The sequence below is a fragment of the Panthera leo genome, chromosome B1 (assembly GCF_018350215.1).
Source record: "Panthera leo isolate Ple1 chromosome B1, P.leo_Ple1_pat1.1, whole genome shotgun sequence".
Classification (NCBI taxonomy): Eukaryota; Metazoa; Chordata; class Mammalia; order Carnivora; family Felidae; genus Panthera; species Panthera leo.
Genome location: NC_056682.1, coordinates 136,786,251 through 136,858,339, shown reverse-complemented (window position 1 = coordinate 136,858,339; position 72,089 = coordinate 136,786,251). Strand labels below are relative to the sequence as shown.

General features: G+C 40.3%; 2 protein-coding genes across 5 annotated transcripts in view; both read right to left on the bottom strand.

Moving 5' to 3' along the window:
- The window catches only part of COQ2 (coenzyme Q2, polyprenyltransferase), a 25,428-nt gene extending 5,344 nt beyond the window's left edge, over positions 1-20,084 (bottom strand). Inside the window, exons 1-6 of one of the 2 annotated variants that reach the window (XM_042936029.1) lie at positions 19,804-20,084; positions 14,876-15,042; positions 5,874-5,995; positions 4,516-4,601; positions 2,727-2,860; positions 578-766 (exon numbers count right to left, since the gene is read on the bottom strand). In XM_042936029.1, coding sequence (XP_042791963.1) covers positions 578-766; positions 2,727-2,860; positions 4,516-4,601; positions 5,874-5,995; positions 14,876-15,042; positions 19,804-20,050 — 945 coding nt within the window. In that variant the 5' untranslated portion in view covers positions 20,051-20,084. The remainder of the gene's footprint in view (positions 1-577; positions 767-2,726; positions 2,861-4,515; positions 4,602-5,873; positions 5,996-14,875; positions 15,043-19,803) is intronic. The other variant, XM_042936030.1, reaches the window with a different exon arrangement.
- Positions 20,085-33,153: 13,069 nt separating this feature from the next.
- Positions 33,154-71,886, bottom strand: HPSE (heparanase). Of its 3 annotated transcripts, XM_042936025.1 has the most exons (12): positions 71,557-71,886; positions 58,317-58,462; positions 56,226-56,351; positions 50,735-50,908; positions 48,576-48,744; positions 48,201-48,248; positions 47,555-47,648; positions 46,584-46,690; positions 44,771-44,885; positions 40,905-41,023; positions 39,898-40,044; positions 33,154-34,081 (listed from the first exon to the last, which is right to left on the bottom strand). In XM_042936025.1, the coding sequence occupies exons 1-12, from the start codon at positions 71,781-71,783 to the stop codon at positions 33,922-33,924; spliced, it is 1,632 nt and encodes a 543-aa protein (XP_042791959.1). In that variant the 5' UTR covers positions 71,784-71,886; the 3' UTR covers positions 33,154-33,921. The 3 variants fall into 3 exon arrangements, with proteins under 3 accessions (XP_042791959.1, XP_042791961.1, XP_042791962.1); XM_042936027.1 differs by lacking the exon at positions 39,898-40,044; XM_042936028.1 differs by lacking the exons at positions 46,584-46,690; positions 47,555-47,648.
- Between the last annotated feature and the right edge of the window lie 203 nt (positions 71,887-72,089).

Sequence of the window (72,089 nt, the reverse complement as noted above, 5' to 3'; positions counted from 1 at the left end):
AATTAGATTTGGTTCATTCATTTTACAAAAGTAAATAATGTAGATCCCAATATAAGCTTGTGGGTGGTGGCTGAACACACTGAAATGACAGTTTCCCACTATGTAGGCAGAATTCTGTCTGACATGTGAGCACTTCGTGTCCTATCTGGCCTTGACTGCTAATGCCAGTGGAACCCATCCCTATGAATGATTAGTTTGCTAACCATCACAGCAGCCCACATATTGAAAGTACAGTTATGTTGATCAGTTTGGTTTCAGAGCAATTCAGCTCAACCCACAACCTTCAGACATAGCTGAAATTTTCCCAGACATCAATCAGAAGTAATTCCAGAAAAATCAGAGGGGAAAAAAAAATCTAGGTTTAGTTTTAGATTATTTCTCTAAACTAATACAGTGAGCTTTTTTAGATGATATGTTGAGGCAGGGGAAGGGGTGGTTCAAGATAGTATAAGCCAAGTAGTTGTTTGTTTTAAAGAAGTACGTTGCTTGGTAAACAAAGAGGTTGTTTCTGTTTAAATAGTTTTTACAATTTATAATCCAAGGAAAAATGAGGGAAAGTGTAAGAAAACGGTCAAACCTGGTGTGCCAGATGGGCTCCTACAGCAGCCAGAGCAGTGTAGTAGGGCACGGTCTGAGCACTGTTCACTCCCACCAGGCTCAGCGCCCCCAGCATCGCCACACCGAAGCCACTAAGCCACCGCTTGGTGTTTTCACGGAACCGCAGCGCCGTGGACTTAAGACCAATCAGAGCATCATCTCTTTTGTCCTAACATCAGAAAGTAATAATAAACTCTGTGGTTTTTATTGACATACCACAAAATTCACCATTCTGGTTGTATAACTATCACCATTATCTAATTCCAGAAGAAAGGGTCTTTATCTTCCTCCCCCTATCCCCCCAGAAGAAACGGTCTTTCAAAGGACATACGCTGTGAAAGCTGACAGTAACTTAGAAACACAGGCTGATCAGTAATGAATGTGCAGGCCAAATCCAGGTTAAATGTCACTGCTAAAACTATCTTCCAGCTCTATACATTGCTACATGTCACTGTATTGCTTACCACCCTATGAATGACTTTTAACTCTACACGGACCACATTAGAGTAAAACTCAAGTCTAACTGTTCACACAGCTCCTTCTTCCCTCTGAGTTCTCAAGTCTCAACAACTTCTTGTACATTTTAGTTTCAATCTTGAAGCCGCAGATGCAGAAAAACGCTTCACTGGTACCTGACCACATCTATTCACATTTCACTACTAGTGTGGTTTATTCCTCACCTCTCCCATCAAATCCTCTAAGTAAAGGTCAATTCTGGTGATACACTCCCATCTACCTGCCCGATCTCTTCCAGCAATTTTATTTCTAAGAACTTTCACATACTGTTGTGATTACAGCCACATGATGTCAGAGGCTGTAATGCCCAACTCTGCACCCAGATAGCTATCTGACAGGCTATCTTTTGGGCTTCCAAATCCAAGTAACAACAAATGCAGGATTAATGTATGTTTTTCCCTTCATACTGTAAGCACCTTCAGGTGCAAACTGTCTTTCATTACACGCAGTACCAAAGTGTGAATGAGTATGTGGTGTTTTACTGAAGAAGTGAATCTAATTGGAGTACAGATATCCTCATCATTGGTTCCAGACATTACTGTGAAAAGTATAGGCATCTCTTCTGAACTGTCAGTCAAGTTTCACTTCAGAAAATCAGGCTGATTAGAGACCTAGCAATCTTCTTCATGACAATACAAACTCAGTGGGGGAGAGGGGTAAATGAAAGAAAGCAGGATGAATTCCAGACTGGAATATCAGAAAACATTCCATCGAACCAACACATATTCTTCAAGTAAATAATTGAGAAGACAGTTACATTTCAGAAAAATACTGAGAAGAAACTGTTTCAAAGTTCGTAATGTAAAAGGAAAATTAAGAACATAAATCAAGAAAAGCAAAAGTGGGGTTTTTTTATTAGCCGTATGAAAAAGGCAGTATCAAAAGCTATAAAAATGTTTATATTCCTTAACTAAGTAATACACTCCTAAAAATTTATCCCCAAACACATAAAGATATTAGTGATTAGAACAACATTATTTATAATTGCAAAAACTCTCAGAACTTAAATGGCTCAAATGGACAAATTATTAAAAAGATTTATGGCAAAAAAAAAAAAAAAGATTTGTGGCATATTAAATCAATGGATTATTATTCTGCAGTCTTAGAGTGGTAATGACAAAAAATATGGGAAAGTGCTTACTACCCACACGACTAGGAAAAAGATCTGCCTGGTAGAGGCCTCCACAGAAGGGAGGAGAACGTGGCAGTTAAAAGTGCAGACTGTAGAGACTGTCTGGGTCTGAATCTCAGCTCTGCCATCCACTAACTGTGTGACACAGATATGGTTCTTCTCCACATGTTTCCTCATCTATAAAATGAGGATAATAAAAGCACCTTCCCTCCTAGGTTGTTATGAGGATTAAATTAGTATTTGTAAGGTTTTTTTAAAACTGTGCCTGGCAATACAGTATATACAATTTAAATGCTTGTAAATTAAAGAGTTGATCTCTTTGGTAAACATACATATACAGGAAACAAAAATATCTTGTTGGTGCCAAAGAAGTGTGAATGATTTTCTTTTCAGAAAACATACTTTCCCTTTAATGTGGTTCATAAAGTTCCTAAATGGTGATAATAACTAAACCAGAGTTAAGAAAAAAGGTATTTTTTACCTGGTGAGCGTAGATAGTATCATAAATTAGCGTCCACATAATTCCAGAAAAATAAAGAGGCAGACAAACAGATGGGTCGCAGGAGCCCTTGATAGCAGACCATCCAAGTAATGCTCCCCAATTAAAAGTCAACCCTACAATTGGTGAGACAGAGGGAGAGGGCAAAGACACTTTAGACTCCCAAAGAGGGGAGGGGGCATTGGCATGTACCAAGTGCTTCTACGCATCAGGCTCTGTGCACTGTTTGCTACTAGGTCGATTCCTGAAATTCTCTCAGCTCTCTGTGGTGGTGACAAGCTACTCTGCACAAAAAAGGAAACGGGTTCAGAGAGGTTAATTGACAATTCAAATAACACGGGTAATAGAAAAAATACTATCACCCTAATAGGAGGTTTCACGAGAACATTCCCCCTACCTAGCACGGTGCCTGGCAGTCAACGAATGGTAGAAGCTGGGGTTTCAACTTAGACCTAGCTGAGCCAAAACCTTGTGGTCTGTCCTTTAATCACTCTCCTTCCCCCATAAGTGACAGAAACAAGAGTACAGACGGGAACACTTATTCGTTCTGTAAGCCCATCCTCTCTGAGGACTGTAAACGAACATCGACATGCGGACAACTCCCAAATCTCTATGTGCACTCTGATCGACTCTACACTTCAGACTGGACCTGGAACTGTCTGCTCGACATCTCTACCTGCAAGTCCCTCAGGTACCTCATACTCAGTGGGTCCCACAGGTCTTTTCTCAGAAAACCCCCTTTCTTCTTTTATTCACTGAAAAAAATGGTTCAAGCATCTAGAATACCTTTAGGAATATTCTAGCTTATTCTAGTAGAAGGTATTTTTGCAATAGATTTTGATTTACCTACCCGTCTTTTGTTTGCTCTACCAACAAATATTTATTGAATACCTGTGACGTCCCAGGTGCTATGGTAGGTGGTGGGCCATCCACATGCAAAGAAAGCTTTATCTGTTAGGCATTTATTATTTATAACTGGGGAGACAGAGGAAGCCCCCAGCATCTTCTTGTTTAGTTACTGCTGGTGAAATGAGGAAGTGCCACTCCGGAGTGTTGTGGGAACCAGAGGCGAGACTGGCTAACTTTCTCTGGGAGGGCTAAGGAAGACTTCACAGACAGGGGCTGTCTAAGCTGTCACATACTAACCCTTCCTGCCTGAGTGTGCTTTTCACCCCAACCCTCCAAGTGCTCAGGGCATCCAGGTCAGTCACCTAAAGAGAAGGGTATGGTCAAATCTGTTAATTTTCTTCTTCATGACATACCAGATTTTAAAAAAAGCATTTCAGGAAATAATAATGATGATAATCTTTATTATTATTATTATTATTATTATTTTTTAACGTTTATTTATTTTTGAGACAGAGAGAGACAGAGCATGAACGGGGGAGGGTCAGAGAGAGAGGGAGACACAGAATCTGAAACAGGCTCCAGGCTCTGAGCAGTCAGCACGGAGCCCGACGCGGGGCTCCAACTCACATACCGCGAGATCGTGACCTGAGCAGAAGTTGGACGCTTAACCGACTGAGCCACCCAGGCACCCCTGGATAATGATGATAATCTTAATAAATATATAAGGTTTCTTAGCCAATAAAAATGGCTAATTACCCTCCCTTAAAATATCAAATTCTATTCTTGGTTTAGAAAACTTTATGACTGACTGGACATTTTATCACTGCCACATTACACACACACACACACACACACACACACACACACACACACAGAAGTTTGAGGGTATCCAAGGAAATACTTGTAGTTATTTCAGGCTCACCCAAGGCTAATTGAGGCCAGTATGTAATTCTTTTCATTAGCGGGTAGATGATGACAAGAAGTAGGGATGCTGCTCCCAGAGCTATACTGAAATCAAGAAAAAACATTAAAGATTAATGTCACCATCTCTTAGAAATTGCTAAATAAGACAACAGTAATAATACTAATTGGAAAATGATTGATCTTAAATTATATATTTTGTTACGTAAAATTATTTTCCTGGACCTTGATTAGGATAAAAGATGATTAGAAGGTATTTTAAGTATTATAAAACAACCAAACAAAACAATAATGCATATAGTGCTTTCATACATTAGATGCTGTTCTAACTGCTTTGCATATGCTAACTCATTATAATCTTCACGACAAACCTAAGAGGCAGACAGTTTTACTCTACTTGCTTTTGCAGATGAGGAAACTAAAGCACAAAGAGATTAAGGACTTTCTCGACTGTCACAGAGCCAGTCAGTAGCAGGGCCAGGATTCAAACCTAAGGCAGGATGGCTCCAAAGTCCAACTTAACACCCACTCTATGCTAGTGCCTCTCTAAATGTTGTTTTAGATTACTGGAGATGTCCAAACAGAATCAGAGTCAACACACTCCTCCCTATGTGCACGATGGGTGCTACTCCTCAGAAGAGGACAAGGTCACAAAGCACCTATAAAAGGATGACAGCATAAGATGTTCTTAGGCACCAGCTCATCTAACACCGCCCTCCCAGGACAGACCTTCCAAAAGCATTTTCATGTGATGCTATCAGGGCAAAGTATGCAGTTAAGTCTAGTTTCTATAAAGTGACACTTATTTTTTGTCCTTTTTTTTTTTTCTCATGTAAGTACTTTCTAAGCAGCCATCTGACGCACAAAAGTTTAATTCTGTCTCTATTTAAGAGACATAGGAATGAATTCTTCCATTTTTTTTCCTTTGTCATTGATAATGAACATGACTCTCGGAAAGACCCAGTTAATCTTTTTGCAAAATGAGTATAATTACTTCTATCTACTTTAGAGATACTGTCAGGATAAAAAAAATTTCACATAAGGGTATATACGCACATCCATGTACGTATCCAGAAAAGCTATGAAGGTGCCGTGTGTTCCCCAGGGAACATGCGATGAAAGTATAATGGTGGCTCAGGATAAATTAAATGCTGGTCTTCCAATTCCTTTGGCTGAAAACATTCCTGATTTTACAACATGTGGCGACTTATTTATACTTGCTTGCTAACTTACAGATGCTCAATAGGTAACCAATAAACAATTCTGTGACAAAGATATTTCTATTTTATTTATTTCTACTTTCTCCACTTCCAAAAGAGAGATTTTTATACACGATTCTGAAAGAGACATTCACTATACCTGTAGTCATTCAGACACAGAAGAACACCCAGTGCCAAGGTCAGCTGTCCCCCGAGGAAAACAAAGGATTGAAAAATTGAGATGTCTCCAGCAGCTATTGGACGATTTGCTGTTCTTACAACCTTAATACATAAAACCAGATACCTTAGCCTCATGTAATGGTTCCATCATGGATTTAAACATGCAATCAAGAGAATGGCCATGGCAAGCACTAAAGCAAAAATATGAATAAAAAGTGAAATCAACATTGGAAACACTGCCAAAAATGAAAACTTCATATTTAAAACAGCTTTGAAAAGTACCAAAAATTCCCACCACTCATTCCACTTCCTTTCCTTCTCCCATCTCCATCTCCAAACAGACAAAACAAAGCAACTTCCTTATCTGGCTATTTAGCTACCCAGCTTATTAGCAAGTATATGCCTAATTTTCAGAGAGCAAGGAGAGACAATAATAATGATAATTCTCAGGAAAAAGGAAATTGCAATGAATGTTTTGATTACAGGAAGCACTGCAATTAGAAATCAAATGTAAATACAGAAAGAAGACAGATTATCTGGGTTTGAAACTGGGAGTGCTTTTGCCAGGCTATTTAAGAATGCGCCTATAATCTAATATTAATTGTACCCAAATGTAAAGAGCAGACTCAATGTAAGAATATGAACAGACAGAGCTATTATTTGGACAAATAATATACATTATTTTTTTCCTGCGTAGAGATCATGAAATGTGATTATTATACACTGAACCATTAAAAAAAAGAAAAAGAACATAACCAAAATTGTCATCATTGTTAGAAGAACTCAGGATCTGGGATCCAAGAGCCCAGTGTTCCATCACCTACTGGCTGTATGAATTTTGGCAAATTACTTAACCTCTCTTGGGCTTAGGTTACTTTCCTGCTAAAAGAAAAACAGAAAGAGAGGAGAAGAGGAGAAAGGGGTACTAAGAACGCCTACCTCATACAGTAAATGCAGTGTCTAAAGCATGTAAGTATGTAATAAATGTTACCTACTATTAATATAACATATTTTTGTTTTGATTCTGATTTATATCAAGGGTTAGCAAACTATGGCCTGTGGGCCAAATCCAGCCTACTGCCTATTTTTGTTTGGCTCATGAGTAAAAAGAATGGATTTTACTTTTTTAGACAGTTGAAAGTAAGTTAAAAAAAAAAAAAGAGTAATGTATTATGATATGTGAAAATAATACGAAATTCAAATTTCAGCATCCATAAATAAAATTCTATTGAAACGAACATATTGTTATATGGCTGCTTTTGTGCTCCAACAGAATCAAGCAGTTGCAACAAAGAAGGTATGGCCCACAAAGCCTAAAATATTTACTATCTGGTCTTTCACAGAAAAAATTTGCTGACCCAATTTATAAGCATGCCTCACTGTGCAGTACAACAGTTTGTCAAAAGCTACAATGACTCACCTTGGTTTGAGTGCCAGAATCGGATCTTTTATCTCTGATTTTGTCCCTAGAGTCTTAGTTGGAAATATATCTATGTCTTATATTTGTTGTAGGATGTTACAATTATTCCGGCTAGTACATGAGTGCTCACAATGTGACACTATTCTGACAACTATGTATTCATCACACCACTGGATCCTTACAACAACCCTGACTTCTAGCCACTCACAAGTTCCTGCCATTTGTTTTAGAAAACTGAGGCAGAAGAAGCTCGGTAACATTCCAAGGTCACAGATGGTTAGTAGAACAGTCTGTCTAGTCCCACTGACCACACTACTAACCACAGATTATACTGTTGCTTCAGTGGTGATAATTAATTAACCTAGCTAAATTCGAAATAATTAACCTAGCTAAATTTGAAAGCTGAAAATAAACAAGCACTCCATCAAAAGACTAAAAATGATGTAATATGATGATCAAAACATATTCCATGTGGTTTTTATGAAACCAGATTGCTCACAGCTTATAAAATTAAATCATTAATACCTGTGCCTTGAGATTATTTTAATGTTTATGGACCTAACGTTCATTGCATGGTTGGCAGATTATATATGTCAAAAAAACACATTAACCCATATATCCGAATAGTAATTCAACTTATCATTTAATATATGAGCAATTTACTTATTATCTAATGTACTAAACAAAACCCAAGCCACAAACATATCTTTATTGATATAGAGTTTTTAAGAAACTATGAGATAAGCATGACAACATGGCCAAGCTTTTTAACTCATCCTTTAACATGCAAAAATCTGTGGGAATGCAAGCTGGTGCAGCCACTCTGATAAACAGTATGGAGGTTCCTCAAAAAGTAAAAATAGAACTACCCTATGACCCAGCAATTGCACTACTAGGTATTTACCCAAGGGATACAGGTGTTCTGTTTCGAAGGGACACATGTATCTCAATGTTTATAGCAGCACTATCAACAACAGCCTAAGTATGGAAAGAGCCCAAATGGCCATCGATGGATGAATGGATAAAGAAGATGTGGTATATATACAGTGGAGTATTACTCGGCAATCAAAAAGAATGAAATCTTGTCACTTGCAACTACGTGGATGGAACTGGAGGGAAATTAGTCAGAGAAAAACAAATATCATATGACTTGACTCATATGAGGACTTTAAGAGACAAAACGGATGAACTAAGGGAAGGGAAACAAAAATAATATAAAAACAGGGAGGGGGACAAAGCATAAGAGACTCCTAAATATGGAGAACAAACAGAAGGTTACGGGAGGGGTTGGGGGAGGAGGGATGGGCTAAATGGGTAAGGGGCATTAAGGAATCTACTCCTGAAATCATTGTTGCACTGTATGCTAACTAATTTGGATGTAAATTAAAAAAAAAAAATGCAAAAATCTGTTGTGTTCCTTTAGGCTAATAATGAACTATCTGAAAGAGAAATTAAGAAAACAATCTCATTTACAATTGCAGTGAAGAATAAAATACCTAGAGACAGATTTAACCAAGGGGGTGCAAGACCTGTATATTGAAAACTACTAAACATTAATGAGAAAAATTAAAGAAAACACAAATAAATGGAAAGATGTCCCATTCTCATGCACTGGAGGAATTCATATTGTTAAAATGTCCATACTACCCAAAACAATCTACAGATTCAATGCAATCCCTATCAAAATTCTAATGGCATTTTCCACAGAAATAGAACAATTCTAAAATTTGTAAGGAACCATGAAAGACCCCAAATAGCCAAAGAGAAAGAAGAACAAAAGAAAGAAGAACAAAAGAAAGAAGAACAAAGCTGGAGGCATCACACTTTCTGATTTCAAACTAGACTACAAAGCTACAATAATTAAAACAGTATGATTTTGGCATAAAAACAGATCAATGAAATACAACAGAGAGCCCAGAAATAAATCCACACATATATGGTCAATTGATTTATGATAAAGTAGCCAAGACTGTATTATATTCCCTATACAATGGGGGAAGAACAGTCTCTTCAATAACTGGTGCTGGGGAAACTGGACAGCTACATGCAAAAAGAATAAATCTGGACTCCTATCCTATAGCATACACAAAATTAACTCAAAATGGTTTAAAGACTTGCACGTAAGACCTGAAACCATAAAACTCCTAGAAGAAAACACAGCAATAAGCCCCCTGACATAGGTCTTGGCAATGATTTTGTGGATCTGAGACCAAAAGCAAAAGCGACAAAAGCAAAAATAAACAAGTGGGACTACATCAAATGAAAAAGCTTCTTCACAGCAAAGGAAACCACAACAAAATGAAAATCAACCTACTGAATGGGGGAAAATGTTCGCAAATCAAGTACCTGATAAGGGGTTAATATCAAAATATATAGAGAACTCATATATAACTCAATAGTAAAAAAAAAAAAACCTAAAAAAATCCAAATAAAAAATGGGCAGAAGATCTGAATAGACATTTTTCCAAAGAAGACATATAGATGGCCAACAGGCACATGAAAAGATGCTGAACATCATTAATCATCAGAGAAATGCAAATAAAACCACAATGAGCTATCACCTCACACCTGTTAGAGTGGCTAAGAGACAAAAAGACAAGAAATAACAGAAATAACACCTATCGACGAGGATGTGGAGAAAAAAGAACTCCTGTGCACTGTTGGCAGGAGTGTCAATTGACACACCCCCTGTGGAAAACAATATGGAGGCTCCTCAAAAGATTAAAAATAGAACTACCCTCTAATCCAGGAATCCACCTCTGGGTATTTATCTAGGGAAAACAAATACATTAATTCAAAAAGATATATACACTCCCATGTTCACTGAAGCATTATTTACAATGGTCAAAATAGGGAAACAACCTAAGTGTCTGTTAATGGATGAATGGATAAAAAGAAATGTGGTACACACACACATATACACAAAATGGAATACAATTCAGCCATTAAAAAAATCTTGCCATTTTGCATCTCAAGGTCTTTATGCTCAGTGAAATAAGTCCTACAGAAAGACAAATACCGTATGATCTCCCTTACATGTGGAATCTAAAACAAACAAAACAAAAACTCAAGCTCATAGAAAAAGAGAACAGGTTGGTGGTTGCCAGAGGCTGAAGGGCTAGTGGAATGGGAGAAATGGGTGAACTGATTTTTTTTCCTCCAGTTTAAATAAATTGAACAACAATTGTTTAGAAAAGAATTTCGATTACAAAAGAGAGATGCAGATAGTATTTTAATGTCTTTTTTTTAAATTTATTTTTGAAGGAGAGAGAGAGAGCATGAGCGGGGGAGGAGCAGAGAGAGAGGGAGACACAGAATCCGAAGCAGGCTCCAGGCTCTAAGCTGTCGGCACACAGCCCGATACGGGGCTCGAACCCACAAACTCTGAGATCATGACCTGAGCCAACTGAGCCACCCAGGCACCCCCCAATAACATTTTAAGTCATGTTAGCAAAATCTCTTTAATAGTTATAAAATACTCATTTAAGAGCTTTGTTATATGTCTATATAGAATCTGGACTCAGGGCGCCTAGGTGGCTCAGTTGGTTAATATCCAATTTCGGTTCAGGTCCTGATGTCACGGTTCCTGAGTTCAAGCCCCGGGCCAGGCTCTGTGCCGACAGCAGGGAGCCTGGAGCCTGTTTCGGATTCTATGTCTCCCTCTCTCTCTGCCTCTCCCCTGCTCACACTCTGTCTCTGTCTCTCTCTCTCAAAAATAAACATTAAAATTTTTTTTAAATTAAATAGAAACTGGAATCTTCTAATCAGAGAAAAATGTCATGGGGGAGATATACCTAATCAATAACCTTTTACCTAAGGAGAAAAAAAATCACTTAAAGGGAAACTAAAATCGTTCTATTTTGTTAATTAAAAGCTGGTTGGTTTGAATATTTTTTTAATTAACCTTTTTTGAGATAACTGTAGATTTATATTCAGTTTTTAAAAACATCTCTGCATTTTGGGGTGCCTAGGTGACTCAGTTGGTTAAGCATCTGACTCGATTTCGGGTCAGGTCAGGATCTCGTGGTCATGAGATCCAGCCCCACATCGGGCTCTGCACTGGGCATGGAGCCTGCTTGAGAGTCTCTCTCTCCCTCTCTTTCTATCCCTCCCCTGCTCTTTCTCTCTATCTAAAAAACAAACAAAAGAACCCCCCCCCCCCCGCCAAATCTCTAGTTTTTAAAAATATAGAGATTGCATATGCCCTTTATCCAGTTTCCCCCAAGAGTAACTCACATTTGCAAAACTCTACGTTACAGTAAAATACTACAGCCAGGACTTTGACATCAGCTGCTCTAAACACGTTCAAGAACTATTTTGAAGCGATACATCCCAGAAGCTGCAATCCTATGGTCATGCAGAAGGAAAAACTAACCAGGTGTAGGAACCCCAAATCAACCAAGCATGCTTCTCCTGGCATGGACTAACCTATCCCAATGGGGCCAGCGGGACAGAAATGTGTTTATCAGGCAGTTCCTGCCACTAGCCACTATCCTATCTTCCAGCCACACACCAACCACAATGCTCCAGTTGTTAAGCTTTACACTTCATCTCACAGCCATGCCTCCGTATCTACTGTTCCTTCTGCACAGAGTGACCTTCGCCCTACAGCCCACCCTTTTTTGCCATCTTGTTCTGACACAGTTCAAAGTTCACGCCCCTGGAAAGAAGTTCTCTCTGCTTCTTAGGCTGAGGTAGGTGGTCTTCCGTAAGTTGCCTTGTGGACGCCACTCTCACGATAGTGCTGCTGTAGTGTAACCATGAAATTGTGAGGTCAGAAATACTGTCTCTCATCCATGCAATCCTAAAACCTGTCACTGCGTCTCACGCACAGCAAGTATTCAATAAACATTTTTTTGAATTAAAAAATACATTATGATACCGTTCTTATGAACTAAAAATCATTACAGGTGTGCCCTGCTGAAGCAAAATTCTGACCAGTATGAAAGGCAAACTAGGGACGATTATTCACTTTATATAAATGTATAGAAGAGTATTCACTTTATATAATTCACCATGGCTTTATTATTTTTTTTTAATGTTTATTTATTCAAGAGAGTATACGCACGTGCATGGAAAGGGCAGAGAGAGAGAGAGGGAGAGAGAATCGCAAGCAGGCTCTGTGTTGTCAGCGCAGAGCCGGAGGCAGGGCTTGATCTCATGAATTGAGAGATCATGACCTGAGCTGAAATCAAGACTGGGATGCTTAACTGATTGAATGACCCAGGGGCCCCCACCATGGCTTTCTTCTAAATCGAAAGTTTACTGAGGAGGGCACCTTTTGGGATGAGCACTGGGTGTTGTATGGAAACCAATTTGACAATAAATTTCAAAAATAAATAAATAAATAAATAAAGTGCTAAAAAAATAAATAAATAAATCAAAAGTTTACTTGATTATTTATTCAAAGATTTAATGAATGATCTTGTACTTGTTATGCACAATTGCTAAGGTAAAAGGCAAACAAGATGGATGCTTCCCTTGAGAAAGTAACAGTCTGTTGAGGAAGAAAGAAATAATTATACACATTAGAGTATGCATAGAAAATAATCGAGAGAAATACAGTGCATCAAATGGTTACATGAAGTTTCTCTGGGCATTTGGGAGAGGAAATAAGGAACACTTGTACTTTCTATACTTTCTATTTTGGTACTGACTGAATTTTTCAGATTAAACAAACAAGTACTATTTTTCTAAGGAGAAAAAATAATAACAAAATTGTGCATTTTTTAAAAGAAATAATCACAGCAAATGCTAACAGGGGCTTCCTTGGCTTGTTTAAATTAAGATTTGATCCTGCCACTTGCAGCGACATGGATAGAACTGGAGGGTATTATGCTAAGTGAAATACGTCAGTCAGAGAAAGACAAAAATCACATGACTTCACTCATATGTGGAACTTGAGAAATTTAACAGAAGACCACGGGGGAAGGGAAGGGGAAAACATAGTTTCAAACAGAGAGGGAGGCAAACCATAAGGGCTCTTAAATACAGAGAACAAACTGAGAGTTGATGGGGTGGGGGTGAAGAAGAGGAGAAAATGGGTGATGGGCATTGAGGAGGGCACTCGTTGGGATGAGCACTGGGTGTTGTAGGTAAGCAATAAATCACAGGAATCTATTCACAAAACCAAGAGCACACTGTACACACTGTATGTTAGCTAACTTGACAATAAATTATATTAAAATTTTTTTAAGTAAATAAATATTTGATTTATAGAAGAATAGTTACAACTCTAATATATATCCTAAAAAATATTTTTAAATGTTTATTTATTTTTGAGAGAGAGACAGAGAGAGAAAGCGTGAGCAGGGGAAGGGGCAGAGAGAGGGAGACACAGACTCTGAAGCAGGCTCCAGGCTCGGAGCTGTCAGCACAGAGCCAAATATGAGGCTCAAACTCAGGTGGTAAGATCATGACCTGAGCCGAAGTCGGTGGCTTAACCAACGGAGTGACTCAGGCACCTGTGTAGTTGATTACCACTGCCTCTTGTATCCCACATATTTCTTCTGTGGTTTACTTTTAATTTTGCCATTCTTGAATAATAATTTTTTTTAAGTTTATTTATTTTGAGTGAGAGAGAGAGAAAATGCAGGGGAGGGGCAGAGAGAGAGGGAGAGAGAAAATCCCAAGCAGGCTCCACGCTGTCAGTACACAGCCTAAGTGGGGCTTGATCTCACTATCGTGAGATCATGACCTGAGCCGAAATCAAAGAGTCCAACACTTAACCGACTGAGCCACCCAGGTGCCCTGAGTAACTTTGTTTTTTAATGTTTATTTATTTTTAGAGAGAGAGAGAGAGAGAGAGAATGAGTGAAGGAGGGGCAGAGAGAGAGAGGGAGAGAGAGAATCACAAGCAGGCTCCAGGCTCTGAGCTGTCAGTGCAGAGCCCGAAGTGGGGCTCGAACTCACGAACTGTGAGCTCACGACCTGAGCTGAAGTTGGAAGCTTAACCTACTGAGCTACCCAAGTGCCCATGACTCTAATATATTATCTTACAGGAAAGAATGATGGTTGTTTTGGATCCCTGAAGGTTCAGGATGAACTTTTCCTTCACTCCTCACATCCATACCTTGGCCCTCTAAATTCTAACTCATTTTGTAAAAATGAAGTACACACCCTGCCTGCATGGCTGCTCCTGTCGAGAAAGGAAGTACATTGCACTTTGCGACACCCGCCATTCAACTGAAAAATGGCACTTATTATGCTGGTACACTAAAGTACACTAAAAAAACCTTTGCTTTTTGTGGAAAGTGATGCCACCATGTTACTCTGCAGAATTGAGAGGAGCCTCCCTATTCCTTTCCAGGAAGAAACTACCCTTTTTTTTTTTTTAATTTTTTTTTTTTTTAACGTTTATTTATTTTTGAGACAGAGAGAGACAGAGCATGAACGGGGGAGGGTCAGAGAGAGGGAGACACAGAATCTGAAACAGGCTCCAGGCTCTGAGCTGTCAGCACAGAGCCCCACGCGGGGCTCGAACTCACGGACCGCGAGATCATGACCTGAGCCAAAGTCGGCTGCTCAACCAACTGAGCCGCCCAGGAGCCCCAAGAAACTACCTTTTTATCATAGTCCCGGTCCCACATGTCATTAATAGTACAGCCTGCTCCACGCATCAGAACAGCTCCAGTGCCAAAGAGGGACAACATGTACCAATCTGGAAAACAACCTGGTTCAGCTGCTAAACCAATGCTCCAAGTACATGGCAGGTACAACAGCCAGGTTCCTAAGCAAAGATAAAAGACAAAAAAGATGCATATTCAAGTTAGTTATCTGTCTTTAGTTTAAACACTACATCCCAGAGAAGTAAAGAACACAAAGTCAAAAACACATGACAAAACCGTGAAAATAAATTTACAACTCATATCACAAAGGAATCTTCGGCCCAAGATGTAGGGTTCCTAGAAACTGGAAGGAGATCACTAGTCCAATGGAAAAACAGACAAAAAAGATAAAGTTCACAGACAAAGAACTACAAATGATTCTTCTTTATATGAAAGATCACCTTTGAGAAATACACATCAAAATTACATTGAGATAACATTTTTCACGTGTCAGATGGGCAAAACCCAAAGTCTGACCACACACCCCTAAGTGTCTGATACGCATTTCTCATGAGGTCACCAAGTGGTCCAACCCATCTGGAGGACAACCAAAAAATTTTTACCCTGTGTGCGCTCACCCCCACTCACCAAATACATGTATTTGAATGTCAGTATGTTCATAGACCGTGTCAGGGAGGATACATTAGAAACTGATAATAATATTGGTCTCTGGGGAGGGGAACTGGGTGGCTGGGAAACAGGGGAGGAAGACTTAGTTTTCATTCTACGTCTTTGCACTCTCTGAATTTTGTGTCATATGTATGCATTACCTCTAAAAAAAGTTAGTAAAACTTTCTTTACTGTTGTTAGCACAATAAAATAAAATAGGCTTGAGGGAGGGAGATCATTAGCCTACTGTTTTTTAAATATTTTGCAGCTACATGCACAAATGGGATTCGTTCTTGGCACACAGCCCAAAAGCTAGACGAAATTAAGCTAAAACCAAATAGACCCTACAGATGGGAGACTTCACATGTGAACTCTGATATTCTACTTTCAAAAGAAAATATTTCAACAAATGTTTGGCTATGGTGCCTATTAAGATAAATTCTGAGCTTTCCTTCCCAATTCAGCCACGTAAGAGAAAAAGGGATGTGGCTAAATAAAGGTGAGATCCTATACAAAAATGGCCGAATGACAAAGTGCCTATAATCATATTTATGCTTCATAAGTTTAACCTTTATTCATTTACAGGAATTTATAAAGCACATATGGGAACTAAGAATACAACAGTGACTAAAAGAGAGAGCCTTTCTGCCTTCACACAGCTTATAAATGAAAAGGAAGAAATACAACTAAACAAATAACAACAACAAAATAGATCAATTCAAAAACAGGACAAATACAGGGTCCTATAAAGGCATAAAACAGTGCCACCCAAGTCACTGGGGGAGGGATCAGGGAGGACACAGAAGAAAAGATAAGGAGAGGCTGAAAACAAGATATTTGAGTCCAGACTCAAATTCGGGTTCAGGGTGTCTGGGACTGACTCGTATTGGGTGTGTCCCTTATAAAACAACAGCAACAACCGCTCACATTTACTGCAGGTTCAGGAAATGTTAGCCACTGTTTTAAATGCTTTATTCATGCAAACTCATTTAATCCTCAACCACACCCTTACAGAGTAAACTCTATTACTGTTTCTATTTTACAGATGAGGAAACAAATGCACAGAGAGGTTACGTGAAACAAGTGAAACAACGGGTTTAACTACTTCCTTTTTCCTGGACCTACCAGGACAGCTCAGAGGGGCAGGGTTACTCTGAAACAAAAGAATACCACTTGAAAGGCATTATTTTCCTGGTGCAATTAGAATGAGTCTATTTAAAAAAGAATTCTGGAGAGAAAAGATGTGTAATCACCTATAGCATTTTGTGTCAGGAACAAGACTTCCTTTGCCATCAGTCTATATTATAGGTACTATAGGCATTTACCTATAGGAACCGGTAGGGCATCCCTATGGATGAGGGGGGTTTCTATAATCAAAGGGAAGGTCAGACATTCGGTTTGATGTCTGCCACTAATAAGTGGAGTGATGCTGGACACTAAAGTATACTAAACTTTAAGGTTCAGTCTTCCTTGAGTACAAATGAGGGGAAAGAATATCTACCTCTCAGAGTTCTTAGGAGAAAACAATACTAGTGATGATGAATATAAAAATAGTAATAGCAAATATACAGCTGTTACTATGTGCTGTCATGGAACACTTGATTCTCACGACAAACCTATGAGATAGGCACTATTTTCAATATACCCACTTAACAAATACAAAAGCTGAAGCACAGAAAAAGTAATTTGCCCGAGGTCACAAGGGCAAAAAGTGGCAGAGTTGACATGTAAAGTTAGGTTTGTAGACTTTGGTCTGGTTCTAGTCTATCCAAGGTCAATGCTGAGTGATAACTCAGTATACCTAAATCTCTACAAACACTTAAGTTCCTATTGCTCCTTTGTGCTCCTGATTCTCAGCAACAGCTCTTTCCTTTCTTCCCTATTACACTGTCCTTATTCTCTCTTCCATGAAGAAGGATGCAGAGGTGACGAGGACGCAAACAGAAAGAAAGGCCTATTGTAGGAAAAGGAAAAATTCTCTGGGAGATGAAACAAAATGAGCAAGTTCTGAGAGGTGTGGGCAGAATGGGCAGACCAAAAAGCCTGTGTAAACTGACTCCAAGAACTTTACTAAATTACATATTATCTTCAAGACAACGTAATTACCCATAAAGGCAGTGAAACAAAAATTACACCATCAATTTAGTGTAAAGAGTGCCACCTGCTGAAACTTTCTGGAATACTATAGTTTGTGACACATCTGAAAGAAGCTGCAATCCATTCTGAAAAACAATGAAACCCACTTTGGTTTATAAAAACAAATCAACTATAGCAAAGTAAAACAATGAACATAAAACTTACCCCACAAAAGAAAAATTTAAATAAAGAAATACCAAACTTATAAACTCTGTCAATTTATTGTTCCTGGCATACAGTAGGGCTCAAAAAGTGTTTGTTGAATGAATTGCAACACAGTACTATTAGTAAATAGTCTTAAAAAACCCTACAATTATCACTTTATTTAGAACTAGAGCGTGCAAGCTGGTATCTTCTTAACATACATAACTATTACCCCAGTCTTCTCCAATTCCCTCTTCTCAAGTATTAATGCAAACATTTTCTTGAGCACTTAGTATGCCAGTCATTGTTCTAAGGACTCAACACACATTTATATAAAATAATTTTCATGACAACCTTATAAAGTCCATATTATCAGTATCTTCATTTTATAGATGAGAAAAGAAGAGGTCTGATTCCAGAGCTTTACTTGGAACAACTATGTAGCTAGCCTCTTATGTGGTGGGATGGTCAGCCACTAATGCAAAAAGCCAGAGGTTTATGGATATGGGAATAATGGCAGCTGTTGATCTGTCCTGGATGTCTGTAAGCCTACACTGCAGCTCCGTCAGACACCAAAACAGAATTATAGTTATGCTTTAGATTAGACCTAGGCTTGGAAATTTATGCCTATCAACTTGTATCTGGACCCAAAATGCAAGGGGTCATGATGGCAGGACTGTCCCTATTATTTAATTTGCTTTTATACTTTAATAGCTAATCGTTGTAACTCTTAGTGCTCTGATCCCAAATAAGTAGTGCATAAACCTAGAATACCACAAGCAAGACCTACATTTGGGTCTTGGCTAGGCCAAGGTGGAGTGAATGCATCCAGGCATCTGAATGTATTTCCCTGCATTGCAATGGCAAATGCTATCATCTTAGATGACCTGGAGTTTAAGCTCTGCCCCTCCCTCACCACTGTCCATCCTTCTTTGGTTCAGCTCTTATCCAGCCTCGCCTCCCAGTATTTTCTACACCCACCTGCCATTCTAGATCAACTCATACTCTTGATGTTCCAACTCTCCACCCTTGAGTCTTTGCAAAAACATTTCCCCCAACCACGAAGATATCTCCTCTGCAAAATCTACCTGTCTCTGAGACACAATTTGCTCTTGACACTTTCTAACAATGGAGATCCACACTAATTACTCCTTTTCCTACAGCACTTGGCCATCTGTACCACTAACGTTTGATCTCCTTCTTTCCCAGCTCACCCAATAATTTGTCTTTTTCCACCAAGACTAGGAGTTCCTTGAAAGCGGTGTGTATAGCTCTTTCCGTCCCTGAGGCTAGGTGATATGGTCAGAATTGGTTTGATACTATTGCCAAGCTATGTAGGAGGCACTAGACAGAAATGTCCCATTTTCGTGGCGCTTAGACTGTATTGGAGACTCGATCAACCAATAAATGCATCAGGTTAGTGAGTGGTGAGTATTGTGAAGGGAAATGGAGGGTACAGGTGTAAAGAATGAGGTGGCAGATGTTATTTTAGATAGGAAGGTCACGGAAATCTTCGGAGGCGATAGTTAGCTGATAGGCGGTCCATAAGTGCTGTACCTGCTGCGTTCACCTGAATTAAATCTTTTGTGTTACGGGTGGTGGAGGGCAAAGCTAGAACTCAGCATCAAAACTAGGTTCACCTGGTCTGGCTCTGCTTCCCTCAGTTGTAATGACAGTTCCAGGTTTTTGCCTTGGGAGCCTTAAAGAATTACAGGAAGGATCAAACATAATGAATGTGGACGTGTTTCGATATTGTAAATCTGTGCACAAAAAGGGACACAAGAACGGAACTTCCGCTCGATTCACTGTTTACACAAGGGCCAACTTTTTGCCCGTCCCGAGCACTCAGGATTCAGAGGGATGTGAAGGCCCGCGAGCCACTTCAGGGACCTCCCCTCCCGGCGTTCCGAGACTATCGGCCGCCTGGCAGCTTCTCCGCTACTCCCGCTTCTCCGCTACTCCCGCATCCCCGCGGTGCGTCCGCTAGCACTCACCAATAGGCTTGTCCAAACGCATGAGGCGCAAGTAGGGCTGCAGGGGGCGGGGCGCCGAGTTCACTACCGCGGCGGCCGACAGGCTGAGCCGACGTCTGCGCGGTCCCTGCCCGGCAGAAGGCTGCCAGTGCCTGGCGCGGGGCGTGCCGGCCGCGCGCGCGAGGGCCAGCGCGCCGGAATCCCGCAGCCACGCCTGCGTCATTACCCGCAGGCTCCGCGCGAGCCCCGCGCCGCGAACACCCAGCATGGCGATCGGCAGGGCGTGGCTCCATACAGGCCTGAGGTCGTTCTCTGGCGTCAGGTCGCGGCAGGCTTGCGCAGTGACGTCAGTGGATGACGGTCCACGCCTGCCGGACTGGGTGGGGTTGCGGTCTGAGCCTTTCTAGTTATGGTGAGGTAGGGATTGTCGTGGTCGCTTTAACCCGGGGCGGTTTCTTAGTTAAGGGGAATTCCCATTATCCGCTTTCTCAATAAATGAACAAGGATGGTGTTCATTTATTGGGAACAGTTATACCAGGAAAAAAAGAAAGCCTCGGAAAACCTACCAAAACATTGATTGCGGGCAGGTGTTTTCTTTTTAAAGCTAAAAGGGCGCCAAACGCCAAATGTAAGAATGTAAATTAAAACCGCACTCAGAGTTAAGGGACATTCATTACACAAGTGAAAATCCTAACTGTGACAGTCAATTCAGAGGACTTTTCTGTAATCAAGAGGCAGTGAGCCTTGTGGGATGGTAAGAGGCTGCAGCTAGAACATCTGGTGGTGCTCTTAATTACAGCCAATTCGTGGATAGCGCTGTCTGCCAGGCACTGTTACGGGCACTATGCACGTATTATCCCATTTAACCACTTAGTGACCATGGGTAAGTCACTCATCTGCATTGTAGTATTGTAGAGAATTGCGTTAGCCTTTTTTTTTTTTTTTTAATGTTTATTTGTTTTTGAGAGAGAGAGAGAGCACAACCAGGGGAGGGGCAGAGAGAGGGAGACACAGAATCCGAAGCAGGCTCCAGGCTCAGCTGTCAGTACGGAGCCCGATCCCGAGCTCTAACTCACAGACCGTGAAATCATGACCAGAGCTGAAGTCGGAGGCTCAACCGACTGAGCCACCCAGGCACCCTCAATTGCTTTAGTCTTTAAACCCCTTTCCTTAAAACCAGAACAGTGATTCTGTGATATCGTGAGGATCCAGTGGTGGTGGGGAGGGGACAGTCCTTGATAATTCTACAAAACTAGCTCACAACTTGTTCACTGATTGCCGCCAGAGGGATCAAGGCATCAGGAAGTTTTACTATATAATTGTAAAGGAAAAAACACACTTCCTCCTGTATGTGTTACCTCTACTCTCAGTACTCCGCTACAACACTACATCACTTCTGAAACCAGATGTGTGGGCTTTCCACATATCAAGTACTTCCGTGACAAAATGTGGAATCCTATCATTTAACTCAATTCTGGCACCTGCTATCTAAAGATACCATCAGATCCCCCAGGTTAAGGGCTTGGCCCCACAGGACAGTTCCTTGCCCCACTTCAGATGCTAAATGCAAGTCCAGGTTATGACCTGTGCTTCTGACCTATTGGCTGTAGATTGGAGGTTCTGAAGATCCCTTCTTCTCTTTGATTAATTTGCTAGAATGGTTGACAGAACATAGGAAAATATATTACTTACTGTATTACTGGTTTATTATAAAAGTGTGTAACTCAGGAACAACCAGATAGAAGAGATGCTTAGGGCAACATATGTGGGAAAGGGCCCAGAGCTTCCATTTCCTACTCTCCCTAAACTCTCTTCATGTGTTTGCCAACCCTAAAGCTCTCTGAACCTTGTGGTTTTGGGTTTTACTGTGGACACTTCATTACATAGACATGATTGATGAAATCCTTGGCCATTGATGACTGAACTCAATCTCTAGTCCCTTTTCCTTCCCTGGATGTTGGATGTTGGGCTAAAAGTCCCAATCCTTTAATAACATGCGGGTTGGTTCCTCTGGCAACCAGCTCCCAGCCTTCAGGACTTTCCAAAAGTCCCCTTGTTAACAAAACCTCAGGTGTGCTCAAAAAGGGCTCCTTATGAATGACAAAAGACACTCCTATCACTGAGGAAGTTCTAAGAGTTTAGGAACTTCGTGCCAGGAACTAAAGAGAAAGACCAAGTATATTTATTATACCATAGTTATATATATATATATATATATATATATATATATATATATATATATAATATTATATATATAATATTCAATATAATCTATAAATATTTATTTAGAGAGAGCACAGTGGCATTTTGAAGCCTAACTTGTACCTGCTCACTTTGCAGCTTGCTCTCAGAAGTTAGAAACAGATAAGCTCACTTTTAAGAACAGGTAACTGGAGCATATTGATGCACAGTAACCCAGAGACTGCCAGTCTTTTGAAGCCAAAATAAATACATTAAGCACTTCAATTAGGTAAAACAGATAAAGCACTTCAATTAATAACTTGTAAACCTGCCTCTGGGGATGAGGAAAGCTCTAAAGTGACAGCCCTTGCTGATCCAGCCATGTGGCATCGACTTTTCCTACCTATTCTCACCCAGTTATAAAAGTTACAATATTTTGCTGGATCAGATTTGTGACAGAAGGACAGAAGGTCTTGGAGGTTATTGGAGAACAGTGAAAAACGTCTGAGGCTGCATTAGTCCTGGGATAAGGGTGCTTTTGGGGGATCTGCATCTTTGTGGGATGTCTTGGGTAGTTGGAAGACAGGGCCAGCATTACTGGAGGGGAACTCCTGGCCATTCAGCCATTCTTATACATGTCTTGCTAAATTAATTAAGCAAGGAAGCCATTAAATGGATGTAGCTCCAATGCTGTGACAGCCAAAATGTAAGCCTATAAAATGCCATAGGATTATGAAATCAAAATACTAAGAACAACCAATCACAGATAGCCAATTAGGCTTTAAGCTATAGCCAATCAAATAATTTCTTTGCTTCTACACTTTTCCCATGTAAGACTTTGCCCTGGCTCCTGTCCAGGGAGCTTTCCTAACCACTTGCATTTGGAGCTGCCCGATTCAAACCAGTAAAGGCTCAAATAAACTCTTAAATATTTTAATGTGTCTCAGTTTCTCCTTTAATAGTTTCAGTGCATTTTACATCTGAATTCTTAAACTCAAGCCCAACAAAGACATTGTTTTGGCCTTTGGAAAGATGGGTTTCTGTAGGCATATCGAGGACTTAGATTGTCCCTGAAGCGGAATATACCAATATAATGTGATCCTTAGTTATACGTCTTAGAAGCCTCTCAGTATATATTTAGATTTGGGGGAGAAAATCCCACCTTTTCCTTTCCTTTTCATCATTTTTAGGAGATTTAAATTTGGAGTGAAAATGATACACATTATCCTGTCTTTGATGAAAAGAACCCAGGGGAGATACAAAGAAAACTGAAGCCTCCAGACAGTCTTTTTCTTGCAGCTCAATGCAAAAAAGTGCTCACTGCAGATGTGGTCCCACAATCGTCATCATCAGTGAGTGCCCTCATCTGGAGCTAGGCTTCCAGCTTGCTTGGTGGGCTCATTGCTCTAGAGCAATCATTAGACTTGTGAGCAGAGCAGGTTTTATGTTTGTTGGAGAAACAGCCCTAGAACTGGATTGGGGTCCGGGGGAAGAGATGAAGGGGAAAGTTGAGTTTCTGAGTTTTCTATTTTGTTTGACCACACTCTCTACCACTGAAACTCATGTGAGAGAGCAGTGACTTTCCATTACTATCACTCTGGCTTTCAGAGTTATAGACCTAGTCCTTCAGTTATATGCAATTGTTCCCTCCTTAAACACCGGGAGAACTTTGCTTATTCTGTTTTACAGAATTTAAGTAATTTTCCTTTGTATTATACTAATTTTATGTTCTCATTTTGATTGTAAACCCCTTAAAGTTAGGTATTTAACAAAATTTAACAAGGTGTTTATTGAATTCTTTTTTTATGAAAGCACTGTGCGTAGCACAGGGTATGTCAAGGGGGAAAGCGCTATTGTCAAGGAGAACAGACTAGAGGGGACAACAGACAGCATTTGATACTAGGTGGCAGTGCTGTGTTATATAGGCCCAGGGCACTGTAGGCACGCTCGGGAGGAATATCCTGTTGAGCTTGGAGTGGTGAGGTCAAGAAAGTCTTCCAGAAGTGATGTGTGGTCTGAGATCTGAGGTTCAGGTCCAAATTAACTAAGCCAAGATGGATAGGAGGAGGAGAGGAGATGGAGGCGGGACGTGCTAGTCTAAGAGCACATACAGGGGCGCCTGGGGGGCTCCGTCGGTTAAGTGTCCAACTTCGGCTCAGGTCGTGATCTCACAGTTCATGGGTTCGAGCCCCACATTGGGCTCTGTGCTGACAGCTCAGAGCCTGGAGCCTGCGTCAGATTCTGTCTCCCTCTCTTTCTTCCCCTCCCTCGCTTGCACTCTGTCTCTGTCTCTCTCTCTCTCTTGAAAATAAATAAACAATTTTTAAAAATAAATAAAATAAGAACACATACAAAGTTCTGAGAAGTAGGGAAATAGATCCTCCTGAATTTCTCAGGGCTCCTATGAAAAGAACTGGCCTTCTGGGCTACAGAGATGTGTATAGTATAATGATAGAGAATGTTCACCTTCATCCCTCCTAGAAATATTTTACTTTTTATGTACCATGAAGATCCAATCTATAACCCTTTGTCTAGTGAATTGCTCTGATCCAGAAAGATAATAAAATTTCTTATCTCCCTGAAATGGACACATGGTTAAGCCCAAACTAGGCTCCTAGGTTAAGCTCTGTGTTGTTTCCCCAGTAATTCCCAATTCTATTCTCTGAAACCAACTGTGTGTCCTAAATTCAACTCATTTCTGTAATTCACTAGACAGAGTTAGTGCAGACCCCATTATTTAAGTCAGTCCCCCAAGACTACCCCTACTTCAGATGCCAGCAACAAAGGTCTTCAGGATAACTCTGCTTCTGCCTTATGGATTACATATTTAGGCATTCCTGTGATCCTCCCTCAGGTTTGAAATCCAGAACTCAAGGAAGCATCACATTTATGATTATATTTTATTGTAAAAGATATAAATGAACAGCCAGATAAAGAGGCCTACATAGGGCAAAGTTCATAAGGGTTCAAAACACAGAAATGTCCCTATGGAGTCAGATTGAACCACTCCCCCACCATATCAACATGTCCAACAACCAGGAAGCACTCTGAATCTTGCTGTTCCAGAGTTTTTTAAATCAATTCTTCACTATAAAGGCACTATTGATTAAATCATTGATCATCAGTGATTGGTCTTAGTCTCCAGCCTCCCCCCTCTCTCCTGTCTCCTGGGGCTCTTTCCTGGGTCTCTAGCTTGCTGCCCTACTCTGCAAATGTGGGACTTGCCAGCCTCCATACTCATGTGAGCCAATTTCTTAAAATAAACCCTATATATATGTATATCATGTATATCCACATATATAATCTGGTTTTATTTTTCTAGATACTTAAAACAGGAGCATAATACCTAGTAGATAGCGAATAATTCATTCACTCCACAAATATTTGTTTAAATGATGAGTTAACCAGAACACTTCATTTTATGGTAATCTGCTCCCCCTCCAACCCCTCTGTTCTCCATGCTTTCACTTTCCAGTGGTTTCACTTACCTGAGGTCAAATGTCATCCAGAAGCAGATGATTTTCCTCCTGACAAATCATCAGAAGGTCAGCCTCTGATGTAGCCTCAGGCTACATCACAGTGCCTACATAATTTACTCCATTTCATCTCATCATGCAGGCATTTTATCATCTCCCAAGAGAAGGGTGCCCTACAAGAAGAAGAGTGACTGCAGTACGGTAAGATATTTTGGGAGAGAGAGGGAGACTACATTCACATAATTTTTATTATAGTATATTGTTATAACTTCTATTTTATTATTCGTTTTTAATATTAACTCTACAAATTTTAAATTAAACTTTATCATAGGCATATGTGCATAGAAAAAAAAAAAACAGTGTATTTAGGGTTTGGTACTACCCATGGTTTTAGGCATTCGCTGGGGGTCTTAGAAAACTATCCCCTGTGTATAAGAGAAGACTACTATATATGTATCCTTTATTTTTACAGATTTACCTATTTTAAGTACTTCTATGTTCATCATAATATTTGATCCTTAGACCAATTTTTATTTCTCTACTACATTTCATCTGATTTTGGGGTGAGTCCTAGAGATGTTTTAGATTTTTTAAAATATATCATTTGACTCCCCAAATGGGACAGGAAAGTTGTGAAAGTGACTTTTGAGCTTAAATAAGTAGAATCATTATCTGTAATTGCTTCAGGCCTTAAAACAATATTACTTGAAGTCGATATTCCTTACAGAAATTGTAACTGGCAATTAAGGGACTATAAAATGATAGCTGCTGAGGAATATGAGAACAATAAAAGAAAAACCCTGGGATGCACCCCGTGTGCTTCTCACCAGTACTGGCAGACCTGTGCTCTCATTGCATAATGTAGTAAACTCAGCAACAAACCCTAATTTCCATCTTTCCCCCTCCACTCTCCCTGATCTCTCACCCCTGCTTCCTGAAATCTCCTCCTTAAAATTACCTACCCTAAGTCCTCATCTCAGGCTTTCTTTGGACAATCCCAGCACCTGACACCTAAGCATGAGAAAGGGCTGAACCCAATATACTAGTGGTTCTATATCCTGTTTCTAGACTCTCTAAAAAGCTGATTGTTGCCTTACTCGGAGCAGTGGACCTGAATTGGTAATTCTGTTAATTCTGGCCGGCGGAGTAAGTTTATAACTTTGCGATAGAGAAATGATATTTTTATCCAAGATGTAGTTATATAGATTTTACTCTCATTTGGTTTTCTTTTTTAATATATGAAATTTATTGTCAAATTGGTTTCCATACTACACCCAGTGCTCATCCCAAAAGATGCCCTCTTCAATACCCATCACCCACCCCCCATCAACCCTCAGTTTGTTCTCAATTTTTAAGAGTCTCTTATCATTTGGTTTTTAAAGATGTTTACATGTTTAGGGAGCTTAAACAAAATAAATGCTTAGGACACTTAAATCTACTAACTTTGTGTGTGATTTATTAGATGTGTAAGAATTTTAAAAATGTGTTTGAAATAATATGTTAAATATGTGAGTTTGCCTTACTAAGTTTGGAGTGCTGTAGAATGGGATAAATTAGCCTTGTTATTGTCCTTTGAAAGGTCTATGGGAATTGAAATAGATAGGTAAGTTGGATTTAACAAAGTAACCTATCCCCGAAAAAAAAAAGTAACCTAAAACCAATTAAAAAAAACCAAAAAAACCTAGCTGGCTATCATCAAATGTATGAAAATAAAGAACAAATCTGATTTAAATCAAGAGTGTCATAAAAACCTATGCATTTAATATTATGATAATAATGACAATAATAGAAAAGGTTTTTTAAATAATGCTAAATTTTTAAGTATCTAAATTTCTCCAGGGTTTTCCAAGCCATAAGTCTGTAAAATTGAGAATGTTATAAAATTGGAAAAGGACAAGACCAGAGTATTTTATCCTTGAAAGAAACCTAAGTCTCTAACCCAAACATGGAGTGTGAGTTGGTCTGCACCTCATCAGTAACATTTTCTGAAAGATCACTAAAGATATCTGCAATTTAAAGGAGTTATTCATGCTGCTATTTAATTTTAAACACTCCTGCTTTGATTTTGTATTGCACTGTCAGATTAGACAAGTGGGTGTTTGTGTTAGTTTTGTTGGTGATCAAATTAAGGCCAGAAGGACAATTAAAAGATTGACCAACCATGAGGTGATTCAACAGATTGATGACATACATCAGAGTTTTTAAAAGAGAAAAGGAAAATGAGTAAGTACCATTACTGAATGGACAAGCGCTGAGCACGCAAGTTTCACAACAGGACTTAGAACGTACCAATATCAGGGAGATGAAGTGATAAAGGACAAAAATATGTTTGAACCAATATAAGAAGATGTAGGAAATAAACGTATTTGATTAATTAAATACCAGTGAAAGGGCGTGGGCTTAAAATGTCTCACTGACACTATAAGCAAGAGTTTCCTCTAAGGAAGCTTAAGAAAACCTTAATGTTAATACATTTAATATTCATCAATATTTAAGAGCATTCCTTTCCTCACATAACCATGTCCCCATAACCATCTGCCATTAGTAAGAGCTCACCAGTAATCATTTTTAAAAGACTCTCTTTTTTTCAGATTTTTAAAAAACATTTATTTATCTTTTGAAAGACAGAGTGTGAGCGGGGGAGGGGCAGAGAGAGAGGGAGTCACAGATTCCGAGGGAGGCTACAGGCTCTGAGCTGTCAGCACAGAGCCCAACATGGAACTCAAACTCATGACCATGAGATCATGACCTGAACTGAAGTCAGATGCTTAACCACCTGAGCCACCCAGGTGCTCCTTTAAAAGACTCTTGAATGTTAGTAGACAATACCTTCTCAGATCAAAGTATCATTAACTTTTTTTGCATATTAAAAATTAAAATGCCTAGGCTAGTTTCAAATTTGTTCTTTTCTGTCATTAAGGAAACATCTGAGTGCCTACTGTGTGCCAGATAATATGATAATTACAGGAATGCAAATATGATTTAGATATTGTACCTCTTTCTTATAAGCTTAGAGTCAAGTTGGAAAGATATATGGATCCAATAAAATGCATCATAAGTGACATAGTAAATGTTCAACTGCCAAAGGAACAGAGAAATGGGACTAAAGCTTCTTAAAGGACAGGGGAGTTATGGAAACTGGTGTTTGAGAAGGTCTTATTTATTTATTTATTTAGTCCATGCGTGTACATGAGCAGGGGAGGGGCAGAGAAAGAGGGAGGGAGAGAATCCCAAGGAGGCTGTATGCTGTCAGTGCAGAGCCCAATGAGGGGCTTGATCCCACAAACCATGAGATCATGCCTTGAGCCAAAATCAAGAGTCAGAGGCCTAACTGACTGAGCCACCAGGTGCCCCAGAGAAGGTCTTAATAAACATGAAAGTTTGATTTAAAGAAGAGTTAACACCTATTTTCTTGAAGCTGTTCCAAAAAACAGAAATGGAAGGAAAACTTCCAAACTCTTGCTATGAAGCCAGCATTACCTTGATTCCAAAACCAGACAAAGTCTCCACTAAAAAGGAGAACTATAGACCAATTTCCCTGATGAACATGGACTCAAAAATCCTCAACAAGATACTAGCCAACCGGATCCAACAATACATTAAAACAATTATTCACCATGACCAAGTGGGATTTATACCTGGGATTCAGGGTTGGTTCAATATCTGCAAAACAATCAATGTGATGCATCACATCAATAAAAGAAAGGACGAGAACCAGATAATCCTCTCAATAGATGCAGAGAAAGCATTTGACAAAATACAGCATCCTTTCTTGATAAAAACCCTCCAGAGAGTAGGGGGATAGAAGGATCATACCTCAAGATCATAAAAGCCATATCTGAAAGACCCACTGCTAATATCATCCTCAATGGGGAAAAACTGAGAGCTTTCCCCTGAAGGTCAGGAACAAGACAGGGATGTCCACTCTCACCACTGTTATTCAACACAGTATTGGAAGTCTTAGCTTCAGCCATCAGACAACACAAAGAAATAAAAGGCATCCAAATCAGCCGGGAAGGTCAAACTTTCACTCTTCACAGATGACAGGATACTCTATATGGAAAACCCAAAAGATTCCACCAAAAACTGCTAGAACTGATTCATGAATTCAGCAGTTGTAGGATATAAAATCAATGCACAGAAATCGGTTGCATTCCTATACACCAATAATGAAGCAACAGAAAGAGAAATCAAGGAATCAATCCCATTTACAATTGCACCAAAAGCCATAAAATACCCAGGAATAAATCTAACCAAAGATATGAAGAATCTATACACTGAAAACTACAGAAAGCTTATGAAAGAAATTGAAGAAGACACCAAAAAAAAAAAAAAAAAAAAAAAAGGAAAAATATCCCATGCTCCTGGAAAGGAAGAACAAATATTGTTAAAAAGTAATCTACATATTCAATGCAATACCTATCAAAATAATACCGACATTCTTCACAGAGTTAGAACAAACAATCTTAAAATTTGTATGGAACCAGAAAAGACCCTGAATAGCCAAAGCAATCTTGAAAAAGAAAACCAAAGCTGGAGGCATCACAATCCTGGACTTCAAGATGTATTACAAAGCTGTAATCATCAAGACAGTATGATACTGGCACAAAAACAGAAACTCAGATCAATGGAACAGAATAGAGAATCCAGAAATGGGCCCACAAACGTATGGCCAATTAATCTTTGACACAGCAGGAAAGAATACCCAATGGAATAAAGACAGTCTCTTCAGCAAATGGTGCTGGGAAAACTGGACAGCAACATGCAGAAAAATGAACCTGGACCACTTTCTTACACCATACACAAAAATAAACTCAAAATGGATGAAATACCTAAACATAAGACAGGAAGCCATCGAAATCCTAGAGGAGAAATCAGGCAAAAACCTCTTTGATCTTGGCCGCAGCAACTTCTTACTCAACATGTCTCCAGAGGCAAGGGAAACAAAAGCAAAAATGAACTATTGGGACCTCATTAAAATAAAAATCTTCTGCACAGCAGAGGAAATAATCGGCAAAACTAAAGGCAACTGACGGAATGGGAGAAGATACTTGCAAATGACATATCAGATAAAGGGTTAGTATCCAAAATCTACAGAGAACTTATCAAACTCAACACCCAAAAAACAATCCAGTGAAGAAATGGGCCCAAGACATGAATAGACCCTTCTCCAAAGAAGACATCCAGATGGCCAATGGACACATGAAAAAATGCTCAACATCACTCATCATCCAGGAAATACAAATCAAAACCATATTGGATACCAACCACCTCACACCTGTGAGAATGGCTAACATTAACAACCCAGGCAACAACAGATGTTGGTGAGAATGTGGAGAAAGAGGATCTCTTTTGCACTACTTGTGGGAATGTAAGCTGGTGCAGCCACTCTGGAAAACAGTATGGAGGCTCCTCAAAAAATTAAAAATGGAACAACCCTACAACCCAGCAATTGCACTACTAGGTATTTATCCAAGGGATACAAGTATGCTGTTTAGGAGGGATACATGCACCCCAATGTTTATAGCAACACTATCAACAATAGCCTAAGTATGGAAAGAGCCCAAATGTCCATCAATGGATGAATGGATAAAGAAGATGTGGTATATATATATATATGATGGAATATTACTCGGCAATCAAAAAGAATGAAATCTTGCCATTTGCAACTACATGGATGGAACTAGAGGGTATTATGCTAAGCGAAATTAGTCAGAGAAGACAAATATCATATGACTTCACTCATATAAGGACATTAAGATACAAAGCAGATGAACACAAGGGAAGCAAAAATAATATTAAAACAGGGAGGGTGACAAGACATTAGACTCTTAAATATAGAGAACAAAGGGTTGCTGGAGGGGTTTGGGGTGGGGGATGGGCTAAATGGGCAAGGGGCTTAAGGAATCTACTCCTGAGATCATTGTCACACCATGTGATAACTAACTTGGATGTAAATTATTAAAAAAATAAGTAAATTACTAGATTAAAATAAATGAATAAATTTAGTGACTAAACAAAACAAAAAACATGAAAGTTTGCCACACAGAGAGGAGAGTTAGGAGACTGGTCTGGGTGAAGAACAGAAGGAGCAGCACCAAAGGTTCAGACCCCCAACCAATGCGTTGGCGGAAGAACAGAATTCATGGTCAGAGTAACAAGAGTTGAGGCTGAAGAAAGAGGCAGGTGCCAGGTTATGGAGCACCTTATTGTGACTATATGAAGTGGGGAACTATTTAAGAATTTTAAGCAAAGTCAGGGAGAACAATTAAGAGATTATTATAATAATACAAGTGAGAGCGGGGCGCCTGGGTGACTCAGTCAGTTAAGCATCTGGCTTCGGCTCAGGTCACGATCTTGCAGTTCGTGAGTTCGAGCCCCGTGTCGGGCTCTGTGCTGACAGCTCAGAGCCTGGAGCCTGTTTCAGATTCTGTGTCTCCCTCTCCTTCTGCCCCACCCCTGCTCCTGCTCTGTCTCTGTCTCTTAAAAATAAATAAATGTTACCAAAAAAATAATACAAGTGAGAGATTAGGCTTTAAATTTATTAAGTGGCAGAGGGGACAGCAAAAAGAAAAACTGGACATGACTTTGTTCATGATTGAGTTGACATGATCAGGGAGGAAATGGTGTTTGTGCCTGATGAGCTCTTTTCTTCAAGGTCAGCTCTTCTGATGTGGGGGAAGCTGAAGGGACAGAAAAGTAGGAGGTATAAACAAAGTGCTGAACGAAAATAAGGCTTGCAAATGGAGGGATCTGCAGGCTTTTTTTTTTTCCAGGCTTAAGTTTTATTAAAAGAATAATCATGCAATATTGAGGTTATAAAAATTATTTTATTTCAAATGTGAAAATATAAAAAACTACTTATATATAAAATCTAGGGGTATTGAACCATTCAGACTCTGGGTTGTCTTTATCTCTTTATAAATGTACTTAAATTTAATAGAGACAATATTCATAGCAGACATAAATATAAAGAGAATTCTATCTCTAGAAATTAAGATATAGGAGAAAACAATACCTTCTGTCACTGATAAAAGCACAGAAACATAGTGGTCAGTGCCATGGACTTCCCAACACGTTCTCCATTCCAAAAGACCACTAGGAGACAATTACAGGGATCTCACTGATGTTGGAGTAACTGGGGAGAATGGCCACGTGACCCATTCCTGACCAATAAGACATGAGGAGACACGAGGTGAGGTTCGCTGAGAGAACCTCTGAGAAAGGGTTCTGCAAGTCTATGAAGGAGATGCAGAAAAAGTTGCTCATCTTCTTTCTCTGGCTGCTGCTGGGTCCGAATGGGTCTATGGCATGGCTCCAGCCATCACGTCACCAGCTGGAGAATGAAGCCAACACTAAAGGTGACAGACCAGAGATAGAAAGGACCTGATTCCCGGATGACATCCTGAGCCCGCCCTACTTCAACTTCTTGTTATGTAGGATTATAAATGTCCTCATGGTCTAAGCCATTTGAATCAGGGTTTTCTGCCACTTGCATCTGAAAGTTTCCCAACTAAAACAAGAACTAAAGGTGGATTAAAAGTAAACATCGTGGGGCGCCTGGGTGGCTCAGTCGGTTGAGCGTCCGACTTCAGCTCAGGTCATGATCTCACGGTTGGTGAGTTCGAGCCCCCCTTCCGGCTCTGGGCTGATGGCTCAGAGCCTGGAGCCTGCTTCGGATTCTGTGTCTCCCTCTCTCTCTGCCCCTCCCCCGTTCATGCTCTGTCTCTCTCTGTCCCAAAAATAAATAAACGTTAAAAAAAAAATTAAAAAAAAAAAGTAAACATCAACAGGTAGTTATAATGTATCGAATTACATTTTCTCCTCTTGGTAAGTAGGTCAATTTCAATTACAGTCGCTTTAAAATTTCATTTGAAGTTTACATAATCCAGTCCCTCTGAATTGTCGTTAATTCTTTTTTTATACTATCACTTCTAACCATCTGTCCTCTCACGCAGTATTGTTGACAAAGAACAGTGAAAAGAGAAGGAGCAGATAAATCTAGCTCTCTGTTAAGGTGAAAAGAGACCCTCTCATTTATAGACAATTTGAAGATTGTGGCAGTAAACTTTTTCTGACGGGAGCCCATAGAAACAGCATATAAAGAATCCTGCAGTCTTTTAATAACTGTTTTTTAAAATAAAAACAACGAAGCACTTTCTTAAAAATAGTGCTGTATCCCTCACTTACTTGCCTCCTGGCTATATTGGGAGCATCCATATACCTTTTTAATAACTTTAAGTAAAAATAGAACATGCAAAGCACTGAGCGTAGTGTTTGGCACCAGGTATTATTATTAGCAGTGGTCTACTTAGAACAAAAGACTGTGCTAAATCGAGCACCGGGAGTGTCCTGGTGTCCCTAAAGCTTCCCTAGTTGATCTGTAATGTATCTGCTTGCCTTCCTATAGCTTGGGTTTTGCTTTCCTCTTATCAATACACTTGAAAAATTCAATCTCAGGGATGGTGTATGCCTTTCATTTTCAGAGGCAAGCGGTAACTTTGGCATTTCTTATCACAAAAAATCCATATGAGAAAGCTGGCAAGCCCAGTGTACTTCCTGGGTGGAGAGGTTTTTCTGTCAAAGCCGGGAGGGTATGATCATCTACCATCTTCAGAGTTTGACCATTGAGTTGGACAGATCTGCAAAGGGGAAAGATAAACCCAGGTTAGCCAAGTGGTGTATGCTCTACCTTCTTTGCAAAAGTTGTGACATCTTTTTAAGGCCAAAAAAATGGTGACAGCCTGTATTATATAACTTGTTTCAATTCTATATTGGGTATTTGACCCAGATGATCTTTAAGCTACACTGGGAGAGCTGAGTCATTCTGACAGAGACCATATGGCCTGCAAAGCCTGAAATACTTACTATCTGGCCCTTTATAGAAAATGGAACACACATAATCTATACAGTAGGCACCACTATGGTGGTCTAAAAAGGATAAACATGACATAACTTCTGGATTTGTGGCAATTTTATTTGATGGTAAGTAATTGAAAACATTTTTAGATAAAGCAAATAGGTAGAAGGGAATGTAAATATCACAAATTTAACATGCAAAATGACATAAAATTTCCCACTTGTCACCGTGCCCATAAACCTTCTCACTCCCTTTCTGCCAGGCGATATGCATTCATTTTGCATTTCTTATGTTGTTAAGATATTCTGGTAGAATATATATTGCTGGAGTGCAACAAAATTATTTTGTAGGTTAGGGTTAGGTTTAGGGTTCACTAAACCAAAAGCTTCCAAAAAATAGATGTTTTCTTTGCATTCCACTGTTGGAATTCAAATTCAAAACCAAGTCAAGAAATGTAAAAAATATCTTGAGGACAAATGTTATTTTTTATGCACATTTACTATTGTTTAAATCAAATTAATACATGCTCACAGCAACAGATCCAATATAAACAGAGACTTAAAAAGAAAACCTTCAGTCTGCTTTTAGTTCCACTGATAGTTAATTCCATAATTCTAAACATGGCTTACATTTCTATGATCTTGATCTCAAGTGATTTTAACACTATGAAGTTTTTACAATACGAAAATAATTTTTATTTTATATTATTTTCTTTTTTAAAATATTTTGAGAGAGAGAGCAAGCAGGGGAGATGCAGAAAGAGAGGAGGACAGAGGATCCAAAGTGGGCTCTACACTGACAGCAGAGACCCTGATGCAGGGCTCGAACTTACAATCCATGAGATCATGACCTGAGCCAAAGTCAGACACTCAGCCGACTGAGCCACCCAGGTGCCCCCCTCCCCAAATTTTATTGTTGAAAATTGGTTAATGTCAGAGTTATATGTATGTAATACATGTAATATATGTAGAACACTTGTAAGATTGCCTTGCATATAGTAAGCACTACAAAAATATCTATGATCACCAATATTCTGATAAATGTAACTGGTTAATTCATCATAACCATTTTTTTCTTTTTCTTTTTTTAAGTTTTTATTTTGAGAGAGAAAGAGCAGGGAAGAGCAGAGAGAGAGAGAGAGAGAGAGAGAGGGAGAGAAAGAATCCGAAGCAGGCACCATGCTGCAGCACTGAGTCCAATGTGAGGCACAATCCCACAAATCTCGACATTATGATTTGGGCTGAAATCAGGAGTTGGACACTTAACTGACTAAGCCACCCAGGTGCCGCTCATCATAATCATTTTTAATATATCCTTCATCTCTTTTATGTATGTACACCCATATTTTCATTTAAACAAAAATGAAGATATAATACGTAGTCTCTCCCTCTTTTTTTTTTTTATGTTTATTTTTGAGGGGGGTGTGGCAAAGAGAGGAGGACAGAGGATTCAAAGTGGGCTCTGTGCTAACAGCATAGACCCCGATGTGGGACTCAAAATCACAAACCCTGAGATCATGACCTGGGGCGAAGTCGGGACACTTGACCAACCGAACCACCCAGGTGCCCCAGTCTCTTAAAAATTGATTCTTTTTCCCTTAGCACATCTTAACATTTGCTCACACCATTAAACATTCATCCACCACATCATTTTAACAGCTGTACAGGATTTCACTGTGTGAGCATATTAGCTTATTAGTTGTCTAGTGTTTGGTTGTTTACAATTTAGAATTATCAAAGATCCCTCAAACTCAGGCCACCTGGGTGGCTCAGTCGATTAAGCATCCAACTTCAACTTAGGACGTGATCTCACAGTTTGTGGGTTTCAGCCCTGCGTTGGGCTCTGTGCTGATAGCTCAGAGCCTAGAGCCTCTTCAGATTCTGTGTCTCCCTCTCTCTCTGCCCCTCTCCTGCTCGTCTCTGTCTCTCTCAAAATAAACACTAAAAAAAAAAAAAAAACCAAAAACCAAAAAACAAAGATCCCTGAAACTCTATCCTAAGTATCAGCAGAAAAATTAGTTTCCATTTAACCTTTGTTAGGTGCCCCGCTCTGGGGGCTGTACCTAAAGTCTTAAATAAAAGATAACCGTGATTGTGCTAGAGGCCATCAAGCCTGCACTGCATTTACACTCGGTCCACATGCGCGTGAGTTTAGTTTTAGTACCTATATCACATCAATTTTTAGAGGAGATTGGGGAGGAAATGCCATGACCATCATCAGGAAACCACAAACAAAAATAGGCCTTGAAAACATCTCTATATGTCAGTAGTAAGAGCTGTTCTGCACGCAATTGAGAACCATTTTCAAGGGTACATAAAAAAGTTTCAGAAATGCTTTAGGAGAGGCCATCAAGCTTAAAGGTAAACTTCATCATTATAAATTAATACTTCTGTGGGTTAAGATGATAAAACATGGGCAAGATAATACCCTATACCATCTGGCTATGTTGTTTAATCGGCTGTAAAAATCACTAAAGTATGCTATCAATATATTGAGTATAAGCTTAAAGCATGCTGATTATTTCTGCATCAGGCTGGGTAAATCAGGGTAGGATTTTATTCAAGATTAGTATCTTGTTTCATATTTTGAAGTCAGTAACATGATGATAAGAAATAGAAGGCATGCTTGTCAAGTTTCAGATGAAACAGAGCTGAACAGAATTAGCAAGCAAAAGTAATCTGAATTAGGGATTCTGGACAAAATTGATCTGAGATAAATATAGGATACTGCTTTTATATTAAAAATATATTCACTCAACGCTTACTATGGAGGACCTTCTGTCGGTATTATACAAGTTGTTCAACTAAAAAATGATTTTTTGGGGGGCGCCTGGGTGGCTCAGTTGATTAAGTGTCCGACTTCAGCTCAGGTCATGATCTCACGGTTGGTGAGTTCAAGCCCCGCATCAGGCCCTCTGCTGATAGCTCAGAGCCTGGAGCCTGCTTTGGATTCTGTGTCTCCCTCTCTCTCAGCCCCACCCTGCTCACACTCTGCCTCTCTCTCTCTTTCTCTCAAAAATAAATAAACATTAAAAAATGATTTTTTTTTTTAAAGATGATCATCGGGGGCGCCTGGGTGGCTCAGTCGGTTAAGCGTCTGACTTTCAGCTCAGGTCACGATCTCGCGGTCCGAGAGTTCGAGCCCCGCGTCGGGCTCTGGGCTGATGGCTCAGAGCCTGGAGCCTGCTTCCAATTCTGTGTCTCCCTCTCTCTCTGCCCCTCCCCCATTCATGCTCTGTCTCTCTCTGTCCCAAAAATAAATAAACGTTAAAGATGATCATCGTTTAACCCTCTGAGGTCATTAGAATGCACAAGTGTCCAGACTGTACACTCATCAAACTTATCTGGGGTACTTTTGCAACATTTTATTTTATTTTTTGCAACATTTTAAAGAGATAAAAGTATAAGTAATATACACTCATCACAGAGAATTTAGGGTAAAAAAACATAATCCATAATTTCACGAATTTTCCATTAATAATTGATAAGCATGAAATGTGTGATCAGAATGCAACAGGGTCTGATAAACAAAGAGAAGAATCATTGAAGAAATGGCATATTTAGCCTGGAGAGACGACAATCCAATTGTCCTTCAGATATTGGAGTTATTCTGGAGGAAATGAGGTATTTGGTATTGTTCCAAATTAAGGGTAGCAAACTCAAGGGCCCACAAGAGCCAAGGAATTTATATGTGCAAGTGCAGTAGGACAGGGTCATAGAGGTAACAGGATCACGGAGGGACTGTGAAGAACCTGTCTCAAGTAAACAACCCCAATTCAACTCCATCAACTTGGGGAAATAAGCCCAGAGTTGCTAGAGTATCTATCTATCTTTTTTTTTTTTTTTTTTAATTTTTTTTTTTTAACGTTTATTTATTTTTGAGACAGAGCATGAATGGGGGAGGGTCAGAGAGAGGGAGACACAGAATCCGAAACAGGCTTCAGGCTCTGAGCTGTCATCACAGAGCCCGATGCGGGGCTTGAACTCACGGACCGCGAGATCATGACCTGAGCCAAAGTCGGACGTCCAACCAACTGAGCCACCCAGGCGCCCCTAGAGTATCTATCTTTTAAAGAAAAGATAGAAATCCAGATATTTTCATAGTTGTCAATTTTAAAATGTTCCTAATTTAGTAAAAATAAGAATACGGAGCACATGCCAACCTCCCCTACCACGAGAAAAAGAGGGAAAAAAAGCTCTCTAAACCCACTTGTCCATAGGCATGAGGTGCAGTTTCCAACCTCTGCTCTCCAGGACAGAACTCAAAACAGGAGATGAAAAGCAGAGAGAGGCTCACATTACCCTTGAGAGGACAGCTGCCTGGAGAGGCTTCGAGATCCAACAGATGAGCCATCAAACAGCTGAATGGCTTAAACTACCCATCTAAGGTTGGACTAAAATATCTCTTAACACACTTCCAACTCTACAACTATTATTCAGTTACTTCAGAAAAGCTTTTCCCTTGTCAGCATCAGATACAAATAGGCTAAAAATACCCATTTCCAAAACTTAGAACCCAAATAAAAAAAAAGTATGGGTTACCCAAATATGTATTATTTACTTTACAAAAAAGAAAAGGTTTAAACAGCAAGAAAATGGGTAAGTAAACCATGATATTTCATAAAACATGTAGCCCATTAAAAATGTCTACAAAGGCTATGTATGGAAAGACATTTTGGAAAACTTGTGGGTGCCCTCCCTTTTTCTTTTCCCATTAGGCATTGTGTGATTACAGTTGTGGTAAAATAAAGCATAGGGGAAAAATAAACAATGGTACCCAATGTTAATGATGTTTGCCTATGGAAGATAGGTCTTTGTAGAAAGCATGCTTACTGTCCTTTGGCAGGTTCTGATGCTAATTATCACTGAAAACATCACTCATTTGCAGAGACAGGAAGAGATGATGAGAATGTTGTTAAACTCTTACAATTTTTTATTCTCCAATGTGAGAAGAGTCATGATGAAAAGAGCTCCTTCCAACACACATTGGACAGAATCTTACAATGGTTTTGGGCCTGACTCTTCAAGGGTCATAGTTATTTAGGGTATTCTGTTGAATACGGTCTCTTATAAGACATATCCAATGACTGGCTTTTAAAACCATAATGATTATGACCAACTTCAAATAATTCACCTCAAAGCTATACTTCTGGACATTTTATTTTCTTACTCTAGCCAATATAAAACTACTTTAACACGGTAAGAGAGTGACACTCAGCTTACATGGTGTAATATTGTGCCCTTAGTACAATCATACTTAGGTATGTTTTGCTTTACTGACTCTGTTACCAAGAATTATAACGCTTTTTTGAGCAAATAATCTCAATGTCTTGAGGGGATCTTGAAGTATCAAGTTGTTTTGAAATGCAAAATATTCCTTAAGTTAACTGCTAAATGTTTTCATATCCTTCTGCGTTGGACTCTGCGTGAGTTATACCTGTATGGATAAGTATTCATCTATAAACTTCATGAATATTAAGAATTGTTAGAACTTGAAATCATTGACATTTTTTTTTTTGCTCCCTATCAACACTCTCTATTCTGATAAATACCAATGAATTTTGTGAAAGTTCGAAATGAAGAAAGGAAAATTACTCACTTAGAAAGTAATCCATCAGGCCCTAAAGGTTTTACGAGGTATTTGTCCACTTGTTTGTCAAATAAATGATACGGCAACTGCAAGTGTTTGGTGACATTATGGAGGTTTAAGGCATACAGGGTTAAATCTCCTTCTTTATACCTTGGGCTAAAAGCAAATAGATTAACTCAATAAAAATAGTTATCTAACTTAAGCAATTAAAAACTCAATTACAAACATAATCATGGAGACTAAGTATTAGTATCTATAATGATGATGGGCCCTCTTTTTATCCTTCCTTTCATGATTACATTGGACAACTCATGTGGTCCTATTGGAAAAGATAATTTAATTTTTAAAAAAAAATTTTCTTAATGTTTTTATTTATTTTTGAGACAGAGAGAGACAGAGCATGAGCAGGGGAGGGGCAGAGAGAGAGGGAGACACAGAATCCGAGGCAGGCTCCAGGCTCTTAGCCATCAGCACAGAGCCCGATGCGGGGCTCAAACTCACAGACTGTGAGATCATGACCTGAGCTGAAGTCGGACTCTCAACCGACTGAGCCACCCAGGCGCCCCTGAAAAGATAATTTAAACAATATTTTTCTTCACACTACCATTTTCTGGGTGACAGCATTCTGAGATCTTTGCTGCTTAGCCAGACTGAGTTGCCAGGAAGCTGGTCAGCCCACCCATGCTCAGACACAGAAAGGTTAAATAATAAAGTGAATTTTGTGGGTTCCTATGAATTCAAATTATAAACCATACAAACAGCAGCTTTTTCTATCATTACTTAAAAAAAAACTAAAACAAACAATAAAATTAAATCTATTGACACTTTTCAGAATTTCCATCCAGACCCTTCCCCTACTTCCTAGTGGGTCCTCACTATTTAAAGAGTTCTCATTCACCAGAAATGACAGATGGCTTTTTTTTGTGTAGCTATAGTTATTATTTTATTATCATCTTATCAGGAAGGACATATTACTGATTAAAACTTGACTGGAAAAGGGTGTGTTACATACTTACTGGTTGATGTTGGTACAGTGAAGGTATACTCGAAGTTTCCTGCTGTCTGGACCTTTCACGCTTGCCCTTAATACATTGGTGCCCACCAATTTCTTGAACAGAAGAGATAGCCAATAATCCTAGTTGGGTGGTTGGGGAGAGGAGGGACAAAAGTAGATCTTTACTTATTTCTTTATTTATCAAAAACAGTGTGAGCAAATAGTTAACCTTACAAAGACTGTGACTGTTATCCTAGAGGTATTTAAATGGAATACATCTTTTGATCCATGTTCCCACCATGAATCTGAGGGCAATTTCTTGTTCGCTGATTTTTATCACGGGAGGACTGTATTCCCACAATTCTGAAAGCCATGACCACTAGGGAGTTATATCTTCAAGAATGCAATTCATTGCTGAGAGAGTTTAAATGTTCTTTATTATCTATCATCAAGAATTCAAAGCAAAGCTCAAAGCAGAACTTTTAGGTATGCACATGTACACACACTCACCTACACACAAAGGCAGGTTTTTACAATAAAACTTCTATCTGCTTAAGAGATTAAAATACTTTATTTCTTTACTTTTTTTTTTTTAGTTTTTAAGCAATCTCTACACCCAATGTGGGGCTCAAACCCACAACCCGGAGATTGAGAGTCACACACTCCACGGACTGAGTCAGCCAGGTGCCCGTAAAATAATTTCTTTTAGAACCTTATAATCCCCATTCCTGAATGGGTTAGGCAACAATCATCGCTAGCTATCAAGGTTCTAAAAAAAAAAAAAAAAAAAGGAGAGAGAGAGAGACAACCAGAGATCATGTGCCTGTTGATGGAAGCATGCCACATCTCCTTTGAAGAATTATTGCAGGGGCGCCTGGGTGGCTCAGTCAGTTAAGCATCTGACTCTTGATCTCAGCTCAGGTCATGATCTCACGGTTCATTGAGTTCGAGTCTCGTGTTGGGCTCTGAGCTGACATCATGGAGCCTGCTTGGGATCCTCTCTCTCCCTCTCTCTGTGCACCTCTCCTGCTCTCTCTCAAAATAAATAAATAAATAAATAAAACACATTTTAAAAATTCTTTTTAAAAAAAGTTTTGTATTGCAAAACAAAACAAAAACCAAAAATCTGAATAAGCTCAAGCCTCTAGATCTAACTGCCAGTTTACAAGAAACAGAGGAACATACTAAAGGACAGTGCAGGAAGAAATGTAGCAAAATTCAGAATGTGGGAAACACCACAGAACAAATTGCCTGCTCCCTTTCAATAATTAATTCCATAACACAAAAAAGGAGTGGGAAGGGAAACTTCAAGATTAGCAGACTTAAGAGATATTTCAACCAAATGCAATATATAGATGTTGTTTGCATCCTGAAGTGACTAGGCCAACTATTAAATAGATTTGAAAAATAAATAAATAAAAACATTTGTGACAGTAAGGAAAATGTGAAACACCCACCGACTAAACATTTGATGATATTGAGGAATTATTGTTAATATTTTAAAGTGTGATAATATTTTATGTTTGTCTAAGGGAGATACATACTGACCTACTGATGGATAGTGATACATCTGAGATTTGCTTGAAAGTAATCCAGTAGGTGGGAGGTGAGGAGTGGGTAGAATTATGGATTAAACAAAACTGAGGATTAAATGCTTTTCTCTCTACTTGAAATTTTCCGTAATAAAAAGTTTGTTGGGGTTTATTTATTTATTTATTTTAAGAGAGAAAGAGAGAGCACACACATGAGTGTGCACACAAGGGAGGGGCACAGAGAGAGCAGAGATCAATCTCACAACCTTGAGATCATAACCTGAGCTGAAATTCAGAGTTGAAGGCTTATCTGACTAAGCCACTCAGGTGCCTAGTTGTTAATTTTTTTGAAGAATATACTCAGTGTATATTCCAACTCTTCCTTCTTGAGCTGAGGAAATGTAGACTCAACAGGGCAAACAGCTTTTGTTTCTCTGCTTACATTCAAATTTTTCACTGGAGACAAGAGCAGAATCAACTAAACATTTAAAAAGGAGATATAACTTCAGCGTGGTTTGGTGACTGGTAGGATAGAAAGCATTCAGGCCTCAGAGCCAGGATTTGTATGGAATTCTAGAGTAACATGGGACAACTGTGTGACAGCCAGCTTATCCCAAAACCTTGTCTCAGTTTGAACTTCCTCATCTGGACAATTGATCTAAGATACCTGCTTTGCCAGCTTCCAAGATTGTTACACAAATCAAATAAGAAAACATCCATGTATATTGGATTTAAGACTGATTCCCTTGGACCCTGCAGATGTTAAGGGTACCATTTACTCTTGCAAGTTTTTCTAGATGACTGTGAATCTTGAGGAAGGGGGTGCCTGGGCGGCTCAGTTGGTTGACTCTTGATTTCGGCTCAGGTCACGATCCCAGGGTCGTGGGATCAAACCTCTCTTTGGGCTCAGCACTGAGCATGAAGCCTGCTTGGGATTCTGTCTCTCCCTCTCTGCCCCACTTCCCTGCTTGCGCTCTCTCTCTAAAACTAAAATATTAATTAACTAATTAAAAAACAAGCAAACAAAAAAACACAAAGGATCTTAAGCCAAAGATTTATGTTTGGGCACTGAAAAGATATAGACAACGTGGTACTATTTACAAAGACTGACAAGATAAGCTGGCTAATTTCTAGGCAAAGTAAATTTTGTAGAAACTATTTATGTACCTTCCTTGTTCAAGGTCCATTTCAGAAAGGGCCAGCAGCAGATTTGGGATATTTGTCTAATGAAATTATCATGTTTGGTTTAACTCTATAGTTGATTTATAATATACTTGGCGAAGATATATTCCACTTGTTACAAGGTCATTTAGTAAAAATTTTTTAAAAGTTATGAACCAGGTGCTTTGTGAGTTTGGACTACTATAGATTAAAAGCAACTTTTTTGGGAAATCTATCTACAAACCACAAAAACCTAGCTTATATTTTGGCATGTGCTTTCTGCCAAACTTTCTTAGCTTTCCTACAGTATTCAAATAATTCCCTTAGGAATTATTCTTTGAAAATACATATCCTCAACTGCCACTTTAGACTACAAAAATCAAGGTCCTACTTCTCAGGGCTGTATCTATACTATTCCAAGTTTTAGACATATATTTCCAGGTAGCTTTTTATATAAAAAGTCTACATCTCCTGATTTAGCACCAGATGCAGTCAGAGGTAGGGTAAAACTGACACTGTATTCATAAATATCTTGAAGATTATTAACAAGATAGCCAATTCTTAGGGTGAGATTTTTGAACAAATACATAGTACTGATTTATCTCAAAGTTAAATAAATTATAATTTCATGCATAAAAAACTTTTGAAGCTTTGGATACTGTAGGTAATTTTAACTTTGATTTAATTTGCAAAACATTGTTTTTGACCCAAGTTTGTTATCTTGTAAAATCGGAGTCACAAAGTTTCAAATTGTCCCTTTAAAAAAAAAATCCCGGGGTCCCTGGGTGGGTCAGTGGGCTAAGCATCTGACTTTTGATTTCTGCTCAGGTCATGATCACACAGTTCACAGGTTTGAGCCCCATATTGGGCTCTGTGCTGACAGCATGGAGCCTGCTTGGGATTCTCTCTCTCTCTCTCTCTCTCTATCTCTCTCTCTCTGCCCCTCCCTTGCTCACTCTCTCACTCTCAAAATAAATAAATAAACATTAGGAAAAAAACCAAACCCATAACACACCCCAGGTGGCACACATTAGAATGGATGATCTCTAAGGTTTCTTCCAATTCATCATTTCAGGGTCTACTTGTTAAGAATACTGAATTTATTGACAGGATTGACTTTTATTAGGAGCTTGATACAGGGGTGCTCAATATACTCTATTCTACTCATAGCAATAGGAAAATAACAATCACTTACAGGTAAAGGTTCGAAGTTTTGATCCACTAAGTGGTAGTTTCCGGCTCCAAAGAGCACTTGCCTCATCACCACTTCTATGCCCATTCTAGCCGACAGGCCCAATTTATCCAGCCACCTGAAAGGGAGGGAGGCCCAGCTTTCTTCAGGTTTGGAAAACAAAAAAACTCAATTCTAATTACACACTATTCTGATTTATTCATCTATGTGGGAGGAATTGACAGGAAACCAGAAAAGTGGTATTAATTACAAAGAAGCTATTCAAATGAAATGGAGACTATCCTTTCCTTTACATGTTCCCACACTTGAGCATGATAATAAATCCTAGAGTACTATTAATATGCCATATGAGTTTCTTTCGGGGTAAGAAAACTTCTGCAAAGCAGAGTAGACAAATTCTCACCCTACAGGCAATCGTTCTCCATCTTGCTGGATACCCTCCCCACTTCCCCACTCCCAGACCCATGTAAGGGCTAAAGAAAAGCCTGCTTGTAGTCCACAGTAGTACAATGTGAAATAAGTAAAATCACACCTAGACTTTTATGGCTGTCCCCCTCCACTCCCTCCATCTTTGGTGGATGGCAAAACAAACACCTTTATCCTTCATTCTCCTCCTCATGCCCCTCATGAGCAAAAATGATTTTTTTTATTATGGATTTATAAGAATGAGGATAGGAGAGGAAAGAGAATAAGTCTCAGTGTGAGGATATAGAACTATAGATTAACAGTGTTAATGGAGTTATGGAATATAAGTAAACCAGTTATTTAAAGCAATCAGATTTGTAATAGGTACTTGTCCAAAGGATACAAAAATGCTGATTCAAAAGGGCATATGAACCCCAATGTTTATAGCAGCACTATCAATAATAGCCAAAGTATGGAAAGAGCCCAAATGTCCATTTACTGATGATGAATGGATAAAGAAAATGTGGTAGATACATACAATGGAATATTACTCAGTGATCAAAAAGAATGAAATCTTGCCATTTGCAACAACGTGGATGGAACTAGAGGGTATTATGCTAAGTGAAATAAGAGAAAGATAAATATCATATGACTTCACTCATACGTGGAATTTAAGAAACAAAACAGAAGGACATGGGGAAGGGAAGGAAAAATGAAATAAGATAAAAACAGAGAGTTTGTTCTCTGTAGAACAAACTGAGGGTTGCTGGAGGGGAGGTGGGTAGGGGAATGGGCTGAAGGGTGATGGGTATTAAGGAGGGCACTTGTTGGGATGAGCACTGAGTGTTGCATGTAAGTGATGAATCACTGGGTTTTATTCCCGAAACCAGTACTACACTGTATGTTAACTAACTTAAATTTAAATAATAAAAAAAAAAGCAATCAAGTTTCTGGTGGTTGGATAAAGAGGTGATTTAGTAAGTCTTGAAACTCATTGGTAGTTCCTCTGGTGAGACCTCACACTTCCGACTCTAAACTCCTTGGGAATCTATGAATAAAGCTACTATAAAAGTACACTAAGAATCCTTCTCAGACTCAAACCTCTAGAGGCACTCTTTTACATTCGCTTTCTGAGGAAGGAATCCTTGGCATATTTATGGGCCATAATTAAGGAACAACACTTCTAAAGCAATTCATTCATACGATGATTAATTAGGGACACCCATTAAAGATGCCCAACAAACTTGAATAAAATGATTTCTTACAAAATGCGGCATGAATTTTGGGTCTCAGCCCTAGAAACTTTCTTTGATCAGCTTTTTGGCTGATGAGCCATCTCAGCAGAATCTGTTTAATAAAAGGCCAGGAGAATGCTGCAGCCTGGCCCCTGAGGCGGTGCTGCTTCACTCACATAAAGCCAGCCGCAAAGGTGTTGGACAGCAATGGCGCTCCACCCCCGTATGCAGAGCTTGTTTCTCCTAACCAAACTTTCTTGTGGGGTCTCGTCTCCTCAACAACCTGTGGAACAGGAAAGTCCCCATTATATTTGCAAACAAGCTGACCAAATACGGTGTTGAAGATTAATGACGTTTAAAACTCTGTGTTCCCAGACTGATTTGTCCAATATAGTTACAACAAAACATGTTCGTGGTCATTGAGGTCTTGGGCAATTTACTTTTATTGGAATACTAAATTGTGGAAGGAATTTAAATAATCCCATTCCTATGGCCCGTGAGGCTATTCCATAAGGAGGTATTTTTAATTTTTAATCGATATGCATGGATAACATCTGATGCTAAGGGGGACTGATGGTGAATAAGTACCTGTTATCTAAAATTGGAAAAACATGTAAATTTATATACTTATAGAATTTAGAATTAGCTAGACTACACAATAAGGACTGGTTTTACAGACGTGCCTCCTTATCTGCAATTTTGCAGTTTTGGTTACCCATAGTCAACCGTGGTCTGGAAGCAGATGATCCTCCTTCTGACCTATCATCAGAAGGTCAATAGTAGCCTAATGCTATGTCACAATACAATTGTCATTTGCCTCACTTCCTCTCATCACGTAGGCATTTTATCATCTCACATCACCACAAGAAGAGTGAGTGCAGTATGAGAAGATATTTTGAGAGAACACATTCATATAACTTTTATTACAGTATATTATTATAATTGTCCTATTTTATTATTAGTTGTTGTTAATCTCTTACTGTGCCTAACTTATAAATTAAACTTTATCATAGGAATGTATGTATAGGAAAAAGTATATTTAGGTTTTGATATTACCTGTGGTTCCAGGCATCTACTGAGGGTCTGGGACCATATACCCTACAGATAAAGGGGACCACTCTACATTAAAAAAAAAAAAGACTATTACCTGGAAAATTTTTTGCACAGATGAAGCAAAAGTGTCTAACACATCAGGGTTTAGAAAATCCTCCTTGGTAGCAATTCGTCCATTCAAGTAGTAGCTAAATTATTCAGAAAATATTCAGAAACAAACAAACAAACAAACTTTACTTTCTGCTTTTAAGTTAGTTGGCTCCCTGGCTCTCCTTCCTACCTCTTCCCACCCCTCTGTTATTAAGAAGAAGAAGAAGAAGAGGAAGAGGAGAAAGAAGAAGAAGGAGGAGGAGGAGGAGGAGGAGGAGGAGGAGTTGTTCTAGTAAGAAGAGACCAAGATGAAAGGGAATCAGTTACTCTGTTTTGAAAAGACATAGTCACAGTGCAGGTACTTACGGGTTACCCGTTCTTTGGCAAGCATATTGATCTTAGCTACTTATCTGCTCCATGATTTAAATGATAGTATGCCTTGATCTTATAGAACCTACCACATTATTTAAAATAAAGTTAAAACTTTTGTTTTATTAATATTAAGTGTGTAGTACAGTGCTGCTTGAGGTATTATTTGTTTCTTATTGGAACTATGCATTAGCAGTTAAATGAAAACACATTTTTGAAAACTAAGTAATAAGTAAAACTAGCATTAGTTTCTTAGTACTAAGAGCAGGAGACATACTTACTGGTGCCATGTAACTGAATCAATCACTTCTCCCCCAGCCTTCAGGAAACTAGAAAAAGAAATCTATTATGATCTTCACTTAATCCTCATATGCACAATATATATATGTACACAATATATGCACAGGAGTTTCATTTCTTAGAAATGGGCTGGTTACTGCTTTAGCATCAGGCCAAGTACAAACTTCCTAATTCTTATACAAATTATATTGTAGGTTCCATTTGCCCCCAGATTCTTGGTATTCTGAGCCAGTCAATCTTTTCCTCTTTTGGTAAAACGTTTGCTTAGGTAGCAAATGGTTTAATAACATGAGGATTCTCCACCAGAGAGCAATATTATTTTTAAGAAAAGGGGTTCTGCTTCCTCTAGTTCCTACCTCGTTAGCATCTTGACAGTCTTTCCTCGAGGCTGGCCAATATCAGGACCATAGAGATTCACAGTTTTGAAAGTGGATTTTGCTAGAAGTTTATGCAACTTGACAAAATCTTCTCCTAACTGCAATCCATCGATGAAAATACCAGCCTTCTTCCGGAAACTGTTAGGTTCTGAAAGACAGCAATTCTCAAAATAATCACGTATCTAGAAATTTTGCATTTAAAAGCAAACAAAATGGCAGCATATAAAAGCAGGAAAACATTTCCCAATTACAAAAATTTAGAGTCCAAAGGCAAGAATAGTAAAACCTCCCTTTTTATAAAGAAGATACTTCAGTAAAACAAAAATTTAAATGACAAAACTGAAGTGTGAGAGAGCATTAAAACAATTTGAAGTTAATTAATGGGGATATTAAACTAATGGGTATTGTGGAAATATTCTACATCCAGTATTTAATAAACTAATTTACTTTAAAAAGACAAAAAGTTTGGGTAGGAAGGGAAGACATTTAAAAATTGATTTCTCAATGCCATTAAAGGCCTTATTAAGACTGTTCATTCACAGCCACCTGGGTGGCTCAGTTGGTTAAGCCTCCGACTTCAGCTCAGGTCATGATTTCGAGGTCTGTGAGTTCCAGCCTCACGTCAGGCTCTGTGCTGACAGCTCAGAGCCTGGAGCCTGCTTCAGATTCTGTGTCTCCCTCTCTCTGCCCTTCCCCTGCTCTCTGTCTCTGTCTCTCTCTCAAAAATAAATCAACATTTTAAAAAATTGAAAAAAAAAAGACTGTTCATTCACAAATCAGATGTACAGGTGAGCTTAGAAATGGCCATGCTGAACACAAGGGAGGGGGACACAGAAGTGTTCAATCTACTTCCCCAAAACACCTTGCCCAGGCTCTCCCTTCTCCTTGTCTCTGGAAAACAGACCTCTTCCTTGCAAAATGGAGCCCAAGGAAGAGGAAATCACGATGGCATAGCTCTTTTATCTTACTCTGAAGAGCACGGGTGGGGAATGGGTACAGTAGAAAAGTAGGGAGGGAGGGATAGATATATAGAGATGCGTAAGGATGGGTTCAGATGACCCATTGTCCACATGGCTGCCATTATTCAAAGTTGTTCAGCATCTAGCTAAGATATGGTTACCTCTACCCCTATATTCTATGTTCTGTGCTATAATTTGCCAGTAACTCTCAGCAACCTGATCTCTAAATCTGCCTCTAGACATTACTATAATACATACCACTATAGACATATATCTTATTTCTTTGCTTGCCTTCTTGTTGATCTGCTTCCCTTCCTCTAGAATGGATCTCCCAGGAAAGCAGGGACCTTGCTCAGGAGCCAGACTACCTGGGTTCAAATCCCAAGTCCTCCACTTGGTAGCCCAGCATCACACAGTTATTTATCTAAATTTTTGTGCCTGCTTTGGTCACGTGTAAAATGAAAGTCATAATTGTATCCACCGCAGGGTGGTTATAAAGATAAAATAATACTTATTAAATGCTCAGAGCTGTTCTGGGAATGGAGTATGTGTCCATGATATCACTACATCTCATTTCCCATTTTTTTTCAGTTCCATTGGCTCATGTGTGGAAAAAGCACCATAAATATGTTTAAATGAATGTGGCTGATCATTAGTACTTTAGTTAGAATTTACAAGTTCCTTGCAAAAAAGTGAAGAAGGAAGGAAACAATCAGGAGCTTGACCTGGGTAGGATTCTATACTAGGAATTTCTAGTTTAAGCATATCATGACGGTTAGGATGGAGTTGCTAAGATAAACTGACAAGTGGAGAAACAGAGAAAGAAATGGAAGGGGGTAAAAGCAAAGTGCCTGCTTTACAGTTTTGCTGAGTCCAGCCTGCCATCCATAATAGGATTAAGTGACCCTAAAAATGTCAAGTGAACCTGGGAGCTGTGGAAGTTTCTGGGTCCAACTAGTTGTCTTCAGCTCAAGTAAAACAAAACTGGGATTAACAATAGGTTCTGGGATATATAAAGGAGTTTTCTGCCATAAGCAGAAAAGTTGCACTGTTGAGCACGGGTACAAGTGTGCCAAGCCAGAAGAATATTTGCTAATATTAAAAAGAATGTCATAAACAGGAACAACTAATGCCAAAGGGTAATCTCCTTATTAGTGAAATGTCCCTGGGGGCACTTACCATTGCCTAGTTCCCAAGAAATGTTATAATTCTTGGAAGAGCAATAATCCAGGAGCAACTGAGCATTAGAACTGTTCCACTGCAAATCTGCTGTTCGTAGTAAGGCATTTAGACCAAAGATCAAGTCCAGTCCTGAGCAATTTGCAAAAGTATACAGCATATCCACAGAGCTCCCTAAAAAAAAAAAAAATAGTGGCAATTTAATGGTTAGGTCAGCACCACAATAATGAAGGCCTCCAGATTTGTTCTCCAGTGAATTACCATTTTGGTTGTAAAATTGAGGGAATTACAATCCTGAGTTATAAGTGAGAGACAAAAAATGCACAGGCAAATTAAAAGATTAAAAATTAATATGACTTAATTACTTCAGCTTTTGAATCAACTTTCCATGCTGAACCATGTAAAGTACCAGAAGCTTTGGTCTGGTACTCAGGTTTTGTTGATTCAAATGACCTCAGGTGACTTCATGCACAGGCCAGACTGTCATTAGTCAACATAAGCCCCACTCCTCATAATTTAAACATGTCTACTCACAAACTCAATCACAAAATATTTTGGTAAATTTATCTATATTTAAAATTATTTTTTGGAAAATTCATGTATATGACTTACTAATTTTAAATAATTAAAATTAGACTTTAAAAATTGGCCTAGGACTATAGATCTGTGGTTTCCAAACTATGTGCCAAGGGATCCTGGCAAACCTCAATACATTCACTACATGGTTGTCAGATTTAGCAAATGAAGATACAGGCATCTGGTTAAATTTGAACTTCAGACAAATAATGAATAATTTTTAATGCAGGTCTATGCAATATTTGAGAAATACAATAAAAAAATTCACTTATCTGAAATTCAAAGTTAACCAGGAACCCTACTCACAGGGGCACTACAGGAGCCTTTAAACATATGAGGGAAACAGGGTTCCTGGGTGGCTCAGTTGGTTAAGTGTCTGACTCTTGATTTTAGCTCAGGTCATGATCTCACAGTTTGTGAGTTCAAGCCCTGTGTAGGAGCTTTGCACTGAGTTCGAAGGCTGCTTGGGATTCCTTCTCTCCTTCTCTCTGCCCCTCCCCCCCACTCTCTCTCTCAAAATAAATAAATAAACTTTAAAAATAAATAAAGAGGGAAACCTATGTGGCTCAGTCAGTTAAGCCTCCGACTCCTGCTCAGGTCATGATCTCACGGTTCGTGGATTCGAGCCCCGCTTCAGGCTCTGTGCTGACAGCTCAGAGCCTGGAGCCCGATTCGGATTCTGTTTCTCTGTCTCTCTTTGTCCCTCCCCTGCTCACGTTCTGTCTCCCTCTCTCTCCCTCTCCCTCTCTCTCTCAAAAGTAAACATTAAAAAAAATTGTTTAATAAAAATAAATAAACAATTCACAAGGGAAATATCAACCGTGTTGGACACAATGAGAACTATTACTATTAGGTTGTTTGGACCTAACAACTTAGTAATTGAAACACTCAGGTATTTCCTTGGGGCTAAGTAAGATGTGAAAAAAACTTACTGAGTCACTACAGTGCCATAAACTTTTGGGAACTTTTGAACTCCACTTTTCTAACCATTAGCTTGTCTAAAATCACTTCTTCAGAGTGGCAACAATGTCGGTCTGAATATCATCTTTAAGTCAGGTATCATATGCAGAAGTCTGTAATTTTCAGGTATAGTTATAGTCATCTGCTGAATAGAAATTCACTCTCAAACTCTCCTAGTTTAAAAACATCTAAGTGAGGGGCACGTGGGTAGCTCAGTTGGTTAAGCGACTGACTCTTGGTCTTGGTTTCAGCTCAGGTCATGATCTCTCAGTTTGTGAGTTCAAGCCACAAATCGGGCTCTGTGCTGACAGTGAGGAGCCTGCTTGGGATTCTCTCTTTCTCCCTCTCTCTCTGCCCCTCCCCACTCATGCCTTCTCTCTCTCTCTCTCTAATAAATAAACTTAAAAAAAAATCTAAGTGAATTCCTTGGATCAGCATAACAATGAAACCTAAATTTAATACTGCCAATAAAGGCTGGGGGCAGAACGGCTCTAGCAAGTTGTTTGAGTTATTTAGGGTGTTTGCTGTGTCACCCACTTCCACAGGACTGCTGCCTATCATCAAGGAGTTACAGACAACAGGGGCTGAAAAGCTCTCCAGTCCTGTGGCTCAGCATTCCACTGGATCTTGAGCCACACTTTGGGCCAACACAGAGCCTCCAGGGTTATTGACTTCTCTCCAAACCTCCATCCCCATTTTTCTCTGAGGAAACTGGCACCAAAGAAATGAAGTGCTTTGCCCAATACACATGGCTATTTGGTGGCAGTGCCATTACGAGAGCCTGTTGTCAAGGGGTGACTCGACTGTCTTAGTCACAGCTCCATGTTAGACTTGCGTATTGCAAAATCATGCTGCAGAAAGTTTCCTGGATCAGGAATCCTAACACCTGAGTTCCAGCCCTGCTCTCCCGCTTACAGATTGTACAATGAGGTGACCCCTTTGCCCTGCATGAGCCTCAGCTATGCATCCACGATCCTGGAACTAGCACCATCGTGTGCCTACTCACAAAATTGAGGTTGAGACAACATATGTGAAAACTCTTTGTAAATCATAAAAAGCCCTTATACATATTAGGCACTGTTATCACATACTCCCTCTATGGCATTTTCACAAAGCCTGGAATGTTCGCATTTTGGAGTATTTATTCAACTTATACTTTACTCTTTCTCTATTTCCTTTTTCCAAATGCAATTGGAATTTACATAGCTTAAAATTCTATTGTACACCTCCTACAACAGAATAGTAACATCTCCTAGAATATGGGCTGTATACTACTCAGTTAGACTCTACTCTTAAAAATAAAACCAACCAAAACACCATCCAGCCTACACCCTCCTCAAAATAAGAATAAGAAAACTCACAGCTAATTTTCTAATTCCCAATCGTTACCCAGTCTCTTGTCTCTTACTTTATGAGAGTGTAGAAAGACCCCTGGGACAAAAATAATCTAAATGGCACATTAAAAGCTGGCATTGAATAAAAAAAAACAAACAAGAAGAAACAAAACAAAAACACTGGCACTGACTCTTTCCCTGGCATTATGCCTTGTCCGTTTATATAAATGTGTCCAGTTCTAGTGAGTGATAGAGGTGGAGGAGTCAGGCGATGAGGAAGAGAGGTAGAGAAGAAGGAGAACAAAGAATTAGCTCATTAAATATGATTATTGTAATAAGGAAGTTCATTATGCAGTCAGCCACCCCCAGAATTACATCTATAACATTGCTTCCTTTTCCTGCCTAAACAGGTTTACAAAGTTTGTAGTCTTGTGACAAATGTTTCTGTCATCTTCTACTTAAGTGAAACCCACCACCTAATGGGTCCTGTAATTAGAAAACTTACCTATATCTTCTAAGACACCTGTTTTAAGGGTGCAGGCCACCGACTAAGCAATTAACCTCTCCTTGCCACAGTGGACTTTTGCTATTTCCTCCATTGGACAATGCCAGCCCAAGGTACTCACACATTACCAACCTCAGTCATCAGTGTGGAACGATGTGTGAAAACATCTACTAGCTTCTGAGATACTTATCACTATATGGAGTTGGTGCCCAGATGAACACAATAGATTCCCATCTATATGTTTCTAAGACACGTATATTAAAATAAAAAAATTCAAACCAGGAGTCAAATGTTTCCAAATACAAATCAACAATCTGTATTTGTTAAATATTTGAGCATTGCCAACAGGGTAGCTGCAATTATAATGACCCAGTTACATAGTTAGTGAAGGAACTTCTTCTGGGACAGGAACAATGAAGGTCCTAGTCCCAGAGGCAGGGGAAGATGGTAGAAACGTACTATCTTGATTCCAGAAAGATCATGTGAGCTAGGAAATCTTTTTTTTTTTTTTTTTAGAAAAATTGAAGATAAACTAGTATAAAGTTTAACATGATACAAAATAAAGTAGAAATCAATAGATTATCTAATACCATGGAATCTTCTCTTAGCAGACCTGTATCATGATTTATTACAGGTGAGACCTTACTGATACGGGTCTCCTGTCACTCCTTTCTTGGGATCTGAAACAGGCCTGCCTTATGCCAAATTCCATTCAACCACAGGTCATTGAATTAAAATGTCAGAGTAGTCCCCCTCCTTTAAAATGTAATAAACAATTTAGAGGACTCTATTAACATGTAAACTATTTTCTGATTTCTTATGTGTCACATTTCTTTCTGTACCTTATAAATAAAAAATACAAAAATTAAAATCCACTGGATACATTGAAATCCAGACAGTATACAGTAAAATCCTACAAAGATAAATAATCTACTTTCAGTAATGTACTCTTAGAAATGCCGAGGGACCCAAATTAACTTCAAGATAATTTATTTTTCAAAAATCAAAAGAAGACAGTTGTATCTGAGCAGATTATTTCCTTAACTGAGATCTGGGGCAATATCATCCCTTAGTTGGGTATAAAACATCAACTTTCAGATAAAAATAGTTCTCATAGTTAAGTAAGGATTGCTTGGTTCCAGTTGTTTTGAAGCTCTGCATGCCAACATCATCCCATTTTGAAGACTGGATAACTGTTTCAGTGAATGGAAAGAAATTCCTGGTTAGTCGAGCTAGGTCTACACAAAGCCACAGAGGAAATAAAAAAAGAGAGCGCTTCTTGATGGCCAAGACTGTCTGATATGACTCAGTCTTCCACTACCTAATGGTACACCTACTCATGATAGGGGTTGCTTCTGGGAGGAGAGAGAGAGAATGGATGACGAGGTGTGAATGGTTTTCACAATTTACTCTTTAAAAAAAAAGAAAAGATTTTATTTTTAAGTAACCTGTCCACCCAACGTGGGGCTCGAACTCACAACTCCAAGATTAAGAGTTGCGTGCTCTACAGGGGCGCCTGGGTGGCTCGGTCGGTTAAGTGTCTGACTTCAGCTCAGGTCATGATCTCATGGCTTGTGGGTTCGAGCCCCACGTTGGGCTCTGTGCTGATAGCTCGGAGCCTGGAGCCTGCTTCAGATTCTGTGTGTGTGTCTCTCTCTCTGCCCCTCCCCTGCTCATGCTCTGTCTGTCTCTCTGTCTCTGTCTTTCTCTCAAATAAATAAACATTAAAAAATTAAAAAAAAAAAAAAGAGTTGCGTGCTCTACAGATTGAGCTAGCCAGGCACCTCCACTATTTATTCTTCATACTTTTGTATTTTACTGTTCCATGAGGAATCTATCCATGTCTTCCTTGACTTCCTAGTTCTTCAGAGCAGGAAAGGTCACTATTAGCTCGTGAATGAATGATTTTTCACTTCATGGCTAATAGGCAAAGTCAGGTGAAGAAAAGAAAAACAAAACAAAACAGAAATTCAAGATTTCCCATTAACTCCTGATAACATTTGAGTATTATGCAGCTTTATACAACTGCGGTAGGGCTTATGTGATTCAAGCCCAAGTTCAAACTATCCATGTATTCTGGGGGCTGGGACACCTGCAGGTGCCTTTCATCTCTTACTTGAGTAAGTGCTATTGTTGAACTTTTTCTGATACTGTTCTCTGAGAAGCAATTGCTCCTGGAAGGGCCATTCCAACTGTAATCTCTTCTCTATGTCGGAAGGGATGGATCCAGATTCACACATATCTGCAAAGGGAAGAAATAGTTTAGAGAATCTGTTTTCACGGTGATAAGGTTGAAGGCCCACACATTTATTTAGTTTCCTATTTATGTGACTAAAGCAGGATAATTATGTTCCTGGTTTTTAGGTAGGAGATCAGAAAAAGATATATTCTGTTACATGTCAAATTTGCAGCTAACCAATCACCACACACACACACACAAACAACCAAGGGCAGGTTTCCTAAGAAACACTGGACATACATTGGACACAGATCTACTGGACATAACTTCAAGTTATTTAACAATTCAGAAAATTCCTCAGAAACTTGAAATTACTAGAGAATCCCACTGAAGAAAACAGTTCAGGGGCTCCTGGTGGCTCAGTTGGGTAAGCATCCGACTGTTGATTTCAGCTAAGGTCATGATCTCACAGTTTGTGGGTTCAAGCCCCATGTTGGACTCTGCACTTCATAGCGAGGAGCCTGCTTGGGATTCTCTCTCTGCCCCTCCCCCGCTTGTGCTCTCCCTCTGTCTCAAAATAAATAAACATTAAAAAAAAAAAGATAACAATTCGATTCTCTTACAGTTCGCTTTCAAAATACATAAAAATTTGTTTCGCTGGACTATAGCTGCTTTGTGATGATTTCCTCTTGCCGTAATAGTAGGACAGGAAATGGTGACTTTTTCTATTCCTTCAAATATGTTATCCTCAAAGCTTCTGAGACCACAGCACGTGTGCTTGGAAAACTCAGCCACTAAACTGTCGGTTGACTGTGCTTCTTTATCACAAGGCAGCACAGCCGCTGCACGCCTGCTGCCAGGACTGGCAACCCGCCCATAACTTCCTTTCTAGGAAGCTGCACATTCTGACTTTCTGGCAGCTGGTGCCTCATCCATCCCCAGGCTCACAAAGGATGCTTCAGAGGCACTGGCACCTCCCCTCTTCCACCACATATACACACAGGATGGAGAAAATGGATGGGGAAAGGCCAGTTTCCTGTCTGAACTTAAGAGACCTTGCAGATACACATGACAGATGGAAATGGTCAAGTCCCAACATCAACTATTCCCATATGTTATGTTAAGAGAACTCTCCTGCTTTTGTTTTCATTTTTTTCTAATTAGTCTTCTATTAGTTTTGGCCCAAGTACTGATGAACTGTTCTGGAAACTTCCTAACTGAAGAAAACAGAGGGAAAAATATGTAATGTATGAAATAATGACATATTATTCACTAATATATACATTATACTGACATTATTGTAATTCAGTGACGCACACCTTATTTCTCATAATTGGTAAGATAATGACTCAACTTCCATTTGATGTCTGCATAGCACTTATGAAAGACATAGAGCAAATCCTCATCGCTCACTAAGGCAGGTTTCTCAGGGGGAACCAACAGACCTCAAATATCAGAATCACCCGAGAAGCTTCTAAACTCATAATCTAAGGTTGGAACACAGAATCCAAATATTCAAACTCACCCCAGGTGACTGTGGATTGTCAATAACGTTTGACAATAGCTGCCCAATCAATGAAGTCTTAAAATCCATTCTAAGAAGCAGAGTGAACCTCCACAGCCTCTTGTTATACCCTTCATCCACATTCTATTTTCAAAATAAATGGGTTTTAGTCGATCGCTTATGTCTTCAGCTGGAAGTACTCTTTTCAGATTGACACATTTCTACCCACACACTCCTGCTAAGCAGCTGTGTCCTTCAGCTACAACCATTGTCCTATTTACAGCACAATTAACTCTCAGTTATGCCCAGCACACATTTTTTTTGGTGAGGTTTCACATTCATGAAGACACCAGGAGGAGGAAACCTGCCCACTGCCTCCTCCTTTTGTGTGGGTGCCTTCATTGGCCAGTTGGGAGCCCTTGATTTCTTATTAATTGTTAGATATCAGCAATAACACTTCTCTGAGAACGCTCAAGCCTGACTCAAGTGAATCAAAACATATCGTGAATCTTTAAAAAGTTCACCCTGGTTGACTTGAGACTGCCAGTAACTTCTCTCTTCAAAGGTTGGTTCTTTCTTGGGATCAAAAATGAGAAAGTCTGTCTTGGTGCCACCAAATCTCAGGTATGCAGGAGACAAACCTCTGGCCAAAGTACGAAGCTTTGTAGAACTGTTGGAAGACAAGCAAGAAATTAAAGTTATTTTTTTTCCAAGACAATCCAGTGAAACATGTTTACTCTCTTCTCTCTAGATGGACCTATTTCTTAATATCTAGCTATACAGGAGGGAGGGAGGGAGAAGTCCAATGGCTATCACCGGGAAATCTTCTCAGTCTGAATCTTTTTTTTTTTTTAAGTTTATTTATTTAGAGAGAGAGAATGGGGAAGGGGCAGAGAGAGAAAGAGAGAGAGAGAATCCCAAGCAGGCTCTGTACCATTAATGCAGAGCCCAACGCAGGGCCAGAACCCATGAACCGTGAGATTATGACCTGAGCTGATATCGAGAGTTGGATGCTCAACCGACTAAGCCATACAGGCACCCTTTAGTCTGAATATAATTGCAAGGTCGCACTGCTAGGCACCTGCAGGCACCTGGGACCTCTGACTCTGGCAAGAACTTATATTTTAACTTACAAGTAGGCTAGCATTCAGTACTTTCAAAAAACTTGTAACCTTTTATGATTGATGGAGGAAAAGAGGTTAAGAGAGTAGAAACTGTAGGAAAGATGACTCTGTGTTTTTTGAAAAATAGACTGTCTATTTATGTTTCAGAGAAGTTCATAAATGACTTAGGATTCTTCCTCTTCTCCCTAGCTCCAGCTTTCAAGGAAAACATACTTCTAAATTTAAGTCAAATGAATTAGATAGATAAGATTCTAATTCCTATCATCAACAACTCCAATTTGAGCAATTTTTTTTATTTTTATTTATTTATTATGTATGTATTTATTTATTTATTTATTGAGAGACAGAGTGTGAGCAGGGGAGGGGCAGAGATAGAGGGAGACACATAATCCAAAGCAGGCTCCAGGCTCCAAGCTGTCAGCACAAAGCCTGACTCGGGGCTTGAACCCACCAACCGTGAGATCATGACCTGAGCCAAAGTCAGATACTCAACTGACTGAGCCACCCTGGCACCCCTTCAATTCAAGCAATTATAAATGCATATCTCATCAAGTCAAAAATGCTCCTGATACGTGCCTAGTATGTGCTCAGATGGTACCAAATGCTATAGAGTGGAAGTAGAATGATTTATAATCCTTTCTCTCAGAAAGGTGAACATGTCATGAATATTTAAACAAAATTAAGAAAATAGGAGAGCCAGATAACAGGGACGGCTGCCATACATTTCTGAAGTCTCATACATGTGATTGTGGCCACACTGTGCTCTGAATTCTCTTAAAACACATAAAACCAATGTTTTGTATTTCTTTGGAATGGTCCAATTAATTAAATTACATGTAGGTTCTTTCAAATTGGAAAATCATTCTAGGAGGAAGGACTAATTGACAATACCTCTTAACATCATAATAGAGACCTTACCTAAAATTTAAAATTTTTTAAATCTAAAATTTTAGGATATTGCTTAACTATATACACTGCTATGTAAAATGTTTGAAAGATGTCTTCAGGGATGTCTGGGTGGCTCAGTCAGTTAAGCGCCTGACTCTTGGTTTTGGCTCAGGTCCTGATCTCACGGTTCATGAGTTTGAGCCCCATATTGGCCTCTGTGCTAAGAGCACAGAGCCTGCTTGGGATTCTCTCTCTCCCTCTCTCTCTGCCTCTCCCCTGCTCGCTGTCTCTCCTTCTCAAAATAAATAATTTTTTAAAGATATCTTTATTTATGCTTAGGAAAGAGAAATTCAAAGATGAAAATAGACCAAAGGATAAGTCTCCTGCATTAAAAACTTCAGTGATTCCTCCTCACCATTTTTACTGTACTACAGGCACTTTTGCCTTCATGGTCCAATTCCTCCACTAAAAAATACTGAAAATTATATTTTATGATGATATTTCTATAAAGACAAACACTATTGTATTAAAATATTTTCTTTGACTTAAAAGTTCATTTTCTTTGGATCTTGAAAGAACTTAGAGGAGCTCCTAGGTGGCTCAGTCGGTTAAGCATCAGACTTTGCTTAGGTCATGATCTCAAGTTTGTGAGTTTGAGCCCCACATTGGGGCTGTCAGCACAGAGCCTGCTTGGTATTCTCCCCCTCTTCATCTCTGCCCCTCCCCTGCTGAAGCTTTCTCTCTCAAAAATAAACAAATAAATCTTAAAAAAAAAACTTAGAATATTTTCATGGGTGCCTAAATATGTCGTAGGTCCTAGAATGAGGAAATGCAGCACAAAGTGAGGCTTCCAAAATGTTATCAGCCTGGGATTTGGCGCTGACGGAGACATCTGTTGGCACCAAAAAACACCAGGAAGGATGGCCTCTGCCATGAAATCCTCAAACCACTTGAAAATAAACGGAAATGCTAACTTGGACTATGTAAGGATCAGAAGAAACCCACTTCCACTTTGCTACAAACCCCAATAAAAAAAGCTGTAGGGAGGGGAAGAGAGCACTGTTGTTTGACGGGCACAGAGTTTTAGTTTGGGAAGATAAAGTTTGAAGATGGGTGATGGTAATGGTTGCACAACAGTGGATATACTTTAAAAAAAAAACTTTTTTAATGTTTATTTTTGAGAAAGAGAGAGACAGAGTGCGAGCAGGGGAGGGGCAGAGAGAGAGGGAGACACAGAATCCGAAGCAGGCTCCAGGCTCTGAGCTGTCAGCACAGAGCCCGATGTGGGGCTTGAACTCACAAACTGTGAGATCATGACATGAGCTGAAGTCAGACACTTAACCGACTGAGCCAGCCAGGTGCCCTAACAGTAGATGTACTTAATGGCACTGAGTTACACACTTAAAATGGTTAAATGGTAAGTTTTATGTTTGGTATATTTTACCACAATTAAAAAAAAAAAACTGCATCGTGTGATTTCAGCAATGAAAATAATATATATAGAAGGAGATAACGGGTCATTACTATGTACTGAGATGGATGGTAGACTCTTTTCTGATTTTATGAGTTTTCCATAATAAGCAAATGACATTTTAATTTATACAAGGTAGTTTTGTGTATATGTTTCTATTTTTTTAAGACTAGGTGAAGAAACCAAAATTTAGTGAAGGGACACATAGCTATCCATTCATTAATCAATAAATATACATGGCAGGCCCACTCTGCCAGGCATTATGCTAGTTTCTGGGGATACAATAGCAAATAAAACAGAGATTGCTCTCATATAATTTACAATCTTGCATATACATATACATACATACATATATATGTACATATATATACATACATACATATACATATATATGTATACATATATACATATACATACATACATACGTATATACATATATATATATGTATATATATACGTATATATATATAAGCAAGTAAGTAGGCAATTCCAAAACAGTGTTATGAGAACATACAAAGGGGACCCAGACTTTGGGCTGGGGATCATGTGTGGTTAGGGGTTTTCGGGAGAAGTAGTTTCAGTGTTAGACATTCAAAAGGAATAAATCTAATCCAGATCAAAGATAGATGGGATTGAAGCAAGTGTTCCAGGTGTAGGGAAATGTCCATAAAGACCAGAGGTAGAAGAGAATATGGCACCGCTGAAGAGCTAATGGGTGTAGTTACAGCCTACAGATTGAGAGCAGGGAGAAGACAGACTGGAGAAGCAGATAGGGCTGTACCACGTAGGGACTATGAGCCCCCATGTCCTGGAATCCAATTTTCTGTGAGGGCAATACAGAGCTATGGAAGGATTTAAAGCAGTGGAATGGCCTCACTAGCCTTCCATTTTAGAAAAGAATCTCAGGCTGTAGTGTAAATAACTGAAGAGAAGGACCAACACTGTGGTCACATTTATATAAACTGAAAGTGATGGGCTGAGGTAAGAGAACAGCAGTGGGGATGGAGAGAGGTGGATACATTCAGGACACCTGTGGAGGTAGAACTAGATTCGGTGTTTAATTGGATATTGCAGAAGAGTCAAGGATTACCCCTGGGAAGCATGTTGGAAAATGGTAATATTTGCTGAGATGAAGAACAGGTGATAGACTGGAGATGGCCATGAGGGCGGGGAAGGCACGCAGTTTTGTAGAATTTGAGATGCTAAAGGAAAACCAAAAAAAAACATACTTCCATCTGGCCCTTGGTCATGTGTAACAGGAGCTCAGGGACACATCTAGGCGAGGTGCAGGATGTACAGTCCTCGATCTAAATGTCGGTGACTAGTAACCCCCAGCCCACAGGTGCAGAGACACAGCCCTAAAACTGATACAAGGTACTTCCTCAGAGTCTCTTGAGACTGGTTCTTTTCCCCTGCCTTTGGCCAGGCACTGATTTCAGTCCTCGGCATTTTGATTGCATTGGATGACAGAGGAAGCTCATTTAGATTTGTTATGTAGCTGGTATTCGCAAGCAATACCAGACACTGGTGCTCTCTGGGAAATGGAGGGAAAACCAGCACAATGTAGAAGGAGCTATGGTACCTCAAGATACATATCTGTGCACAGCCCGTGTCAGATGCCTGAGTCCCAGAGCCTGCTTCCCAGAGATAGTGACTATACCACCTCGGGTCACTCTCGGTCACATTGCCCTGCATGTTCTTCAAAGGATTCACCACTTTCTGAAATTAACTTACTTATTTGCTTGGTTTACTACCTGTCTCCCCTCCACCCCTGTAAGCTCTTATCTGTCTGACTCATCAGAATCTCCTTAGCACTACATAAGTGCAAGGCACACAGCTGACGCTTAATAAATATTTGTTAAGTGAATGAATAAGCGAGTGCTCCCTGGTGAAAGGGCAAGTAGAGCCAGACAAAGACTGTTTTCTGAGCACAATAGAAACTCAGTGCTATAGCTCCTGCCAAGTAAAGGAAGTCACGTGTTGCAAAGTGTTGGTATTAAAGACCTTTTTCACTATCTCCTTTGCAGGGGAACATTTCCTTATTTTGAGAATACAAGACTGATGTCCTCTGACAAAAACCAGACTTTAAACAGCTGCAAAACGAGTCCTAAAAACAAAATTGATCAGAGATACACTGTTTCTATCACAGACAGAAAAAAGAAAAGGGGTCGGGGCCTCTACCACCACCACAGCGGTATGGAAATAACAAAAGGACACATAAAAGCAGCCGCAGATATTCTATTTACAGAGCAGTTTGTTAACAGAAAGAAAAGACTACAGGTATTTTTATCTTACCTTACGTGTAAAAATAAACTGCTTGTCTCTGACACAAAAGCAGAGATGCGCTGGAGCCAGCTTGTACTGGCTCATACCAGCTGTGAGAGCCAGTTGTTATATTTTAATTTTTTTTTAATGTTTTTTATTTATTTTTGAGACAGAGAGAGACAGAGTATGAACAGGGGAGGGGCAGACAGAGAGGGAGACACAGAATCGGAAGCAGGCTCCAGGCTCTGAGCCATCAGCCCAGAGCCCGACGTGGGGCTCGAACTCACGGACCGCGAGATCGTGACCTGAGCCGAAGTCGGATGCTTAGCCGACTGAGCCACCCAGGCGCCCCGCCAGTTGTTATATTTTGAGAACAAGCTGTTAAACTCTTGGCAGTTTGAAACCAGCCATGGTGGGAGTATATATACCACAGAAATCAGAAAAAAAGAAAAAGAAAAACAAAAACACAAAACACCGTAAATCAGTTTCCTCTCGTCCCCAAGAGCCAATTGCTAAACACTTCCCAGCATACCACTGCATGAATTCGAGCCCTGAAAGTGGGTGAGACCACTCAGGAGATTCCGTGATGTGAAAAGAAGGCCTAAGCCAGAGGCCTGAGGAACATCCAACATTTGAGACAAACTAGAGAAAGAGACGAAGTGTTAAAGAGGCACGGGAAACCCCCAGAAATGGAGGCAACATAAGAGTTTCAATCGTCAACCTTGCCAAATGCTTCCAAGAGCCTCCATTACTTTGCTTGGGCTGTGGTAACAAAGTACCACAAACCAGTGGCTTACACAGGGAAATTTACTTTCTTTAAAAAAAAATTTTTTTTTAACGTTTATTCATTTTTGAGGGACTGAGAGAGACCGAGCACAAGCCAGGTAGGGGCACACAGAGAGGGAGACACAGAATCTGAAGCAGGCTCCAGACTCTGAGCTGTCAGCACAGAGCCTGACGAGGGGCTCAAACTCGTGCACTGTGAGATCATGACCTGAGCCAAAATCAGACACCTAACCGACTGAGCCATCCAGGCGCCCCATAAATTTACTTTCTTTTAGATGTGGAGGCTAGAAATCTGAAATCAAGGTGTTGGCGAGGCCACGCATCCTCTAAAGTTACCAGGGAAGGATCCGTTCCAGGTTCTCTCCCAGCTTCTGATTTCCCTGTGGCAGCGTTTACTCCAGTCTTCACACAGTGCTCTCTCTGTGTGCATATTGGTCTCCAGATTTCCTCTACTTGCAAGGACATCAGTCATAATGGATTAGGGCTCCTTCCATTCTGGTACGACTAGTTCTTAACCAATTATATCCTCAGTGGCACTATTTCCAAATAAGGTCTCATGCTGAGATACGGGGTTAAGACTTCAATGTATGAATTGTGGGGGACACCGGGAAATTAAACCCATGACTGAGACCAAATAAGATACAGACTGAAAGGCGTTTATTGGATTTTGCAACAAAAGGCCATTGTGATACTGGAGACATTGATTTTATGACACCACGATAGGGACATCGTGAAGGTGGACCAAGGAAGGAGTGGGCAGGCAGTAAGGAAGGCCACAAAGGGGAAGAGAGAAAGAGGGCAGTTCCTGCAGAGGCATACATACAGGGTGGCGTTTGAGACAGGAAAGACTTGAGATTTTTCTACGCTGTGGGGAAGGACTCAGTCAAAAGGGAGAGATTAAATACGGGGGAGAAGAGAAGAGATGACTGATAGAGCAAAGGCCTTGGGGAGGCTACAGGGCACACAGCAGAGCTAGAAGCGCTGGTGTGAGGAGAGAGAAAGGAAGAAAGCTAGATGCGGCCATGGTATGTATGCAGATTTGGTGGCAAGAAGAAAAGGAAGTTCTTGTCCAGTGACTTCATTTTCTTTGGGAAACAGAAAGGTGGTCATACATGGGTTAAAAGTGATGAGGTGGAAATGGGATCAGAGTTGTAAGGACGTGGAGAATGAGAGAGGCAGAGAAATGAAGAATTAAGGGGTAGCCCTAGGGCCAACTAAGTCTGGAGGCCACGAATTTATAGGGCAACCCATGTGGCTGGAACATTCCCCTCTGCCCCAAGAGCTAAGAGCCCAGCTATTTAGGGAGGCACACTAAGACAGGAGGCAAAGGCAAATACAAAAAAGTGGCTTATTAATAGGCACTATAATTCATAATCAGGCAATATTTTTCCTCCCCAGACTTCATGGTAACCTTCCCCTGAAAAGGGAAACTGTAGCTAGGTTCGGAGCTATAGGTTTGGGTTTGGCAGGAAGAACCATGGAGCAGCAGTTTGGGGGTGTTATCACAAGAATGATTCATGTGGCAAACCAAGAAGCCCAAATGAGATGTGGAAGAAGTAGAGACAGGAAAAGGCTGTCCAGTGGAGGTTAAGTAACAAATAGTTGTGGTGGATCCACAGAGTGAAAATGTAAGAGGGTAAAGAGTGTGGTCCACGAATGGGAGATTTTCATTTACGACTTCAGATGTTAAAAGGTTCTTAATGATGAAAAGAGGCATGGCCGTGGCATGAAGTGGTTGAAATGGGGTGAAGCGGTGTGTGCTAGCAAGCTGGCTCCCTAAAAGCAAGTGCCCTGTTTTTTAGCACTTGCCAATTTCCGTGGTGTAAATACCCACCAGGGCTGATTCAAGATGGCAGCATTGATGCCAGTGAATGTGGAATTGGGAAGAGCTGCACACATTTCATAAGATAGTACAAGCTGGTTCCAATATAACAGTGAGTGACGAGTATTATGAAGCATGGGTGTGAAGAGATTGAGAGACAGTTTATTCAAGTGCACTTGAAGTCATCTAGGATGATGGTGGAACGTGGGAGGGGAGAGAAAACTATGAAACCAATGCCAATCTTTCATCGATAAGGAGAATGAGTCAGAATAAAGCACAGCGCAGTGATAAGGAGCATAGGATGAGAGCCAGACATAGAGGAGTGTACCTCACACTGGAGTCATGACCGTCATCTCTAGCATGCACTAGGTTTGTGCAAACTCAGTGTTTTGGACACTTGGCATAAAATATTTTACTCGATCCCGAAACAAACCAGAGAGGTAGGTATCATTATTATCCTCTTTTTACAGACAAGGAATCTGAACAAAAGGAGGCTATTGCCCAAGGTAACAATCCAGTAGGGATTTGAACTACATTCAAAATGGTGGGCAATCACCTAGAAGGTGCATTGGTGAATGGGAAAAGGGCTGCAATATTGGAGAATGCATAGTTTCTACCCCAAAGGGCTACCTCAGGGAAGTAGGCACGTCTCTTTCTCCACTTGGGTCTTTAGAGAAGAGCCAAGTTTTAGCTAGGGTGGGAATAGTCTGTGAGGAGGATAAAGCAGGGGTACTATGCAAAGGGCTCCAGAGAGCACAATGAAAGGTTTGGGAGAGAAGGGAACAATGAGCACTTAATCAGGGAGAGAGTGCTTCTTGGGGGTCAGGAAATGTGAGTCTATGGCTTGTAACTGTTCTCAGTTCTGTTTCTCTGGCTGTGGTTCATTCTCTCAGCAATAGGCACGCAGAGGGCCTGAGGTTATTTCCAACATCAGTTTTCAAAACATGCACCTGACGTTGATTATAAGTGACTTTCCAAATAAGAAAAGCAATTTTGTCCATGAAGATGCAGGAATCTGATTACTGAAAGTCATTATTAATAACTATTCATCAGACTGGCAAAAAGGAATGAACTTTGCTGGAAAAAAATAAGCAAACCTTTATGAAAAGCAAGCACAACTGCATTATTACTGCTGTCGACATTTAGCACCACCTTTCCCGCTCTGTAGTCCCTACGAACTCTAGCACTGACTCGCACTCTCCTTTTTTACCTCGTGTTAGAGGACTGTGCTTGTGTCTGTATCTTGTTTGCAGTGTGGGCTTCATTGCCAAGATGGTAACCACTAGCCAATGTGGCTAGGATTTGAAATGTGGCTAGTCTGAATTGAGATGTGCTAAGAGCATAAAATAGACCCCAGATTTTGAAGACCTGATGTGAAAAGGAGTGTAAGAGATCTCATTAATATTTTTATATTGATGACATGTTGAAATGATAATACTTTGGATATTTTGTGTTACATAAAATATATTATTAAAATTAACTTCACCTGTTTCTTTTTGAAATATGACTTACCAAAAAAAATTTTTCTTTTATTTTTCTTTAATGTTTTTATTTATTTTTGAGAGAGAGAGACAGAGAGCAAGCAGGGGAGGGGCAGAGAGAGAGGGAGACACAGAATCCAAAGCAGGCTCCAGGCTCTGAGCTATCAGCACAGAGCCTGACGCTCAAACTCACAAACTGTGAGATCATGACCTGGGCCAAAGTTGTATGCTTAACCGACTGAGCCACCCAGGCATCCCACCAAAAAGTTTTAAATTGCACACGTAGTTTGCATATGAGGCTCACGTTCTATCTGTTGAGCAGTGCTGGTCTCAACACTCCCTTCTTTGAGGGTCAGTGCCTGTTCAGAGCTCTGCACATCAGCTTAGGAAGTTTTTGATCAGGTTGTTGATTACCTCTGGGAAGAAGGCAAACTGAAAAGATGTTCCTTTCCAATTCTAGATTGTTCTATCATTGGCACTTAAGTTCTGTGCACTCTACGTTCTCTAACTGCAAATGTGGAAAAACAAAACAAAACACATCTGTTTGCTGTGATGGGAAACCAGACCACGCCATCTGATTAAATTTGCTTAGGATTCTGTTGAAGCACCTCAGAGGTTTGGGCCCTGATTCTCCTACTCTCGGGTCAGTGCTTCTTTTCATTATATCAGTCTCCTCAATTTGTTTCTGGACAATCTTTTTCCTCTATACCCTACCTTACTGCTTTAAGAAATATAAACTGCTTACTTTGTTTTTGTATACTCTTGTCCCTGCAATTAGTATCTAGGTCCAGACTCTGCTCCTTCATGAATAGCTGGCTGACTAGGGGCCAGTTACAGAGTTTCCCTAAACCTCAATGTTTTCTTTTCTTTTTTTTAAATTTTCAATGTTTATTTATTATTGAGAGACAGAGCATGAGCAGGGGAGGGGCAGAGAGAGAGGGAGACACAGAATCCGAAGCAGGCTCCAGGCTCTAAGCTGTCACCACAGAGCCCGATGCGGGGCTCGCACCCACGAACCGTGAGATCATGACCTGAGCCGAAGTCAGACGCTTATGCAACCGAGCCACCCCAGCGCCCCTCTTCATTTTTTAAAATGGAGATGATAATATCACTGACCTCATAGTTTTGTAGGAAGGAATAAATGCATTAACACCTAGGAAATGCTACAAACGGGGCCTGGCATATGACAAAGGCTCAATTATTTTAATTACCCTCTCCTTATTACTTGAGCTTTGCTCTGCTCAGCCGTTGCCATCTTTGCCTGAGCGGCTTCCCCTTTGAGGAATGGTACCAGAACAACACCCATCTCACAGCTATTAAGCTTAGTGTTGCCTTCTGAGATGGCCAGGTCACTTTGGGCACTGTGCTAACCACCCTGGCGAGAGGGACTCTCAGACCCTCATTCAGAAGCTAGGTCTTAGCTGAGAGCGAGAGGGAGGGAGCTCCTGCTTATCTGAGCCTCAGTCTTTTCAGATCTCGGCTGGGAATAGTATGGAAGGGCTTGCAGATGCCCCTGAGGAACAGGCATGGATGACAGCCGCTGCCAAGGGAGTGGACTGGCGTGGTCAGGAGCCCGTATGAGCAGGACTACACGGAGTTTTATCTACTGCACAATATAGTCTTTTGGTTTTCATTACCCTCCAGCCTTCAACCAAAAGGTGGGGCCAGCGGGGAAGAAAGAGTGCTATGGAAGACAAGAGACAAAGGTATCACCCTAGCTGAACTGCAGACCGGAAGTTCTGTGTGTGTTGGGGGTGGGGAGGATGAGGATGGCGCTAGCCCATGTGTTAGCTTGACTGCAGGGCGATCAGGCCTGGACCCTAAAAGTCATGCTGTAGGTTTTTTCCTTTGGATGTTTTTCTCCCGGAAGAATCCCCAGATGCCCTTCCTTGGGGAGGGGTGGGCACAGGCTAGCTGCAGCAGCAGAACAGGACTTGAGTTCTCCCGTTTCAGGAAAGTGGTTTAGTCAGTGCCTCTGTTTTTAGCAAGGCACCTCCACACCCTCTCTTTTCCTATCATCACCCCCCCCCACCACCTCCCAAGCTAGCCTGAGGTGCTCACACAAGGGGCCCTGTAGTTCAGCATTTCTGCAGAGTAATCTGTCTCCAACCACCTGCTGTGTGGTATTCAGCTTCCTATTCCCAAGGGGAAGGGCAAAACATGGGGGTTCCTTTCCACCAGGAAATTCTCCCTCTGCTACCACAGGGAAAGATGGAGGTTAACTCTGATGGAAAGAAACACACAGAGAACTGGTGAGTGGTTAGCAATACTCCTCATTTTCCAAGAAGAAGCAATGACCTTAAATTTTGAACACTCTGTGTCAAACACTGTGCTAAGTACTTCTATACTGTCTCATGAAGTCCTCAGAACAATCCCACCAAAAGGCTTTAGAAGTTCTATTCTACAGGTGAAGGAATTGAGGCTTGGAGTTGCCAAGCAACCTGTAACAAGCAAGCCACCCAACTCTGGCAGAGATGGGAATCAAGTTAGTGTGGTCAGACTGCCAATCTCTTAACCATTAGGCTACCTGCTTTTATGGGCAGAACAAATGACTGAAATTAGCAATGGCAGTTCAGCTGACAGAGTGGGCGCAGAAAGGACAGGGTGTGGGTGTTTGGCAATGATGAGATTCCCAGCTGTGTGTGTTGGTTGAGGTGTGGCCATCTCTGGAGGCTCTCATGATCTAGATGAGTGGCCTAGATGACCTGGGACTGTCCCTGAAGCTCCCTGTCCTGGGATCAGCCTGCATTTAGGAGGCGGGGGCCAGTGAACATGCACCAGTTTGTCTCTTTCAGGGGAGAAAAAATTACAGCTGATTTTCCAGTCTCGTGTTGGAAACATATCTTTTTATTAAGGCTCTGTAAGTCACTGCAATAGTCTCCTAGGTCTCCTTTACTTGATATTTAGATTTTTTTTTAAGTTTATTTCTTTATTTTGAGAGAGACAGAGGCAGTGAAAGTCGGGGAGGGACAGAGAGAGTGGGAGAGAGAGAGAATCCCAAGCAGGCTCTGCACTGTCAGCACAGAGCCCCATAAGGGGCTTGAACTCATGAAACCGTGAGATCATGACCTGAGCCCAAACCAAGAGTCGGAGGCTTAACCAACTGAGCCACGCAGGTGCCTCTAATACTTAGATTTTTTAAAAAAATATAGTGTAGGGGCGCCTGGGTGGCGCAGTCGGTTAAGCGTCCGACTTCAGCCAGGTCACGATCTCGCGGTCCGTGAGTTCGAGCCCCGCGTCAGGCTCTGGGTTGATGGCTCGGAGCCTGGAGCCTGTTTCCGATTCTGTGTCTCCCTCTCTCTCTGCCCCTCCCCCGTTCATGCTCTGTCTCTCTCTGTCCCAAAAATAAAAAAATAAAAAAAAAAAAATATATAGTGTAATCCTGGAAATCTCTGTACCTTGTGCTCAACTTTGCTGTGAACCTAAAACTGCTCTTTGAAAGTTTATTTTAAAATATATAAAATTATATTTTACACACACACACACACAGCACACACACTTACTCTTCTTTGAGACTTTTAACATCTGCCTTCTTTTCTTTTTCTTTTTTTCCTTTTAACCTTCCTAACAGAGTTTAAGCGAAGGACGCCTGGTCCACAATCTTACCTGTCCTACACTGTGCTGCAAATTCAAGGGCTCACAGGCTCCAGGTACACTTGCCCGAGTCCCCTCCTCCAGAAGTGTTTCTGGGGCAGGTGGCAAGTTTCTTTTCCAAATTTCCCCGTAATACCTGGCCCTCAGTTGGCGCTCAGGCAGCACTCGCTGAATGAATGCAGGCGGGAACGAGTGGTTTGGGGGCGGCTGTCACAGGAGAGGGAGGGAGGAAAGGCGGGATGGAAGGAGAGAGGCAGAGACAGAGAGATAAAGGTTCCCGGGCGTGGCTATCAGGAAGACAGGACCCAGGGACAGGCAGAGGCCGGCGCTTACCCCAGGAAGGTGAGGAACCGCGGGTCCGTGGCCAGGTTGGCGTCGATGGTGAAGGACAGGAAGGCGGGACTCACCAGGTGCACCGGCCGCTCGGTGGAGAAGTCCAGCTCCGCGGCGTCGTCCGCCTGCGCGAGTCCCGCCGGGGCGCGCGGGGAGAAGGGGCCGAGCGGCCCCAGGAGCAGCAGCAGCTGCGGCAGCGGCGGCCCCGGCTTCCAGCGCAGCGGCATCTCGGGCTCACCTGGCCGGCCCACCCGCGGAGCACCTCGCAGCGGGAGCCGGGACCTGGCGCACTTCCTCCCGCCGCCCCACAGCGCCCTTTTCTCCCTCGCGCCTCACCCCTCCCACCGCGCCCTGCAACCCTCCCACTCCAGCCCTGCATCCCTCCCCCGGCTCCCTGTTCTCGCCGCCCCGCCTCCCCCGCTCACTCCCACTTCGTAGCACGCTTTCCCCTCGGGGCCGGTCACGCCCACTTTCGAAATCACCCACCCGCGCTCGGAGGGTGCGGACGTGGCCGGATCCGTGAGTCCAGGAGG

Excerpts from the sequence above, each read along its gene's own strand:
- HPSE (XM_042936025.1), bottom strand. The coding sequence starts at position 71,783 with ATGCCGCTGCGCTGGAAGCCGGGGCCGCCGCTGCCGCAGCTGCTGCTG. Across the intron at positions 48,745-50,734 it reads TTCTTGGGAACTAGGCAATG|AACCTAACAGTTTCCGGAAG; the intron begins GTAAGTGCCCCC and ends GCTGTCTTTCAG. Across the intron at positions 47,649-48,200 it reads GATTCAGTTACATGGCACCA|CTACTACTTGAATGGACGAA; the intron begins GTAAGTATGTCT and ends TGAATAATTTAG.